The sequence below is a fragment of the Plecotus auritus genome (assembly GCF_963455305.1).
Source record: "Plecotus auritus genome assembly, chromosome: 2".
NCBI classification, from domain to species: domain Eukaryota; kingdom Metazoa; phylum Chordata; class Mammalia; order Chiroptera; family Vespertilionidae; genus Plecotus; species Plecotus auritus.
In genome coordinates, this window is record NC_137771.1 from 155,330,818 (window position 1) to 155,402,906 (window position 72,089).

A 72,089-nucleotide genomic window follows, 5' to 3' on the forward strand; every position below is an offset into this window, starting at 1 on the left:
AGGTGGGGGATGCAAGGGGTGTGCAGTGGGGGCAGCGCCCAGAACACAGAGTCCTGTGGCTCCATGGTAAGGCTCTCACATGGAGCAGGGATGCTGTACCATCTCATGTGAAGGGGCACATATCCCACCTCTGTCCTGATAGAAACTAATGTGTCCTTCTGAGTGGCTTGAGGATCTCTTTAGTTTGATGTGCAGTGGTTTTAGAAGTGGTTTAAGGGCCTGGTTGCCCTGTAGTTTACCATCTACCTTTTTGTATGTCCATCAAGGTACTTAGTATCTGAGATCTCTGCTAATCTCTTGTGAGTTTCCACTTACAAGAGGCCATTTTGATAAAATGTATAAATTTTTCATATTTTTAAATAATTGTGTCTCTTTGTCTAGGGAACGAAGTAAAGAAGGAGGAACATTTCTTGCAGGAATGAGAGATCAATACACATTTTACCAGATAACGAATTCAGAGGCACCTATGTTGGCAGTATGTGAAGTAGGGGAGAAACGACTTTTCCTCTATGATAATTCAAAAGAAAATGATTCATTCCTTTAAGACAGCATATGGACTAGTCCACCTGGAACTGGTTCTGGTAAATTCAAGGAAAGACCTCATCTTAATCTGCTCTGTCCTGCAATGAGGCATCCTTGTTCATGGAAAGAGCATGCTTTTTTGGAGATGTAAGAACAGCTCCTGATACAGAAATCAGTCAGATGGGCTGATGGATATATTCTTCTTCTGCAGTAGTTCAGGTGAACCTCTTAATTTTGTTTAGCCATACCGGATTGCCTGAGAAAGTCTACTGCGTTCCTTGCACAGCACAGACTCTTGCAAACCAGGATTTTTTTTCAGGGTGTGTGTTCTTTTTTGGAGGAAAGGTTGCACTTCTCAATCTTTTCTTCCTCAGAACCCTCACTGCATTTGGAGCGTGGGAAGTATGGCCCCAAAGGCCAATGGAACATGCTTGTGACTTTATGTGCTCCAATAGTCACCCCCCAGTTTCCCACTCTCACCTCTTTGGAGACTGAGTCCTATTCCTATCCAGTTTCCTTTTCCTTCCCAAGAAGTAGCTTTGTGCTAGTGGACTTGTAGTCCACATGAAAAGCTATCAAAGCACGAAGGGAAGGAATCAATAGTAATATATGTAAGCGTGTACATGTATCATAAGTGACAAGCTCATTTTAATGCAAGTTAAGATGTTCCCAGTGCCTCTAATTGACACCCTGCATGTCTGTGTGCTCCAACACTGAAGGAAATATACATGGCTGGTCTCGCCCTTGATATCCACCCTGTAGAGGCAAAGTGGGCAGCTGCTGATGGGCTGAGGTTAGATCTTGCTGCCGGGACCTCTCCATGGCTACTCCAGCTGGCCCAGGCCTTTTTCCCACTGGTAATTCCCACATCACTGGCCTCTTTGGATTCAGGCACTAAAGTTGTTTAAATGCAAATTGTTTTCTAGGAGGTAGAGTCATTCTTATTCATTAGTATTTGGACTTTAATGAGTCTATGAGCTTAAAAGGGAATGGGCCGGAGTCTTTTGGTAATAGAAGCCAGGGAGATATGTTTTAATAATGATGGGTGGAAAAGGAAGAGTGAGATCTGAAATGCTACAGAAACTATAGCCACAGATTCAAAGAATAGCACAAGGACACCAGTTATATGGTAAGAATTAAGATGGGAAAAGGGGAAATGGGAAATAACGTGCCTCCCCAAATCTACAGGTCATTTGTGCCTGGAGATCCTTGCAATTCTTCCCTAAGCAGATGTGTTTGTAGAAATTGTTGCCAAGTGACTGATATATTGCACATTTGCTATAGAATCACTACTTCAAAAAACTTATTTATTTATTGAAAAAGTTATTGATCCTACTGGGGATGCAGCCGGCAACCCAGACATGTGCCCTGACTGGGAATCTAACCTGACTTCCTGCTTCATAGGTACACTCTCAACCATTGAGCCCTTCCGGCCTGGCGAGAGTGCCATCTGTAATAATAAAAGTGTAATATGCAAATAGACCATATGATCCAACAACAAAACGACCATCTGGACAACCTTCCAGATGACCACACTATGACATGCACTGGCGCCAGGCCAGCCAAGGTGGGTGTGATGCAATTGGTCGGGGTACCGCCATCGCCCCATGATTGCCCCACAGAGGGAGACCCAGGGCACCCTCTGATCAGCAATCCATCGCAGAGCCCCAGCCAGATGGGCGGGGCCTCGCTCTGCTGGGTGATCCATCTTGGAGCCCCAGGATCCATTGCCCTGCAGAAGGAGGCCCAGGCCACCAGCTAGCTGCGCTGTGGCAGGTGTGCAGGGCCGGCCAGTGATTGCCCTGCAGAGGGACGCCCAGGCCAGCCAAGTGATCGCACCCCAGGTCTGTCGCCCCCAGAGGGAGGTGACCAGTAGCAGGGGAGGGGGGCAGTGCCACACAGATGGCAAGCAGTGCAAGTGGTGGGGGCGGGGCCAACTGCTGGCAGCTGGGGGTAGGAAAGCCCTGATAGGCCCTGATAGCCGGCCAGGCCTATGGACCCTACCTGAGTGGTCCTGGATTGTGAGAGGGCACTGGCCAGGCTGAGGGACACCACCTCCCCCACCCCTCCTCCACCCCATGCATGAATTTCGTGAACCGGGCCTTTAGTTTTAAATAAGGGGCTTAGAAAAAGCTCACTAGACAGTGACATTTCAGTAAAAAGTGAATGGAGACTGAACAAGCCGGGCAGATGTCAATGTGGAGATCATCTGCAGCAGTGGGGACAGTGAACACAGGTCTTGTACTAGGAGTATGCCTGGCTTGTCTGAGGAATAGCAGGGGCGGGTGGAGATAGAGGGACCTGGGAGGTGGGGTGGACTGTTCTGCCCAATGAGCATGAGAGGCAGGAGAACAGTAGGGGTCAGGTCAGAAGATCATGGGGTGGTCCAATTCACACAGAACCTTAAAGAATTGAGCTTAGACTTTGAATTAGTGGGTTTTGAACAGGGAAGTGATATTATTCAACTTACAACTTAATAGTCTATTGAAGAGGTTGGTTAGAGATGGTAAATATTTTTTGAAGGCCATGAGGTTTCAGTTGTAACTCCTTGATGATGATGTTGTAGCATAAGGTAAACTCATGAGTACGGCTGTGTTCCAATAAAGCTTGATTAACAAAAGCAGGTGGCAGGCCAGATTTGACCCATGCTGATCCTTGGGCTGTTATAATCCAGAGTAGAGATAAAAGTAGGTGGGACCAACTGTGGAGGTGGTGAGAAGAGTTAGATACTGGCTATATTTTTAAGGTAGAGTCTGCAGGATTTGAGGTTGCATCAGATATGGGCTGTGGGAGAAAGCAATGATGACTCCAAGGTTTTTATCCTGAGCAACTGGAGAAATGGAGTGACTGTTACTGAAGTGGTAAAAAACTGAGAGAAAAGGTTTGATGGGGAGCTAGGAGGAAGGGTATCAGGAGTCAATGAGGACATGAAAATTTAAGATGCCTTTAGGGTAAAGGAATTGGATTAGATGTTCACTGACTCCCCTTCTGGCTCTCACATTCTATGTCTCCATGACTGTGAGAAAATAAACATGTACCCTGCTGACTTCTGCTGTGATCATGATCTTCGGGGAGACCTCGCACTCCGTATTCCTTCATCTTTCCTTAATGCAATTGGTGACTGCTGGCTAGAGATCAGTTGCTGGAAGGAAGAAACACTGGAAGGAAGGCAACTGCCAGCTGAAACTAGCAGGGGGACTTGGAAGAGCCACTTAAATGGTGCATGTGCCCGAGGAGGCTTTGAGGGCTGGAGGCACATTCCCGGGTACCTTTGTTTCCTGGAGATTAGTCATAACAGAGGGTGTGGGCTAACCAGGCCAACAACATCCAACATTCCATTCATTTTCTGAGAAAAAGCAGAACAACTTCTTCCACTTCCCCTCCACTCTGCTCTTAGAGCGGCCACACTGCAGACCCGCCAGCCCGGCCCTCTGTGTTGATAGCCCAGAGCCCTGAGTTCATCCTGATGGCCCCTGGAGACCCGCAGGGTGTTTGGCATCAACTCTCTGGGCTATTTCCTCCCTCTCCTCTCTCATCTCTCCTCGCTGGGAGATATGTCTTCTCTCTGCCCAAATTCTTTCCACCCAAGAAGGGGCTCTGTGCCAGTGGGGCTGTTTGCCGTGTGGAGAGCTGGCAAACTACTTTGGGAGTGAGCTGATAGGAATATATTTAAAATGTGAGCATTTATCAGAAGCAGCAGATGGAGGCAGCAGAGTGGAGCTCCCAGCACCAAGGGCAGGGAGTATTTCATTCAAGTGTGAAGCAGGCACCATCTACACCCAGCTGACACCAGCTCCTGAAGCCAGTGAAGAGGAGGAGGAGAACAAAAGGGGCCACCTTTGTGCCAGGTTTGGGAGGTCACAGCGTTCCTGGACTGAGAGTCTTCAATGCCTCAAAGACCTCATTCACTCTGGGGAGGAAGGCAACCTGTCCATAGATACTTTCTGGAACATTTTTTACATCTTTAAAGCTTAGTTTAATAAAAATTTTGAAGTTAAGAACAAATGGAAATACAGACCATTTCATGGATGTAGAGAGGCATTACTTCATTCAACAAATACTTGTTGTGTGCCTGAGACACACCAGGAGTTGTGTAATACTCCGGCACAGAGGAGATCCAGGCAAATAGATATGTTACCAGAGGCCCGGTGCATGATTCATGCACTGGTGGGGTCCCTCAGCCTGGCTTGTGCCCTCTTGCAGGGGGATGTTGGACTGCCGGTTTCAGCCTGATCCCCAGACTGGCCTGCGGGGATCGTAGTCCAACATCCCCCAAGGGATGTAGTATTACACAAAGTGGAAGGCGGCTGGGGAAGACCCCAAGCCCAGGCCTGGCAACATGCTGCTCCCACTCATCCTGGCCCCACTGGGCCTGCAGCCACCATTCAGTAGTGCTGCTGCAGAGTGGGGAGAGACTGGCACAGTCACAGCTGTGCTTGCCAGCCATGAGCCCAGCATCCGGCACCCATAGGTCAGCTGAGCGGGGCTCCTGCTGTGGGAGCATACTGACTCACGTCATAGCAACCGGTCGTTCGGTCATTTGGTCTTTCAGTCACAGGTTTTTATATTACACAGATAATTCTTAAATGTTAGAACTGTCAAAAGAATTTTTTGTTTTAACTTTTTACTGCCATCCCCACAACCACCACCACCCCCCAAAAGTACAAATATATTTAATACCCATTCTATTTACTATTTGTACTAAAGAAGTATATTTTTTAATGGTAAATTTCCTCAGAGCAGAAGTACCAAACTCAGTATATAAGTGGAGGGAAATCCACTGACATTAATTTCATGTTGCCTGTTTGACAAGAGGACTATGATCATGTAATCCCATTGAGAAGGCCAGTTTTAACAGTTGACCTAAGACCTGTAGAAGGACCCAAAGTCATGTAGCAAAGGGGAAATAATTTACCCATCCATACCAAAAACCTTCGGGAAAATGCTCATCTTCTGTTTTTTTGTTTTGTTATATTTTTTTAATATATTTTTATTGATTTCAAAGAGAAAGGGAGAGGGAGAGAGATAGAAACATTAATGATGAAAGAGAATCATTGACTGGCTGCCTCCTACATGCCTCTTACTGGGGATGAAGCCAGAAACCCAGGCATGTGCCCTGACCTGGAATTGAACGCTAATCTCATTCCTGGTTCATAAGTTGCCAATCAACCACTGAGCTACACTAGCCAGGCCTTTAAATATTTTTCTTTTTAGTGATTTCTGAGACGAAGGGAAAAACATAGATGATGAGAGAGAATAGTTGAAAGTTCTTTTTTTTAAGGGAGATTTTTTTTAAGTGCCATCAATAAATAAATCACATATTTCTTCATACTGACTTTATACTAGAGTCCCAATATGTGATCCTTTGCTCTATTATATGTAGAAGATGTGCTTCCAAATCCCCTGGTCAGAATTAATCACTCCTTCCCTTGGTGTCAAGAAAGAGACTTAACATCAGATTTAAATATACCAAGTTTTGCACTTTGCTCTTTGTCCTGATGCACGTGAATTATTCAAATGAACATGCTGCTCAGTGCACAAAAAAATTGGCACTGAATGCACCAAATGAAAGAATAAGGACTGTGCAGAAATGCTTGCTGTTATAACGAAGAAAAAAGAAAGATTTCCAAATGTTGTTCATATTTATCATGTTTTCTTCCTATGCAAAGTAGATATATTACAAACATTCAGTTATTATGGATGACAATATCACTAATCTACAAGCTCTCAGAGTTGTTTGTTTTATTTTTAATTATTATTTTAAGTCATTTGTGCAACAACCTTTGTTGAAGATGTACTCAGTTTCAGACTGTGATACCCTGTGAGGTAGGAAGGTAATTAAGATACAGTCCTTCCCTACAAACCTGCCCTCTTGCAGTACAAGGGACAGGGCCAGAACTAGGTTCAGGGGAAGTAAGAGGGCACCATGGAAGGAAAATCCAGGGAAGCACTGGGGATGGAGAGGGTAGCTGTGTAAATTGTGGCTTGAAGGAAGCATTAAGTGGGTCAGGCAGACCAGCAGGAGAGGTAGTGCCCCTTCTGGGAGTTTAGAAATCCTAGGGGCCTTCCTGGTGGTTGACAGGAGGACAGCTCTGGCATTTACTGGATGGAGGCCCAAGGTGCTAGATGTCCTGCTATGCATGGCTTAGCCTATACACCAAAGAACCTCCTGCATCCAAACTAATATTTGAGTGGCCCTCCAGACATTTATGTAGGTGAAATCTGGTTATTAGAATGATCTCAGCCCCAACCCAACTGTTGTCACATATAAGCACAAAACATGCTTTGCTCAGTGTTAATAAAACCTGCATTTAGCAGGAATATGAATCCCTTATGAGCCAAAGGAAGACTGTGTTTTGCTCTCTCTGAAACATGGCCGAGAGTCATTCACCGTCTTGTAAAGTGTTATCACTGGCAGTGTCATTGCTCCTGGTATTTGTGTCACCAACACAATATCCCTGAACTGATCTTTATTTACATCTGTCAATGCCCAGTGGTTCTAGGTAAACATTTCATTACTTTGTGATGTCTTTGAGAGCAGTTGTCTCCAAGCATTTTCATACAGAAATACAGTACACATTTTATTCATATTACTTGCCTTTGTTATTACTACAGTTAGGATATTATATTGGCTTTTTAAAGTTATGAGTGTAGATATGTTATCCTTGACATTTATTTCAACATAGTAAAGGACAGGTTACATTTTTAAAAAATATATTTTATTGACTTTTTAAAGAGAGGAAGGGAGAGGAATAAAGAGTTAGAAACATCGATGGGAGAGAAACATGGATCAGCTGCCTCCTGCACACCCCCTACTGGGGATGTGCCCGCAACCATGGTACATGCCCTTGACCGGAATCGAACCCGGAACCCTTCAGTCCGCAGGCCGACGCTCTATCCCCTGAGCCAAACCAGTCAGGGCAAGGACAGGTTACATTTTAAAAATATATACGAGGGGAGCATTGAGTCTCTAAGGCTAGACCCAGTGAGGTGGGCAAAGTAGGTGGAAAGAGCATTGTAGGCAGCACAGCAGGTCCTCGAATAACAGGGTTTTATGATAACATCAATGAGATGCAGTACAGACTTGGCTCTTATATCAATTAGCCTATGGTAACATTGGTTCTGTTATACATGATTTTTGCTTAAAGTCTCAGAACCTATGAATGATGTTAAGTGAGGATCTACTGTACTCTAAAATTTTAATTTGTGCAGGAATCACTGGAGGGTTTTGTTAAAATGTGGATTTTGACTTATTAGGCCTGGGGTGAGGCCTGAGAGCCTACATTTCTAATGAGCTGCTAGCTGATGCTGATGTTGCTGGTCCATGCACAGACCACACTTTGAGTAGCAAAGTCCTAGACAAAGGGAATTGCATGGGTGAAGGTACAGAGGCCTGAAGACTTTTTCTGGAAAACAACTAGTCACTTGGTATAATCAGAGCACAACATATTGTGTGGTGAGAGATGAAGTTGGAGAAGGGGGCAGGGTCAGAGCAGGCAGGACCTAGTCCACCCTGTTTGAACTTCATTTTGTATGGAACAGAGAGTCTTGAAAGGATGTAAAGTAGAGTGTGAGATGTTAGGTCTCTGCCACCGTGTGGGACACCTCTGCTGGGCACAGGGAACAGGGAGTTCCGTGAGAAGACTTTTCCAATTATGTTGCTTAAACATAGAAATAATGAAGAGGAACTGAGGCAGCCACAATAGAGTGAAGGGAAGAAGACTGGCTTGGTGTTTTGGAGTTAGATTTCCTGGGACTTCGTAATGGATTTCCTCTATGAAATCAATTTAAAAAATTTTAAAAACCAAAAATGTGTATTGTAACAGGGATCATTCAATACAGATGTGCCCACTTGCCATACTTCAGTGGATTTCCAAGGGTGTGGAGGAGGAATAAGCTCCATGGTTATCCAGGCTGGGTGATGTATTAACATACTTATTTTATTATTGAAAAGGGATTAAATATTATAATCAAAGACACAGGTGGGATGAATTTCCTGCTTTCTAGGCCTCCCTCTCTCTCATACACATATACCACACACATTTGTATCTCCCTAAAACCACTCTATTTGTTGAAATCTTCAGGAAACAGTCCCTCAGCTAACCTCAAGTAATGTAAGTTTATTGTAAGACCATGTTTCTCCAAAGAAGGCCATACCTCAGAGAATTACATCAGCCAGTCAGGAGTTATGGGAAGCAACCGGGGAAAACTGTGGCATAGCTTCCTCAGTTCACTGTAATCAAAGGATTAAACATTAATTTTTATACAAAAAATTAGTACAGATCTCCTAATGAGGAAAATGCAAATTTTCTCATGCAATTTTAAAGATAAAAATAACATGAGACTGCAAAGAAATGCTTAACTTGTGATAAGCTGCTGGGCCAAGTCCCAGACTGCTAGTGGTACACATCCATTTCTTTTCTTTGGTTAAAAGGAAAAGTCAGAAGAACCAAGATGGTGGCATAGGTAAACACCTATACTTGCTACCTCTCACAACCACATCACAGTTGCAACTAAAAGGCAGAACAACTACCACACATAACCGTGGGAAAACTGTTTGAGTGGAAGTTCCACAACTAGAGAGGTGAAGAAAGCGCATTGAGACTGGTAAGAGGTGTGGAGGCGCAGAAAGTGCTGGCACCTGGGTGTGCTGCTCTTTTAATCGGGAGGGAGATACAAGCTCCAGCTGCTCTAAACTCCAGTACTGGGCGAGACCTGGGGGACCCAGACACATATGGGGAGAAACTGGACTGTTTGGCATTGGGACAGGAATGTGAGGGCGGCTTTCTCTCGGAGGTGCTTGCAGTGATCATTGTTCCTGCATGGGGGTGCTGGACATGGAGACCCGGGGACCTCTCTTGTGCAAGGCTGACTGGCAGCCATTGCTGTTTGCTGCCAGTGATTCCCAAAGACCCCGCCCCACCCAATTTACAACCCCACCCAAGCTGTGTGCATCGGCTTTTGCATATGAATGGCCTGTCCTTTTTCTGCCTAAAACCTGTCAAACTGCTGCTGGGTCAGAGAGCCCCAGAACAATAAAATATGTTAAAAAAAATAAAATAAAATACTTAAAAAAAACTTTTGCTCCAACTAAAAGTTTCCTTGTTGTATATTATACTTTAAGAAAGAATTTCTAAATTAACATTTTAAGTGATCAATTTTATTATTGACTTTAAAAAGTATTCAGAATACTCTTTGCTGGAAACACATCAGGCCAGAAAAGAATGGAAGGAAATTTACAAAGTGATGCAAACCAAGGGACTGAATCCAAGAATACTCTATCTAGCAAGACTATCAATCAAAATGGAAGAGGAAATCAGGAGCTTCACAGATAAAAAAAATGCTAAGAGAGTTTATCACTACCAAGCCAGCAATGCAAGAAATGCAAAAGGGACTGGTGTAAAAAGAAGAAATAAAAAGGTATGAAGGAACACAGACACAAAAAATAAAAATGGCTACAAATAAGTTCCTTTCAATAATAACTTTAAACGTAAATGGACTAAATGCTCCAATCAAAAGACATCGAGTGGCTAAATGGATAAAAAAAAAAACACAACCCATATATATGCTGTCTACAAGAGACCCACCTCAGAAAAAGGGACTCATTACAGACTGAAAGGCAAGGGATGGAAAAACATCTTTCAGGCAAATGGAAATGAAAAAAATGCTGGGGTAGCAGTACTTATTTCTGAGAAAATAGACCTCAAAGTAAAGCCCATAACAAGAGATAAGGAAGGCCACTTCATAATAATAAAGGGATTGATACAAGAGGATATAACCCTGATAAACACATATGCACCAAATGCAGGAGCATCCAAATACATAAAAATTCTCCTGGAAGATATAAAGGGAGAGATTGACAACAATACAGTCATAGTAGGGGACTTAAATACACCACTGACATCACTGGATAAATCCTCTAGACAAAAAATCAGCAAAGAAACAGCAATTCTAAATGACGCACTAGATCAGATGGACCTAATTGACATCTTCAGAGCATTTCACCCCAAAGCCATGGAATATACATTCTTCTCAAGTGCACATGGGACATTTTCAAAAATAGACCACATATAGGGTCACAAACAAAGTCTCCCCAAATTCAAAAAGATTGAAATCATATCAAGCATTTTCTCAGACCACAATGGCATAATATTAGAAATAAACTACAATAAAAACATTCCAAAAAATTCAAACACTTGAAAGCTGAATAGCATGCTATTAAACAATGATTGGGTTATCAATGAGATCAAAGAAGAAATTAAAAAATCCTGGAGACTAATGACAATAAAAACACAACAATGCAAATACTATAGGACACAATGAAAGCAGTCCTGAGAGGGAAGTTTATAGCTCTACAGGCCTACCTCAAAAAACAAGGAAAAATGGTAATAAATCATCTAACTCAACAACTCAAAGAATTAGAAAGAGAAAAACAAGAAAAGCCCACAGTGAGTAGAAGGAAGGAAATATTAAAGATCAGAGCAGAAATGAATGACATAGAAACCAAAAAAAAAAAAAACAAAACAAAAAAACAAAACAAAAGATCAACAAAACCAAAACCTGGTTCTTTGAAAGATAAACAAGATTGATGAACCTCTACCCAGGCTCACCAAGAAGCAAAGAGAGAGGACCCAAATAAACAAAATAAACAAAATCAGAAATGAAAGAGGAGAAATAACAACAGACCCCACAGAAATTCAAAGGATTATTAAACAATACTATGAACAGCTCTATTGTAACAAACAAGACAACCTGGAGGAAATGGACACATTCCTAGAAAAATACAACCTTCCAAAACTTACTAAGGAAGATACTAAAAATCTCAATAGGCTGATAACTATGGAAGAAATTGAAGCAGTCATCAAAAAGCTTACAGCAAACAAAAGCCCGGGGCCAGATGGCTTCACAGGGGAGTTTACCAAGCATTCAAGGAAGAACCAAAACCTATCCTCCTCAGACTATTCCTGAAAATTCAAGAGGAAGGAACACTTCCAAGCTCCTTCTATGAAGCCAGCATCACCCTAATACCAAAACCAGATAAATATAACACAATGAAAGAGAATTACAGGCCAATATTCCTCATGAACATAGATGCCAAAATCCTCAACAAAATTCTAGCAAATCGGATCCAGCAGTATATCAGAAAGATCATACACCATGACCAAGTAGGATTTATCCTGGGGTTGCAAGGATGGTACAATATTCGCAAATCAATAAACGTAATACATCACATAAACAAATTGAGAGATAAAAATCACATAGTCATATCAATTGATGCAGAAAAAGCATTTGACAAAATCCAACACCCTTTCTTGATAAAAACTTTCAACAAGGTGGGAATAGAAGGATCATAACTCAACATAATAAAAGCCATATATGACAAACCCACAGCTAATATCATACTCAATGGGCAAAAACTAAAACCATTTCCCCTAAGAACAGTAACAAGACAGGGATGCCCACTCTCACCACTCCTATTCAACATAGTGCTGGAAGTACTAGCCATTGCAATTAGACAAGAAGAAGAAATAAAAGGCATCCAAATTGGAAAAGAAGTAAAACTGTCCTTCTATGCAGATGACATGATACTGTAGATAGAAAACCCTAAAGACTCCATCAAAAAATTATTAGACTTAATAAATGAATTCGGTAATGTAGCAGGATACAAAATTAATGCCGAGAAATCTATGGCATTTCTATACACCAATAATGAACTTACAGAAAGAGAAACTCAAAAAGTAATCCTATTTACCATCGCACCAAAAAAATTAATATACCTAGGAATAAACTTAACTAAGGAGGTAAAAGACCTATATGAGGAAAACTACACTACATTGAAAAAAGAGATAGAGGAAGATGTAAACAGATGGAAGAACATACCATGTTCATGGATTGGTAGAATCAACATCATCAAAATGTCCATACAACCCAAAGCAATCTATAAATTCAATGCACTTCCCATTAAAATACCAATGGCATATTTCACAGACCTAGAAAGAACTCTCCAAAAATTCATCTGGAATAATAAAAGGCCACGAATAGCCACAGCAATCATGAGAAAGAAGAACAAAGTAGGTGGGATCTCAATACCAGATTTCAAGCTGTATTACAAAGCCACTGTTCTCAAAACTATCTGGTATTGGCACAATAACAGACATATAGATCAATGGAATAGAATAGAGAACCCAGAAATTGACCCAAATCATTATGCTCAATTAATATTTGACAAAGCAGGCATGAACATACAATGAAGTCAAGACAGTCTCTTCAATAAATGGTGTTGGGAAAATTGGATAGATACATGCAAAAAAATGAAACTAGACCACCAACTTACCACCATACACAAAAATAAACTCAAAATGTATCAAGGACTTAAACATACAATGAGAAATCATAAAAATACTAGAGGAATCCATAGGCAGAAAAATCTCAGACATGTGCCAAAGCAATTTCTTCACTGATAGTGCTCCTAGGGCAATGGAAACTAAAGAGAAAATAAAGAAATGGGACTACATCAAAATAAAAAGCTTTTGCACAGCAAAGGAAACCATCAATAAAACAACAGAAAGCCCACTGCATGGGAGAACATATTTGCCAATGATATCAATGATAAGGGTTTAATCTCCAACATTTACAGGGAACTCATGCAGCTTAACAAAAAGAAGATAAACAACCCAATCAAAAAATGGGCAACTGATCTAAATAGACACTTTTCGAAAGAAGACAGAGGAAGGCCAAGAGACATATGAAAACCTGCTCAAAGTCACTAATCATCAGAGAGATGCAAATCAAAACAATAATGCGGTACCATCTCACACTTGTCAGAATGGCTATTATCAATAAATCAACAAATGACAAGTGCTGGCCAGGATGTGGAGAAAAAGGAACCCTCGTGCACTGCTGGTGGGAATGCAGACTGGTGCAGCCACTGTGGAGAACAGTATGGAGTTTCCTCAAAAAACTAAAAATGGAACTCCCATTTGACCCAGTGATCCCACTTCTAGGAATATATCCCAAGAAAATAGAAACACCAATCAGAAAGGATATATGCACCCCTATGTTCATAGCAGCACAATTCACCATAGCTAAGATTTGGAAACAGCCTAAGTGCCCATCAGCAGATGAGTGGGTAAAAAACCTGTGGTACATCTACACAATGGAATACTACACTGCGGTAAAAAAGAAGGAGTTCTTACCATTTGCAACAACATGGATGGAACTGGAGAGCATTATACTAAGTGAAATAAGCCAAGCAGAGAAAGATAAATATCACATGATCTCACTCATTTGTGGAATATAACGAACAACATAAACTGATTAACAAAAATAGATCCAGAGACAGAGAAACATCAATCAGAACGTCAAACCTCAGGGAAGGTAGGGGAGTGTGGGGGTAAGGGGGAGAGATCAACCAAAGGACTTATATGCATTCATATAAGCCTAATCAAAGGACACAGACAACAGGTGGGTGGGGGCATGAATGGGAGGTGGGGGGTAATGGGGGAATAAGGACACATATGTAATACCTTAATCAATAAAGAAATTAAAAAAAAATAAAAAAAATTTTAAAAAAGTATTCATAAACAAAATGTTTCAGAAATGTGCTATGCTCTGCTGTAGTAACAATAGAAATAGCTTAACAAAATAGCTTAAAATGTTTTATTAAGTATATGTAATATTACAGGGTAATATTTACAAAGTTATGTTTTTTAAATAAAAAAGTACTTGGCAAAGATTGCAGATATTCAAAGCTTCAACAGTGATAATTGACCCTGGCCGGTTTGGCTCAGTAGATAAGTGTCGACCTGCGGACTGAAAGGTCCCAGGTTCTATTTCGGTCAAGGGCACATGCCTGGGTTGCAGGGTTGATTTCTAGTGGGGGGCGTGCAGGAGGCAACCAATCAATGATTCTCTCTCATCATTGTTGTTTCTATCTCTCTCTCCCTCTCCCTTCCTCTCTGAAGTCAATAAAAATGTATTTAAAATATATATATATATATATATATATATATATATATATATATATATATATATAAAACACTGATAATTGATTTAATACATATAAAAAATACCTTTAACAGTAACACAGCTGTAAAACAACTTTGGTCTTTAAATCACTTCAGAAAATGGCTACTGACAAATAGCACACCTTTAATTGCTATGGAAAAAAAGCCCTCAAGAGAGGATCTTGCACATAGCAACACTGGAGTTTTCTTTATTTAGATTGTTAATCGACATTCATCTGGTGTGGGATCTAATTCTCAACGATGGCTTCTGTAAATAATGCTCCATTTAATAAAAACAGAAATGTCTTCCTTTCTCACCAACCCTAATAACAACACATCTAAGATTCCACTGACGTTGTTTTACAGAGAAGCTTATTGCAAATGCTCTCTCTCTTTTTTTTATTTTCTTAAAGATAAATTTATGGGAAAGCTGCTTTGAAATGATAAGTAAGAGCTGTCAAAAGCCAAAAGCAGGAAACTGCCCACTCACTGCTCATCTCTTGAAAGGTACCTGGATTATCCCTTTTAGCCATGGAAACTCACAAAGGACCCCAGTGGGAGTTAGTGATTTTGAAAATACAGCACATGTAAAACTTTCTGAACATACTCACCATCAAATAAGACATCATAAAAAGATAAAGGGTTGTCCAACAATCATTTCTATAGTTTCCAAGGATAGGTAAATAAAAGAGATGTGTTTCCATACGTAACGTGACAGATGTCCATTTTTGAATACTCACTTTGGGACAAGAGAAATCTAGAGGTGGAATAGAGCATAATTCTTATTGAGAGGAAGGAGTAAACTCATCAGTTTTGAGCTTTATTAACTCAAACCACAACTTGTTTGGTCACTTACTGAAGTGACTACAGCATCCTGCAAAGAGCAATACTACCGATTATGGGCTAGCCTCATTGTTTTATTCTGACATTCTCAGAAATTTTAAACAGAATGAACCTGGAGTTTCCAGGTGAAAAATCACCACCTCTGAAGTATGTGAAATTTGTCCTAAAAAGAAAACTCTTGCTCACCCTGTTAAAAATAGTGGGATATCTACATACAACCAACTCTCAAGATCAAATATATACTGAGTATCTAATGTATGTAAGACACTGAAGGGAATAGAAGGGGGGAAAGCTCTTGCTATGGAGGAATTTTCAAATCAATTTAGAGAAATGGGGAAGGAAGGGCTGAAAGATAATGTTTTGAGGCAGAGGGAAAATTTGATTTGGCCAGAAAGGTTGAAATAGTTGCTGCAAAAATGGCAAATGGTATCACTCTGAGGACATCCTATACAATAAAGAGGTAATAGGCAAATTGACCGTCACTCCAACACAAAGATGGTTGCCCCCATGTGGTCAAAGATGGCTGCCACAAGATGGCCGGCAGGGGAGGGCAGTTGTGGGCGATCAGGCCAGCAGGGGAGGGCAGTTGTGAGGGAACAGGTCTGTAGGGGAGGACAGTTGGGGGAACCAGGCCTACTGGAGAGGGCAGTTGAGGGTGATCAGGCCTACAGGGGAGGGCAATAGGGGGGGTAAAAAGCCTGAAGGGGAGGGCAGTTAGGGGCAATTGGGCTGGCAGGGGAACAGTTAGGCATTGATCAGGCTGGCAGGGGAGTGGTTAGGGGGTGATCAGGTTGGTAGGCAGAAGTGGTTAGGGTCAATCAGGCAGGCAGGCAGGCGAGCGGTTGGGAGCCAGCAGTCCCGGATTTTGATAGGGATGTCTGACTGCTCATTTAGGCCTGATCCAATAGGGATCGGGCCAAAACCGGCAGTCAGACATCCCCCAAGGAGTCCCCAGTTGGAGAGGATGCAGGCTTGGCTGAGGGACCACCGCCCTCTTCTTCCCCTTCCCCTCCCCCCGTGCACAAATTTTATGCACTGGGCCACTAGTACAATAAATAAAATTGGACAAAAGAATTAATGGCAAAAATGAGATCATGAAGTAAAAAGCAGATTGTGGGGAGAAATAGATATATGATTCCCAAAATATTGCTAGCTATTTGAATTAGGTGCAACAGAAAGTTGGGAGCCATGACAATCTGACTGAATGAGAATGAACTGGCCCAATGATGCCCAAGCAAGAGGGATGCTGCTGCTGTGGTCCCTTTTCCAGAGAAGCTGACAACTACTCAGAACAAGACTTGCTTTCACCTGGCATTTATCCTGCGACCTCTCTGCCTTGTCTCATGCAGTGAATGCCTCCAGAGATAGGCAGCGTTAAAGAGAACACAAAGGATGGGTAAGTCCCAGTTGAACCCCAAACTGAGGAGAGCTTACCTCATATTAAAAGGTACAATGTTAGTGTATAAAAAAGTTCACTATAAAGATTTTCATAGCTGGCTTTTTCTTAATAGAGAATAAGAATTTGGATCTTTTCCCAGTCCATCTGCTTTTTCCCTCCTTTCACTGAAATTGTTTCTAAAGTAACAAACAATATTCATAAAATATAAATATTTTCAGAAAAAAAGAGCAGCAGGAGCCATGCAAGTTGTATAAAGGAATACAGCTCCCTCTACATAATAGAGTATTTTGGACAGCAACACAAATAGGGAAAAATTAGTTTTATTTTTTATTTTTTCAAGAAGCGCTGTCTTCATAGTGTGTTCGGTTTTCTGAGAGGCATCACAGGTCATAAATTCTGGTTTGCCCTGGGCAAACCACTTGGTCCCAACATGAAATATGACAATCAATTTGACATTAAAGAGGCACATGGGAACATTCAGTGGACTGAGAAATAACTATTCGTAATACGACTACAAATAGTAATGTCTTATTATTACACAAGCAGGAAGAATCACTAGTATTTTTAGAAGGTATTGCAGAGCAGTCAAAAGACTTGGCAACTACCTAGAAGTTTTAAAAGTTTTAAGTGATCAAATATTCTCATCAAATATAATCCCACCCCCAAAAGCTATTTGTTTTTAAATGTTTTTGCTAAAAGCATGAATTAGCATTTGCTCCCCTGTAGGTACCCCACTGTTGTTCATACAGAAGAAGCATGTGCCTGTCTTATACATGTGCACATACAAATACACACCCACAAAGGAGGAAAACGAGTGCTAATAACTTAAACATTCTCCAGGTGACCACACTGTTAGAATGTTAATTTTCTTCTAACGGCATAGAAAACGGGGGTTTTGCTTTACTTTTCTTTTATATATATATATATATATTTTTATTGCTTTTTTTACAGAGAGGAAGGGAGAGGGATAGAGAGTTAGAAACATCAATGAGAGAGAAACATCGATCAGCTGCCTCCTGCACACCTCCTACTGGGGATGTGCCCGCAAGCAAGGTACATGCCCTTGACCGGAATCGAACCTGGATGCTGATGATACGCAGGCTGATGCTCTATCCACTGAGCCAAACTGGTTAGGGCTGCTTTACTTTTCAATCGTGGAGACAGAGGGATATGAGGCAGGACACAGGAGGAAGATGATGAGTGTATATCATGCAACATAGATACAGTAGCAATAGAACCACTTTCGAGGGCTGGTCTATTGGCCTGACAGTGACACGCACTTTGGTGCCATGCAGGGGACACATAGTTAAAACCTCCATCTTGGTTTTTCATGCCCCAGATCAGAAGAGAAGTGAAGAAACACCATAGACTGTGCCTTCAAAGCCAAGGAAGGGAATACATATGTTACAGCCATCGCTACTTTCGCTGAAACGTGTGAACACAGTTCTCTGAGAACAAGTCTGGCTCCTTTCTGCAATGACGCTACCATGTCACTGAACCAAGTTCAAAGAGGAGAAAAGGTGCTACATCTTGCACAGCAGAAGCAAACAACAGGAGGACAAGACAGGGTTGAAAGGTTGTGTGAATAAAGGAAAAAGACATCCATCAGTAAAATTACCCTAAATCTGCCCTAGCTGGTTTGGCTCAGTGGATAAAATGTCAGAGTGGACTGAAAGGTGCCAGGTTCCATTCTGGTCAAGGGCACATGCCCACGTTGTGGGCTCAATGTCCAGTAGGGGGCATTCAGAAGGCAGTTGATTAATGATTCTCTCATCGTTATTTCTATCTCTCTCTTCCTCTCCTTTCCTCTCTGAAATCAATAAAAATATATTTTAAAAAATTACTCTAAATCTGTTGAAGGAAGAACATGTGAATGGCAACCCTAAGAATGAACACCATGATCTCCAAGGGTATCACATCGCACAAAAGCAACACACAAATGTTTCCAACTAAATTCCTGCCTGTACTTAATTTGCTATTCCATTGACCTAGAAGTGGCAGACACATTATTCGGCTAGCACCATCACTGCCAAAGTGGCTGTGCACCTGAGTTTCCTGAGGTTCGATGGAAGCCATTGTTTTTCAGTGACATCTCTGGGTAACCGCCAGGTTAGTGCCAGGTATTTTTCATCTTGAACCAATTTACACTTGTGACCTAGAATCAACAGATCCTAGGATCTGAAAGGCATCATTCTTGGAAGTTGCCCACTCTATTTTTGCCCCTAATTGAAGAAAAATAACAATAAAAAACTGTATCTCAATTGGGCAGACAACATAGATCATAATACTTTTATTAACTAAATTACAAATGTTTTGAGTAGAAACTTAACTGTAATATCCATTTAAAACTCAATGATTTACTTTCTCTTATAGATTAGAGTCACTTTTCTTGTTTTCTTCTCTTGAACAGTGAGTGAGTCAAGACCAAGGTTCTTAAACGTAAGTGCATTCCTTTTACATCTTACTACTCTGCAAGTCAGAGTTCATCTCTTCAATTAATTTATCCTAAAAAAATTAAAAATGAACATTTAGTTACTATGTGTCTATTTTCTATGCATTAACAAGTTGATTTATCTTAAAATTTGGAATTGTTTCAGATATATATCTAAAAATAAAGTATTTAATCTTAGGTTTGCAAAGGTCACAGATATAAGGCAGGTAGGTCATTAGCCATTTTCATTGCAGTAAGGGAAAGGGCAATGCCAATGAGAGTAAGGATCAACCAAGTCTGATCACTTTCATTTGCTGGGTTAGCTGAGGACAAACCAAAGGATGCTGATTTTGTAAAGGAAAAGGTACTGCTCATAGAATGTAGAATACTATTCCATCACATTCACTTTAGAGCTGCATACTTCATGTAATGTAAGTGAAACAAACTTGTGATTAGGTATAAATCAAAGAGGAAATGGTCACAAGGAGGGTACTTTGAACCTCAGTCATGGACAAGGCAGACACACTGTGAGCATCATGCTGTTAGCTGTCAGCTCAATGATCCCACCAGACAGACATTTAAAATTAACCGACAAATTCTGAACAGCTAAATATTAGCACAATTAAGGACATTTCAAAGGTCATTATACATTTTACTACAGGCCCAGTGCACAAAATTTATGCACGGGGGGCAGGGAGGTCCCTCAGCCCAGCCTGCACCCTCTCCAATCTGGGACTGCTGGCTCCTAACCACTCACCTGCCTGCCTGCCTGATCATCCCTAACCCCTCTGCCTGCCTACCTGATTGCCCCTAATCCCTGTGCCTGCCAGCCTGATCACTCCTAATCACCTCTGCTTACCTGCCTGATCACCTCTAATCACCTCTGCCTGCCAGCCTGATTACCCCTAACTGCTCCCCTGATAGCCTGATCGCCCCTAACCACCTCTGTCTGCCAGCCTGATAGCCCCCTAACCACCTCCACCTGCCAGCCTGATAGTCCCCTAACTGTTCCCTGTCAGCCTGATCGCCCCTTAACTGATCCCCTGCTGGCCTGATTGCCCCCTAACTGTTCCACTGCCTGCCTAATTGCCCCTAACCACCTCTGCCTTGGCCTATGCCATGTGGCTTTGTCTGGAAGGACGTCCAGAATGACGTCCGGAAGGTCGTTTGGCTGTCCGGTCTAATTAGCATATTACACTTTTATTAGTATAGATGTGCTATGAACAAACAAAAACTGCTTTATCTTCCAATACAGTTGTTCAAAAAAGTCACTTCTTAAGAGAAATTAACAAAGGAAGTGGTACTCAAGGTTCTTATAACTGGTTTTCTGACCATGGGGAAAAGGGGTTTCATTACTCTAATGAACTAAAGAAGAATGACTTCACAATAAAAAAGGAAAGAAAAAAATTAAAAAGTAGGACACCAGAATGAAAACATGAGCAAACCATGCCACAGTTCCATACACCAGTTCTTTGATTAATAACAATTTTGTTTATTCCTACTAACTACGATATTTTTGGAGGGCCGTAGTTAGTATAATAAAACATGCATGTTTGTAATAAAGGCTGTGACACACAGCTACAAAAGTGGGACCATTCTGTGCCTCCTTGTTGAACACAGCCTAAACATTGTTTTAAACTTAATCCACCAACAGACAGTTGGTGTGATTTTACTCTTATTGCAAACATTAATTGTACAGTGGAATACAACCTCTTGAGTTAATATTGCACTTTTGCTAGAAAGGTGAGCAGGTAGTCACAGACTTCAAAACAGTAAAATGGAAAGTGAACTATTTGCATGACCAAGTCATGACAGTAAATGCCAAATGAACGAAGAAGTTTTTGACAAGGTAAAAACACATTAAATGTAAACAGAGCTAAATACTTATAGCATTCGATATCTCTGACCTCTTTAACAAATGTGTATGTTTGAAATATTAAATAAAAATTTTAAATTGTTAGCCCAAAACCCCATCCCCCCCCCTCAAAAAAAAAAAAAGATCAAAATCTGGAGTGGCCAAACATTTTTCTTATTTATTTATTTATTTATTTATTTATTTGTTTGTTTGTTTATTTTTAAAAGAGAACCGAGAAGAGTTGGTGTTTTGTTTTTAAATATTTTGTTGTTGTTAATCCCCAGAGAGAGAAACAGGGAGTACAGAGAGACAGAAACATTAATGAATGAAAAACATCCTCAATTGGCTGCCTTCTGCATGCTCCCCACTGGGGATCGGGCCCACAACAGGTCTGTGTCCTGAACAGGAATTGAACCAGAGACATCTTGGGTCCTGGTTCAAAGTTCATTCACTGAGCCACACCAGCCAGACTCTCTCTCCCTATACCTAAGTCCTTTCCCTAAAAGTTAGATCCAAGTTCCTTTGTGGAAAACCAGAGATATTAAGCTCCCATGGCTTAAGTGCAACAAAATCACCAACACAAGCACAAAAGGAACACTATCAAGATTATAAAGATTTGTGCCAGATTATCTACGTGTCACATAAAAACCATTTTACAGTCACTGCATCAGAAAGGTGTTTTTAAAAAGCAGTAGCTTCTCTTTCCTGTGAGCAGTACAACTGGAGAACTGATGGGTGACACCCTACAGCTTTTATATGACTAGTGGTGCAATTTTATCAGAGTAGATTTAAGTTTTATAAATCAAGACATGTAAACCTTTATGCTTTGACAGTGTCCCTTTTATTTAAAACGCCGTATTTCCAAGAAGCAATTTTATTTCTTTTCAATGTCCATATTTTAACCAATCTATAATTGTATGTGCATTTTATTCCAATGGTCTTAGGCTCTACAGCAGCAGTTCTCAACCTGTGGATCATGACCCACTAGCAGGGTCTCTTAAGAGAAGCACTAGCAGGGTCTCCTAAGACCATCAGAAAACACAGATATTTACATTACGATTCATAACAGTAGCAAAATTATAGTTATGAAGTAGCAACGAAAGTAATTCTATGGTTGGGGGTCACCACAACATGAGGAACTGTATTGAAGGGTCACGGCCTTAGAAAGGTTGAGAACCACTGCTCTACAGCATTTTGGAAAATATTTCAAATATCCTATATAATAAAGAGCTAATATGCAAATGGTCGTCATGCCCTCACACCCTCGCGCCCTCGTGCTCTCGCACTGGGGCCGGGGGACCTGAGGCCAGGCCAGGGGACCTGAGGACATGCACCCCACCCTGCAGCTGGGCTGGTGGACCTGAGGCTGCCCCGCCAGGCGGAAGGGGGTGTGCAGCCTCAGGTCCCCCAGCCCAGCACCGGGAGGGGGGCACAGCCTCAGGTCCCCCATCAAGCCCCACTGGGTGGAGACACGGCATGAATTCTCCCAAACCAGCACTGGGGGTACACCTTGAGGTCCCCGGTCAAGTCCCGCTGGGTGGGGGGCATGGCCTGAGGTCCCCTGTCAAGCCCTGCTGGGCAGGGGGTGTGGTCTGAGGTCCCCCAGCCTGACACTGGGGCAGGGGAAGCAGCCTGAGGTCCCCTAGCCCAGCACCAGGATGGGAAGTGCACCTTGAGGTCCCCCGTCAAGCCTTGCCAGGCGTGGGGCATGGCCTCAGGTCCCCTGGCCTGGCACTGGGGCAGGGGGTGTGGCATGACGTCCCCTGTCAAGCCCTGACGGGTGGGGGGCACAGCCTAAGGTCCCCTGTAAAGGCCCACAGGGGCAAGGGGAGGGAGTAGCCTCAGGTCCCTGCTGATTTGCTCGTTAAGGCTCCTTATGGGAACTTGGCCTCAGCTGTGGGTACAGCCATCTTTGTGATGGAGTGGTGGTTAATTAGCATATTCCCTCTTTATTAGATAGGATTATTATTTTAAATAAAATCAATTTAATATAAATTTATCCATCATTTTAAGCCTGAAATACTGTTTTGTATTTGCACATCAAATAAATCCAACAGGTGTGGCAATGTATTAGAATCAGCTTTCCTTCAGCAGAGACAATGATCACTATTCTTACACATAAACTTTCCAATACTGGGTATGAGAAGTCTGCATTATCACAAGGAATCACTTATTCTATCCCATTGCTACTAAATGAACAAATAAGGTTTTAAAATAGAATTAGATTAAATTATGCAAAGGTTATGAAATGACTTCAAAGTTCTCTTAATCTGATGTTACACTAAACAAACCACAAAAGTGTTCAATATCTCAGTTATGATTCCTCAGTTGAAAAAAGCAAGTAATCAGACCCAATTCATTTAAGAATTTTTAACTTACCCCAGTAGGCTGTATAGTATTCTGCTTAGAACCTGCTAAAATTAAAAAATAATAAAATAAATTTAATAAATGAAATAAATTAAGATTATACTGGTACAGAGTTAAATTTTAAGATAAAATATTCAGAGGTAGTTTTTAAAATGGTGGTGGTGTAAGTGGAAGGTACACTGACACTCTCCAAGGACCAAAATGAAATTACACCTAAAATACAGAAACACCATCCTGAAAAATCAATTGAAGTCTAGCTGGAGAGAACACTGATAACCAAGAACGGAAAGTGGAGACCACATATATACTGGTAGGAAGTGCAGATGTGCGAAAGGGTGGGCCGGGCTCCCAGCAGCAGAAGTTCTGGAGGCATATCTCAGATGTGGGGGGTTCCCATTGAGAACCCTGGGGTCTAAACCCCAAGCTGGTACCCCCAGTTCAGAGCACCAGAACTGAGACAGGTACCCACATAACATCTGGCTGTGAGAAGCCTCAGGGTTTCTGTCTGCCAGTGAGAGATGGCTGGAAATGCAGGCACCCTCTTAAAGGGCTAATGCACAAAATTTCATGTGCAGCCACTCACCTTGGGATCCAGCAGAGGGAGGACAGAGTGGACCAGAGTGTGTGAAGAGAATCCAGGATTGAGGGTTCTCGGGTTAGAGTTTGGAAGATAGCAACCACAGTTTCTTGTGATGAGTCATTCCCTCTCAGTGCAGAGGGCATCTTTCTCAAGCAGACCTTTACCATTCAGGCAGTGTTTGCCTGGGGGTGGGGGTAGCAATTGACTTATTGGAAAACCTCTCATCCCACTTTGTGGTCAATAGCCTGAGGCAATTCAAGAGTGAGTATCAATCATACTTCTGGCAGAGGAAGATCTCTGGAGGCTTTGTGTCTTTCCCTGTTCTCCTCCTGAGCTTTAGGCTAGGAAATCAGATCCTGGTGCACATCTTGGTCATTTCCAAAGGCACCCAGACCAAGCAGAGGGAGCCACAAGCTGTGGGTTACTCATAGCTCCAAACAGGATATTCAGGGCCAGTCACAAACAGCATCTGACATTGTCCTGCACTAGAGATTGGGACTCATAGCAGATCTCCCTAAATCATAGACACAAACCCAAATAGGCAGCTAAACTTGGGAGACAAAAGACAAGCCCTAACTGAAAGAACAAGATAATTCTTTAGAAGAAGAGCTAAATCAAATGGAGATAAGAAATTTATCAGATATAGAGTTCAGAATAATGATGGCAAGGATGCTCAACAGCATGAGAAAAGACATAGTAACTATGAAGAAAGACCAGTTGGAAATCAAAAATGAGATGGCATTAATAAATAATGCAGTGGAAGGAACACACAGCACATAAGGGAAAGCTGAGGATTGGATCAGTGAATTAGAAGACAGAATGGAAAAATTCATTCAATCAGAGAACCAAAAAGAAAAATCGATTAAAAAAACAGGAAGACAGGATAACAATATTCACATCAGAGGAGTACCAGAAAGTGAAGGAAGTAAGCAAAGGCTAGAGAACGTGTTGAATCATAATGGCAAAAAACTTCCCAAACCTAGTGAAGGAAAAGGTCACACAAGTTCAAGAAGCACAGATCATAACAAGTAAGAAGAACCCAAACAGGCCCACTCTCAGACACATCATAATTAAAATGCCAAAAATTAAAGACAAAAAGAAAATCTAAAAGGAAGCAAGAGAAAAGCAAGTTGTTACCTACCAAGGAGCTCCCGTTAGGTGGTCAGCTGATTTTTCATCAGAAACTCTACAGGACAAAAGGGAATTCCATGAAGTATCCAAGATAAGGAAAAGCAAAGCTCTGAAATAAAAATTATTATATCCAGCAAGGCTATAATTCAAAAAAGATGGTGAAATAAAAAGCTTCCCCCCAAAAAAGGGGAAAGGAATTTATCACCACCAAACCAGCACTGAAAGAAATGATAAAGGGAATGCTCTAATGAGAAGAAGAAATAGAAAGAAAGAGAAACATAGACATAAGGTATTAAAATGGCAATAATAGGTATCTATCAATAATAATGATACAAACCCAAATAGGCAGTTAAACTTGGGAGACAAAAAACCTTAAAACCTATCAATAATAACTTTAAATATAAATGGATTAAATGCTCCAATCAAAAGACAAAGGGTAGCTGAATGGATACAAAAATGTGATCCAATTATATGTTGTCTACAAGAGACCCATCTCAGAACAAAAAAGTCTCACACAGGATGAGAGTGAAGGCATGGAAAAAAAATTTTCATGCAAATAGAAATGAGAAAAGGCTGGGGTAGTAACATTCATGACTGACAAAATAGACATCAAAATGAAGGCCATCAAAAGAGACAGTAAAGGTCACAACCTAATACTGAAGGGATAGATCCAATAAGAGGCTATAAACCTGGTAAACATATATCCAGCCAATATGGGAGCATATATATATATATATATATATATATATATATATATATATATAACTTCTGGAGTACTTTAAGGAAGATATTGACAGTAATAAAATCATAGTAGGGGACTTGAACACCCAGCTAACTTGACTAGATAGATCTTTCAGATAAAAAATTAACACAGGAACAGTGACTCTAAATGATACACTGATCACATGGATTTAATTGATATTTAAAAAACATTTCCCAATACCTGCAGAATATACATTCTTCTTAAGTGCTCAGGGATCATTCTAAGTGGGCAGAATGTGACAGTGACCAATCTCTGCCTGTGCTCCATCGCCCACCCTTAGCTCACTGCTCTTGTTCCTTGTGGCCTAGTCTTCTTTTTCCTTTCTTTCATCTTTCCAGTTTTCAAAGCTCTAGGTAAGTAACAAATGAAAGAAAATATTCAGATCCCTCTGAGTTTAAGGAATTATTCTAGACAGTTTTAGCTACACCCAAGTCTTTCTCTATGTGCTCATTCTTAGCTTACCCTTCACTACTTCTGAATGGATTGATTAATGAAGATGAAGGAATATAGAGCATGAAGAATGTGAAAAAGGAAAAAGAACTGCTCTAGGCACAAAGAGAAGAAGAGAGAACTTCTTTAAAAAACCAAGCGAGGAGTACCCAGAGCAGCTAAAACCAGTCCTAAATACAGAATCAAAGTCCTGCAGATACAGAAGCCTCAACCAGCAACATCATGTGAATGACTCTGTAGGAGGAGGATGCTACCAGTTAGAGTAGTCAACCCCACTGCTCTCTGAATTGGATGACAGCACTGGATTTGCTTATTGGTAGGTTGAGGCAGGCCCCAGAACTGCTCTAGTTTTCTATGCTATTTATTTACTACCTTTCTCCCAGACCCACTTTATGAAGCTCCCAAAGCTGATGGGAAATGTGGGTGAGACCCGACTCAAGGGCAGCCACTCTCTAGGTGGGCTGGAAGGTGATAAGGCTCTGGAACAGGGAAAATGACTGCTGACTGGCCTGGGAAGTTTCTTTCTCCCCGTGAAATCTGAAGGGAGAATATCAGATAAAGAGTGGAAAGTTGGCGATGGTAAAGGAAGATGACAAGGAAAGGAAGCAAGGAGAAGCTCAAAGCTCTTAGCTCTATGTAAGAAAAGCTATTAGTGAGAAGACATAAATAGGATGAAGAATAAGAAACTAAAAAGGAGTGGATGAGCTAGTTGGCTAGCAGGCAAAGAACCACAGAGAGAGGAACCAAGTAACCATAACTGGCAGAAGGGCTAACTGACTCTGGTTCCTGAGTGGGCAGCATGATGACTCAGTCCTTGGAGACATCCTGGATCCTTCCACTTCCTGAACAACCTACCGTTCCACTCTCTGTGAGGCCCACTTATGTACCAGCTCCCATGCGATTCCCATCACTGTTACTGTCATGTGTGGTTTAAGGTAAAGCTCCCTCAACTGGAGGTACACAGAGAGTGGTTTGGTCCTTGCAACCAAGGAAAGAAAACCTCTTTATAAAGTACTATGGAGTGCCTAGCCAGTGTGGCTCAGTGAATGAGGAGATCATGGTTCCACTCCTGGTCAGGGCACATGTCCAGGTTGTGGGCTTCATCCCCAGTGTGGGGTGTGTAGAAGGCAGCCGATCAATGATTCTCTCTCATCCTTGGTGTGTCTATCTCTCTCTCTCTCTCATTCATTTCCTCTCTGAAATCAATGAAAAAATTAAATATGTAGATAGATGGTAGATAGGTAGATAGATGATAGATAGATAGATAGATAGATAGATAGATAGATAGAGTACTATGGAGTGAAATGGGTTTTGGAATATGAGTAAATTCACATTTATCCACCTTCCAAATGAAACAGGCAGAAATATAGAACTTTGTTAGGTACCATCATAACTGGCACATGTAAATAACTCACTTCAACTAAGCCATACCTTCTATCTACGTTCCATCTAGGAAAAGAGAACTGAAAAGCTATGAAAATTATTGATTGCTAATGTAAATGGTCAGAGGTCAGATTTTAGAGTTATATTTTGGAGCTCAGGAATATTTTCATCCAAATTAGCATTAAGAACTGCCAAATCTGAGAACCAAGATTGCAGCATAGGCAAACACCTGTGCTCGCTGCCTCCCACAACCACATCAAAATTACAGCTGCAATACAGAACAGCCATCATCCAGAACCACCAGAAATCTGGCTGAATGGAAGTTCTACAACTAGAGAAGTAAAGAAGAAAGTGCATGGAGACTGGAAGGAGTTGCAGAGGCACAGAATAGGCTGGTATGGCACCCACATGTGCCGCTTTTTAATCGGGAGGGAGATGTCTCTGTGGAGGCCACCCATGAGGAGCAAGGGGTCCCAGCCCCTCACCAGTGTCCCAGAGCTGGGAAGAGAATTCCTTGTAACTATAGGCTGCAAAAACCAGTGCAGATTGGGGCTCAGTGACAGAGGCTGCTGGAGACCAGGCTGTTCCTCTTAAAAGGCCAGCACATGAACTGAACGTATAAGGTTCCACTTCTCTGAGCTCCACCACCAGGGCAAGGCTCTGGGGACCCAGATACATATGATGAGGAACTGGATTGTCTGGCATCAGGAACTTGGGGGTGGCTTTCTCCCAAACAGAGGTGCTTGCAGGGGTCATTGTTACTGAGCTGGGACCTCCCTAGTCACGAGGCTGACTGGCAGCCATTTCTATTTGCTCTGCCCTGGGATTCCCTGAGACCCTGCCTCATCCAATTTACAATCCCAGCCAAGCTGTGTGCAGTGGCTTTTGCATATTAATGGCCTGTGCTTTATCAGGTTAAAATCTCTCAAACAAACTGCAGCTGGGTCAAGGAGCCCCAAACCTATCAATAAAAGGGCCAAGACTTGGCACCAGCACCAGCCTGCCTTGCTTCATAGCTGGCCCTCGTCCGGGTACTTTCAAACCTGATACAAAGAGGATAATCTGCAGATCTCTCTATAGCTCTTGCTGGGTGGCCCCTTTGCACCTCCCTGGAGACCCAAGGGTCAGTGTACACAGTGGTCAGTGTCAGACCATACTAGATTATAAACTCTATACATCCATAAGTGACACACTCAAGGGGCAGACTCAGTGAGCAACAAAGCCCCACTGAAGCAAGTCCTGCTCATAGGGGTGTCTACTGCAAAGCAGCTCTCCCACTGTAGTGGCAGCTGGTCCTCATAGCCAATTGTCCTGGAGGTCAATTCCTCCCAGTGACACCAATAGCAATCAAGTCTCAACTACAACACAAAGGGGTGCACCTAGAATTCCCAGCTCAGGTGACTGGGGAGACTGAGCCACTGGGTCCTATAGAATATCTTCTACACAAGGCCACTCTACCAACTCAAGAAGACATAGCAGCTCTATCCAATACATAGAAACAAGCACAGGGAAGCAGCCAAAATGCAGAGACAAAGAAATAGGTCACAAATGAAAGAAATGGAAGAAAATGAACTACTGGATATACAGTTCAAAGCCATGGCTATAAGATTACTCAAGAATCTTCTAGAAACCTCCAAGGGACTTAGTGAGACTTCCAAGGATCTTAGTGAGAATGCAAAATAATAATAATAGTAATAATAATAATAATAATATAATAGGAAAAGGACCAGTCAGAAATTAAGCATACACTGACTGAAATGAAGAATAATAGGGGAGGGAAGGACTAAGTGGGGAGGTCAACCAAAAGATTTGTATGCATGCATATAAGCATAACCAATGGATACAGACACTGGGGGTTGAGAGCATGAGTGGGGGAATGGGGGGGCAAAGGAAGGGATAAGGACACATTTGTAATACCTTAATCAATAAAGGAAAAAATTTTAAAAAAGAATAATATATAGGGATTCAGCAGTAGACTAGAGGATCCCAAGAATCAAATCAATGACTTGAAATATGAGGAAGCAAAAAACATCCAACCAGAAGAGCAAAAAGAAATAAGAATCCAAAAATATGAAGATAGTGTAAGGAGCCTCTGGGACAACTTCAAGAGTACCAATATCCTCATTATGAGGGTGCCAGAAGAAGAGAGAGAGCAAGGTATTGAAAACCTATTTGAAGAAATAAAGACAGAAAACTTCCCCTACCTGGTGAAAGAAATAGACTTACAAGCCCAGGAAGCACAGAGAACACAAAAAAAGAGGAACCCGAAGAGGACCACACCAAGACACATCATAATTAAAATGCCAAGTGCTAAAGACAAAGAGTGAATCTCAAAAGCAGCAAGAGAAAAACAGTTAGTTACCTACAATGGAGTACCCATACGACTGTCAGCTAATTTCTCAACAGAAACTATGCAGGCCAGAAGAGAGTGGCAAGAAATATTCAAAGTGATGAATAGCAAGGACCTACAATCAAGATTGCTCTACCCAGAAAAGCTATCTATATATAAAAAAAACCCTAATATGCAAATAGAGTGAATGGTGGAACAACCGAACAACCGGTCATTATGATGTGCGCTGATCACAAGGGAGCATGCGTGGAACATGGCAGGTGTCAGCTGCAGGCAGAAAAGCATGGAACATGGTGGGTGTTGGCTTCGGTGGGATGGTGGAGCAGGTGAGCAGGGATGCCAGACTAAAGTGGGCACCAGTTGCTGTCATCAGGGTGAGCCTCTGATGGTTACTGAAAATTCTTTTCTCCCATGCGCCAAGGTCCCGCCCAGCGCTTGCACCTGCTGCCGGTGCCTGGTGCCAACCCCAATTGCTCAGCGCCATCAATGGGTGCAAGCAGCAGCTGCTGGCCCCAATCGCCCCTCAGGGCTTCTCTATCTCCCCCTGCTCCTGAGGGGCCATCTGGGCAACAGCCGCCACTCACACCTGCTGACGGCACTGGACCCACTCATACCTGCTGCTGGTGACGGCCCCAATCAGCTCGCACTATCAGCATGTGGGAGTGGTAGTGGCAGGGGCAGGGCTGCTGGCAGAGAGGGGTCCAGGGTCCACTGTAGGAGAAGCCTGGCAGGGGCATGGAGGATGGGCTGAGACCCACCTCTGTGCCCACCACAGCTTCATGGCACACAGTTCCTTTCAAGGTGCATAAATTCATGCACTGGGCCCCTAGTCATTTAGAATTGAAGTTCAGATAAAGAGCTTCACAGCCAAGAAAAAGCTAAAGGAATTCATCACCACCAAACCAGTATTACATGAAATGTTGAAGGGTATTCTTTAAGAATAGGAAGAAGAAGAAAAAGATCAAAATATCCTATCTAAAAAAAGGGTAAAATGCAAATTGACCATCACATCAACACACAAGATGGCCGCCCCCATGTGAACACAAGATGGCCACCACAAGATGGCCAGCAGGGGAGGGCAGTTGTGGGGGATCAGGCCAGCAGGGGAGGGCAGTTAGGAGGGACCAGGCCTGCAAGGGAGGACAGTTGGGGGCAATCAGGCCTGCAGGGGAGGGCAGTTAGGGGTGACCAGGCCTGCAAGGGAAGGCAGTTGGGGGGGGGGACCAGGCCAGCACTGTAGACCAGTTAGGGGCAACCAGGCCTGCAGGGGAGGGCAGTTGGGAGTGACCAGGCCTGCAAGGGAGGGCATTTGGAGGGGACTAGGCCTGCAGGGGAGGGCAGTTAGGGGCAACCAGGATGGCAAGGGAGGGCAGTTAGGGGTTACCAGGCTGGCAGGGGAGGGCAGTTAGGGGCAATCGGGCCAGCAGGGGAGCAGTTAGGCCTCAATCAGGTTGGCAGCAGAGTAGTTATGGGGTGATTAGGCTGGCAGGCAGAAGCAATTAGGGGCAATCAGACAGGCAGGAAGGCGAGCGTTTGGGAGCCAACAGTCCTGGATTGTGAGAAGGATGTCTGACTGCCCTTTTAGAATAGGAAGAAGAAGAAAAAGATCAAAATATCCTATCTAAACGGGCAGTTGGGCATCCCTCAAGGGGTCCCAGATTGGAGACGGTGCAGGCTGGGCTGAGGGACACCCCCCATGCACAAATTTCATGCACTGAGCCTCATATGAACAATAAAATGGCAACAAATACATATCTATCAACAATTGAATCTAAAAATCAAAATAAATGAAGAAGAAATAAAATGAACAGAATAAAGTGGTGAATAAAATAGAATCAGAGGCATGGAAATGGAACAGACTGACTATTCCCAAAGGAAAGGGGGTGTGTGAAGAGATTTTAAAAAAATCTTATATGCATATATACATTACCTATGGACATAAGAAATAGGGTGGCAAAGGTCTGGGTTGGGATGGGAACTGAGTGGAGGGAGTTTTAGGGGGGGGAAGAGGGACATCTGTAATAATCTCAACAATAAAGATTTAAAAACAGAGAAAGCCAGAAAAAAGAACTGACAAGTCACTCCTGGTCTATCCTAATCACATATAAATAATAGTTTCTGAGTTCCAATACTGAGGTACAAGGTACATCACATTTGCTGAGCCTATTCCTAAAAAAAAAAAAAAAAAAAGGGATCTATAAAGTACAGTGATTCAAAGGGGCACAGGTCAGCTGTGGTCCCTCTAATATGAAAAAACCAAACAGCACAGAAGTTAATTTTGCCTGAGTTAATCCTCTCCAATAAGCAACTGACCTATGTACAGAAGAATGACTGTAATGTATCTGCTGCCATCAACAGCCACATCTACATCGTTTTTAAAACCACAAAGCCTTAAACATTTCATGAGCTCACTTGCAATGTTTTGATTTGTTCTTCTTTCCCCGAAACACTTGACACATGACTTAAATATAATTCTAGTTTGTGAATTTTCAGAAATACTTTTTCTGTTGATACCAGATTCCCCTCTCCTCAACAATGAGCAAGACAATATCACTGAAATTTTTATATCTTTCTCTGTCTAATTCTTGTCATTCTAATATATCTGAGATGTGGTCAAAAATTTTTTTATTGATTTTTTTTACAGAGAGGAGGGGAGAGCAATAGAGAGTTAGAAACATCAATGAGAGAGAAACATCAATCAGCTGCCTCCTGCACACCCCCTACTAGGGATGTGCTGCAACCAAGGTACATGTCCTTGACCAGAATCTAACCTGGGACCTTTCAGTCCACAGGCTGATGCTCTATCCACTGAGCCAAACTGGTTAGGGCATAAATTTTTTGACCTCTAGTAGGTTGATTTGTATCAAAACATGATTATAGTCCTTATACTGATAATGACTTTTAAAAAATAACAAGTATGTAAATATCTTATATAAATAACAAGCCTAACATGATCGAGTTTAGTTTATTGTAATCTTCTGTATGTTCTCATGTTTTTATTGTTCCCTAATTTCATTTTATAAAATTTAAATGCTTCCATTAAAAATATCCAACACAGTTAAGACCAGAAAAAAACATATGAAAGTTAAAATCTTACTCCTTAAAGTTACAAGTAAGGTTACAAATTTAAACTTGGAAATAATGTAAATGATCAAGTTAAACTTCTCAGAGGAACATTAACTTAATCTTAAAAAGATAGCTTAGATTTTTTTAAAACTATCTGAGGATTTTATTGCATTTAAGTTGAGACACATTCATTAGGCTTTTCCAAAACAGAGCATCTGCAATGAGTAAAAGTTTTTCTGGAAATGAGTACTATTTTTACTACCTGTTTCCAACGCTCACATTTGCAACCTTAATGTTACAGGTACTCAGCTTCACGGACTCTATAAGAAACACACATCCATTTTTCTAGTCTATAGCAGCATCTACAGAGCAATGTTCCTGTACCTTTGCTCTTCTTGCCCTTCAACTGAAGGCAGGGGTGCCTCTGAACTCTGGCATCAGGCAGGTTGATGTGAAGAGGTAATTTAGAATATTTTCACCATGTCAATAAAATGGGTTAAATTTTTAATTTACACATGGTGTATTTAAGTATAAGAAAGAAAAAATAACCTGGTGACTTTTCATAATCTCCCTTTGCTTTTCATGTGAGAACAGCACGTTTGTAATTTTATGGTTTCACAGGCTTCTTAGGGATGTTGGCAATGGAGAAGGGGGGAGAGCAAGGTCAAGGGGGTGGCAGCTAGACAATGCCTGTTTCCACCTGAGTCAGCATCTCCAGACCTATTGGCAACTGTACTGCACATCCTTCTTTGTTAGACATGAAAGGCACGCGGGGTATGGTAATAAAAGGGAGGACAAACCAGATAATGAGGGAAAAAATAACAAAGATCTGACCATCAGTGAGTGACACCTAATACTACATAATGCTGTGTGGATACTGTAGCTCACATACTGTTCTCAGGCATTCACAGGGAGCAACATAATCAGCATTTCCATTTTCCAGAACCAGACAAATGGTGATTAGAAGGAAGATTCAACAAAAATAGTATCAACATTCATAATGTGATGCTTGTGATAGCTACCAAATGAATGCCATTCTGCTTTTAAGTCTTAGTTGTATTTTAAGAATTTATGAGGCATGAACTGAGAAAATGTCAGTGACAAAACCACTCTGATTTTATAAACACATAAACTAAAGATAGGTAAATTTTAATTAAGGACTGTTTTAATCCTATGTAACAGAAGCCTAACATGCTAAGTGTCAGGTCATCTGGTTGTCTGTTCAACTAATCAAAGCATAATATGCTAATGATATGCTAAGGCCGCTCAAACACTTGCTATGATGTGCATTGACTACCAGGGAACAGACAGTCAACTGGTCAACCAGTCGCTATGACCTGCACTGACCACCAGAGGGCAGATGCTCTGACCGGTAGGTGAGTTTGCTGTTGGGGTATGGCCAATCGGGACTGAGCAAGATGGGCCGGACACACCCTGGAGCCCTCCTGCTGTCCCTCCCCAGCTTGCCAACCTCTGGCATCCCTCCCCAGCCCCGATCATGCACCAGTGGGGTCTCTTGGCCTGGCCTGTGCCTTCTTGCAATATGGGAATCCTCAGGGGATGTCAGAGAGCTGGTTTCAGTCCAATCCTGCAGGCCAGGTGGAGGGACCCCACTGGTGCACGAATTCATGCACTGGGCCTCTAGATGTTTAATAAGCATTAATTAAAGGGAGACAAAGAATATATAACAGAATTCAACTCCATGATCAGTCACCAAAAGCTGAAGTTCAAAAATAAATATGAAATTTCTTTGAATGTACTGTGTAAGTCATATGGAAAATTATTTGAATTTGCTCAATACAAAAAGTATTAGAATTGAACAATTCAAGGCTAGTATGAATTTTTAGAAACACAAAGTTCACCTAATGCTACACAGAAAGACTGATGTTTTATTAATTTGTAACTTTGGATTATTTTGATAAATGTTGAAGAGCTTGATTTACTTCATAATATAAAAAAGAATTTTTTAAGGGAGACTAATAACCAGATTGAAGGGAACATCATTAGTCACTCACTATTCAAAGCACCTATCTCTATATATGTGTTAAAAATAACTTATACAGTCCAGCTGCTGTGGCTCAGTGGTTGAGCTACAAACTATGAACCAGGAGGTCACAGTTTGATTCCTGGTCAGGGCACATGCCCAGGTTGCAGGCTCAACACCCAGTAGGGGGCATCCAGGAGGCAGCCTATCAATGATTCTTGCTCATCATCGATGTTTCCATCTCTGTCTCTCTGTATCCCTTCCTCTCTGAAATAAATAAAAATATAGTTTAAAAAATAGCATACAAAAGCCTGACAACTGATACTTGGCAGATTAAATACAAAGTTTAGAAACAATAAATTAATTCCACACAGTAACAATTGATTTTAAAAATAACAAAAGCTTAAATTTTAAAACACAATGTTTTTATTATAGTGTAATGCCTTTCACTAAAAATGTTTCAAAGTCAAGTATCAGAGGACACTGCTCCTTAATTAGCAAAAATGACAGATTTTGAATTTTAATTCCTTTCCACTTCTGAGTGTCAAGGCCCATAACCAGTCCAGTCTGCAAGAAGAGCAAGTGAGAAGTAGGTCTCTGTGAAAGAGTTCTATCACACAAACAATGGCCAATTAAAAACCCTCTTCTAGACCAGATCCAAGATGGCAGGGGATGGGACAGCAGGCTGCAAGATAGTGAGTGAGAGTTGAAATGAGAGTGCATGAACATGCAGGGAGTGTCTGTATTTGTGAGTGAGAGACAGCTATATTCCACATGACTGTTGGGGACTGGCGGACCAGCCTCCCATGGCCAGGCAGCCTGTACTGCTGCTAAAATCTCTTCTGGAGTGGCCAGCTCTGACACAGAGATGGCACCATCTTGAAGAGGAGAGTGGCTGTGATCGGAAGCCCAGCCTTACCTTCAACCAGGGAGACCTCGGATACCTCCTGGGACCCTACAACCACAACACCCAGGGACCAGCAGCCTCAGCTGCAAGCCTATAAACACTGAGACTCCAGGATCCCTGGCCATGGATGCCTGAAAAGTTTGTCCAGGGGGAGACAAAGTGGCGGTTGAATATGAGGTTGGGTCCTGCACCTTCTCACAGAGCAGGTAGAAGGAACAGCTTAATTGAATAACACCCACCCAGAATTGGCAAATTAAACACAGCTGGTGAAGTAATCAGTGCACGGAAAGGTCAAAGATCACCTGGAGAGAGTCAATGCAGGAGAGAGCGAGCTACATAACCAGACACCCTGAGAGGAGCAAACACGGGGAAACAAAGAAATAGCCCACATACAAAAGGAAAGAAGGAATCACCAAAAAAGGGAGTAAACAAAATGGAGGCAAGCAATTTGTCAGAGAAAGAATTCAGGGCAATAGTCAAAAGGACACTGAAAAGAATGGAAGATATATTCAACAATATGTGTAAGAATCAAGAGGAAATGAAGCAGAACTAAGAAGAAATGAAGAATGACATCGTGCAATAAAAAACACAATAGAAAGCATCAACACTAGACCAGAAGAAGTGGAGAGCCACATCAGTGAGGTGGAGACAAGGTAGGAAAAAATACCCAAGCAAAACAGGAGAGACTAAGGGAACTTTGGGACAACACAAAACAAAACCACATCCACATAATAGAGATAACCAGAAGGAGAAAAAACTGAGCAAGGAATAGAAAATCTGTTTGAAGAAAAAATGACAGAAAACTTCCCTGAGATTGGGAAGAAAAAACTCACACAATTCCAAGAAGCCCACAGAGTCCCAAACAAGATGAACCCAAAAAGACCAACAGCAATACACATTATAATTAAACTAGAGGCCTGGTGCACGAAATTCAGGCACGGGGGGAGGGAGGTTTGGGTGGTGTCTGTCAGCCCAGCATGCACCCTCTCCAATCTGGAACACCTCAAGGGATCTTTGACTGCCCATTTAGGCCCGATTCTGGTGGGATTGGGCTTAAACGGGCAATAGGACATCCCTCTCACAATCCAGGACTGCTGGCTCCCAACCACTCGCCTGCCTGCCTGCCAGATTGCCCCTAACTGCTTCTGCCTGCCAGCCTGATCACCCCTAACCACTCCCCTGCCAGCCTAATCAACACCTAACTGCTCCCCTGTCAGCCCAATTACCCCTAACTGCCCTCCCCTGCCAGCCTGGTCACCCCTAAATGCCCTTCCCTGCTGACTTGGTCACCCCTAACTGTCCTCCCCTGCAGGCACAGTCACCCCTAACTGCCCTCCCTTGCCAGACTGGTTGCCCCTAACTGCTCTCCCCTGCTGGCCTGGACCCCCCCCCCCAACTGCCCTCCCCTGCTAGCTTGGTCACCCCCAACTGCCCTCCCCTGCTGTGCCAGTCAACCCTAACTACCCTCCCCTGCAGGCCTGGTCATCCCCAGCTGCCCTCCCCTGCAGGCCTGGTCATCCCCAGCTGCCCTCCCATGGAGGCCTGGTTCCCCCCACAACTGGCCTTCCCTGCAGGCCTTATTCCTCCCAACTACCCTCTCCTGAAGGTCTGGTCTCCCCCCCCAACTACCCTCCTCTGCAGGTCTGGTTTCCCCCAAATGCCCTCCCCTGCAGACCTGGTCCCTCCCAACTGCCCTTCCCTGCTGGCCTGATCACCCACAACTGCCCTCTCTTGAAGGCCATCTTGTGTCCACATGGGGGCAGCCATCTTGTGTGTTGGAGTGATGGTCAATTTGCATATTACTCTTTTATTATATAGGATTGGCAAACACCAATGACAAAGTAAGAATCTTAAAGGCTGTCAGGGAGAGACAGAAAGTTACCTGCAAGGGGTCTGCCATCAGACTATCAACTGATTTCTCAACAGAAACACATCAAGCCAGAAGGGAACTGGGTAAAATATACAAAGTCATGCAAAGCAAGGGTCTGAATCCAAGAATACTGTCAAAACAGTCTTGAGAAGGAAGTTCATAGCTTTATAGGCCTACCTCAAAAAAACAAGAAGAAATGGTAATGAATTACCTAATCCTACGACTTAATGATTTAGAAAGAGAGCAATAGGAAAAGCCCACCATAAGCAGAAGGAAGGAAATAATAAAGATCAGAGCAGAAATAAACAACATAAAGACCAAAAAAAAAAAAAAATCAACAAAACCAAGAGCTGGTTCTCTGGAAAGATAAACAAGATTGATGAACCTCTAGCCAGTCTCACCAAGAATCAAAGAGAGAGGACTCAAATAAACAAAATCAGAAATGAAGGAGATGAAGTAACAACCGATCCCACAGAAATAGAAAGGATTATGAAAAAATACTTTGAGCAACTCTATTCCAACAAACTAGACAACCTAGACAAAATGGATATATTCTTAGAAAAATACAAGCTCCCAAAACTCAATCAGGAAGAATGAAAAAACCTGAAAGGCCGATAACCACTGAAGAAATTGAAGCAGTGATAAAAATCTTCCAGCAAACAAAAGCCCTGGTCTGGTTGGCTTTACAGGGGAGTTCTACCAAGCATTCAAAGAAGAACTAAAACCTATCCTCCTCAGACTATTCCAAAAAATTCAAGAGGAAGGCACACTTCCAAGCTCTATGAAGCCAGCATTACACTAATTCCAAAACCAGATAAAGACATCACAGAAAGAAAGAAAGAAAGAAAGAAAGAAAGAAAGAAAGAAAGAAAGAAAGAAAGAAAAAAGAAAGAAAGAAAGCAAGCAAGCAGACAGGCCAATATCCTTGATGAACATAGATGCTAAAATTCTCAACAAAATTCTAGCAAATCAGATCCAGTATTATTTTAGAAAGATCATACACCATGACCAAGTGCAATTTATTCTGGGGATGCAAGGATGGTACAATATCCACAAATCACTAAATGTGAAACATCACATAAACAAATTGAGAGACAAAAATCACATAATCTATCAATCAATGCAGAAAAAGCATTTGACAAAATCTAACACCCTTTCTTGATAAAATCTCTCAGCCAAAGATGGAATAGAGGGATCATACCTCAACATAATAAAAACCTTATATGACAAACCTACAGCCAACATCATACTCAATGGGAAAATCTAAACTCACTTCTCCTAAGAATGGGAACAAGGCAGGAATGCCCACTTTCACAACTCCTGTTCGACATAGTACTGGAAGTGCTAGCCATAGCGATCAGATGAGAAGAAGAAATAAAATGCATCCAAACTGGAAAAGAAGTAAATCTGTCCTTATTTTAAGATGACATGTTACTGTACATAGAAAACCCTAAAGACTCAATCAAAAAACTATTAGACCTAATAAATGAATTTAGTAATTTAGCAGGATACAAAATTAACACCCAGAAATCTATGGACTTTTTATACACCAACTAGAGGCCCGGTTCAAAAAATTTGTGCAGTAGGGGGTTCCTCAGTTTAGCCTGCACCCTCTCACAATCTGTGAACTTTTGGGGAATGTCTGACTGCCAGTTTAGGCCTGATCCCACAGGGATCCCTGCAGATTGGGCCTAAACTGGCAGTTGGACATACATCTAGCAATATGGGACAGCTGCCTCCAAACTGCTTGCCTTTCTGCCTGAATGTCCCTAACCACTCTGTCTGCCTGCCTGATCACTCCTAACCACTTGCCTGTCTGCCTGATTGCCCCTAAACACTCACCTGCCTGCCTGATCACCCCTAAACACTCACCTGCCTTCCTGATTGCCCCTAACCTCTCCCTGGGGTCAGGGCCAGCCATGGTGAGAAACTGTGGAGTTCTGGTCTCTGGTCATCCTGGTCATTCCACCATTTCAGTCGCTGGGCTTTTATTATATAGGATAATATAATCACAGAAAGAAAAACTAAAAAAAATAAAAAAATAAAAAAAAATCCCATTTACCATTGCACCAAAAAAAATTAAGATACCTAGGAATAAACTTAACTAAGGAGGTAAAAGACCTGTACTCAGAAAACTACAGAACATTGAAAAAAGAGATAGAGGAAGACATAAACAAATGGAAGAACATACCATGTTCATGGATTGGTAGAATCAACATCATTAAAATGTCCATACTACCCAAAGCAATAAACAGATTCAATGCAATCCCCATTAAAATACCAACAGCATATTTCATAGATCTAGAACAACTCTCCAAAAATTAATCTGTTATTAAAAAAAGACCCTGAATAGCCAGAGCAATCCTGAGAAAGAAGAACAAAGTTGGAGGGATCACAATATCAGATATCAAACTATATTACCAAGCCACGGTTTTCAAACCTGCCTGGTACTGGCACAAGAACAGACATATAGACCAATGGAACAAAACAGAAAATCCAGAAATTGACCCAAGCCATTATGCTCTATTAATATTTGACAATGGAGGCAAGAGCATACAGTGGAGTCAAGACAGTCTCTTCAATAAATGGTGTTGGGAAAATTGGACAGGTACATGCAAAAAAATCAAACTAGGTAACCAATTTACACCATACACAAAAACAAACTCAAAATGGCTGAAGGACTTAAATGTAAGATGGGAAACCATAAAAAATATTAGAGGAATCCACAGGCAACAAAATCTCAGACATATGTCATAGCAATATCTTTACCAACACAGCTCCTAGGGCAATGGAGACTAAGGAGAAAATAAACAAATGGGACTATATCAAAATAAAACAAATGGGACTATAAAGCAAAAGAAACCATCAACAAAACAACAAGAAAGTCCACTGCATGGGAAAACATATTTGCCAATGCTATTTCAGATGATTTACTCTCCAAAATTTACAGAGAACTCATATAACTTAACAAAAGGAAGATAAACAAACCAATCAAAAAATGAGCAAAGGACCTAAGTAGATACTTTATGAAAGAGGACATACAGAAGGCTGAGAGACATATGAAAACACCCTCAAAATCACTGATCATCCAAGAGATGCAAATCAAAACGACCATGAGGTACCATCTCACACCTGTCAGAATGGCTATCATCATCAAATCAACCAACGACAAGTGCTGATGAGGATGTGGAGAAAAAGGAACCCTCGAGCACTGCTGGTGGGAATGCAGACTGGTGCAGCCACTGTGGAAGACAGTATGGCGTTTCCTCAAAAATTTAAAAATGGAACTCCCATTTGACCCAATAATCCCACTTCTAGGATTATATCCCAAGAAACCAGAAACACCAATCAGAAAGGATATATGCACCTCTTTGTTCATAGCAGCACAATTTACAATAGCTAAGATTTGGAAACAACCTAAGTGCTCATCAGCAGATGAGTGGATTAAAAAACTGTGGTACATCTACACTATGGAATACTACACAGCTATAAAAAAACGAAGGAACTTTTACCATTTGCAACATCGTGGATGGAACTGGAGCGAAATAAGCCAGTTGGAGAATGATAAATATCACATGATCTCATTCATATGTGGGATATAATGATCAACATAATTTGAGGAACAAAAATAGACCCAGAGATAAATGGCAAGGGAAGTGGGGGGGGGGGTGGTTAGAGAGCAACCAAAGAACTTGTATGCATGCATATTAGCATAATCAATGGACACAGACACTGGGGCTGTGGGGGCTTGCCCAGGGTGGGAATGGTTGGTGGGGAGGTCAATTGGTGAAAAAGGAGGGTAAGCATGAAAAAACAATCCTTTTCTATTTATTAAAATCAATCCTCAACCAATTCTCCTTTTCCATAGCATAAAAGGGTTTATACATTCTAAAACATACAGCCATTTTCTTTTAAACTAGTCAGTATTCAAAACTTTTCAATATCTCATGATTTGTATCCTTTTTCAGTAGTTATGAATACATTTCCTTGATCCTAAGCTGTAAGAACCAACCAAAAGCCTTTCCAAATTATAATATATTTGGAATTCTTGGCATAACAAAAACAAAGTTGACTTACCAACAAATATCATATAAAGTAATCCAAGAAGTGCCACTAAGGCTGTAATAACCAAGCCTGAAATCAGAAGAGAATCATGCATGGGGGTGCACTCTGCAAAAACAAATAAAATTTTATATTAGAAACTCACATGAAATAACTGAGCTTCTTAAAAGAATGAATCACAGAAATAACATTAAGTTTTAGTCAGAGTAATTATTTTTCTCATTATCAAGAAACAAAAATTACCGCCTGGGCTATGTGGCTCAATGGTTGAACATCAACCTATGAACCAAGAAGTCATAGTTCAATTCCTGATCAGGGCAAAGCCTGGGTTGTGGGCTCAATCCCTAGTAGGGGGCATAATTGATATTTTTTATCTTTCTCCCCCTCTTCCTTTCTCTCTGAATATATTAAAATATATATATATTTTTAAAAAGAAACAAAAATTACCTACATTTGTATATCCATTATTAACTCAGTGCAAGGATTCCACATTCCTTTCCCTGTATGGAAAGAAGAGCCGTTGCTTGCATAGCATGTACCTTATCCCATTGAGACTAATGGGAAATGGTCTGTGAAGCCTACACCTCCACCCAAAAGGTTATTTTAAAAACTCATCCATGAATTCAGGCGTGGCAGTTTGACCACTAAATAATCAGCCAATGTGGAAAGTGCTGATCTCAGTAGGGGGAAAAGGAGTAAAAAAATGAAAAGCTCACAACACTAAATGCTGGCAATAACGTAGAGCAACAGAAATGTGCATTACTTGCTGGTGAGAACACAAAATGGTGCAGCCACTTTGGAAGACAGTTTGGCAATTTGCTACAAAACTAGATATATTCTTAACATGAAATCTAGCAATTGCACTCCTTAGTGTTTTCCTAAATGAAGTTTAAAAAGTATGTCCATACAAAAACATGCACTTCTATATTGTGAGTCTAGATCTGTGATTTTATAACAAATCAGTACCTTTCCCTGTATGGAAAGCAACCAAGATGTCCCTCAATAGGTGAATGGATATACAAACTATCGTCCATTCACACAAGCAAATATTATTCAGTGCTAAATAATAAATGAGTTACCAAGCCACCCAAAGACATGGAGGAACCTTAACTGCACACTACTAAGTGAAAGCAGCCAATGTGAAAAAGCTAGATACTATATGATTTCAAGTATAAGACACTTTGAAAAATGCAAAACTATTGAGGCAGTGAAATGATCGGTGGTTGCCAGGGGTTTCAGAATAGGGAGGATGAACAGGCAGAGCACAAAGGGTTCTGGGGGCAGGTAAACTTTGCTATATGATAATCTACGACTATGGTCCATGTCATTATACATTTATCAAAATCATAGAACATACAACACCAAGTTTGAACCCTTATATACGTGATGGACTTTGGGTGATAATGTTGTGGCAATGTTGGTTCAATAGACTGTAACAAATGTACCACTTGGTGGGAGATGTTGATAGTGGAGGAGCCTGTGAGTAGATAGGGTAGAGGAGGATTCTGTATTTTCCACTCCGTTTTGCTGTGAACCTAAAATGCTCTAGCAAATAAAATCTATATATTTAAAACAGAGTAAGAAAGACAAAGAAAAGGAAAGAGAAAAAGAGCTCTAATAGAAATTACTGGTAAAATAGAAATTGTTTAGAGAAGATTGTGACCATTACCTGAGACACAGAGGGTTAGTCCGGCCACAGAGATCAAAAGGCCCAGCATCTGAAGGATCAATAAGATGATGCTGATGGGGTGCATCTCATTAGCTGGAGCTTCAAGGAAAAAGCATGTTGCGAGTGTTTAAGAAGCAATAACTTCCACTTGTATTTTGTACAGTCAAGGTCAGTATGGTAGGACCAACGACTGACTCTAGAGCTCATTGTCAGGTGGTGGCTGCTTTCCCAGTGACCTAAGCCATCTCTCTCCACTCCCGGAGTCAGCTCCACATTCACACCCTCAGCAGCCTTTCATTTTTGAGGGAGCTAGGCTGGATTGGCAGTTTTTACCCCAGATCTTAGAACAATGCTGCTTTTACCACACGTGTGTATTTTACAATACGAGTGGCTATTAGCAGGGCTTCACCACGTGCACACAAGATCGCTCTGAGAACCATTGTGCAATCATGCCATTATAGACATCATAACCCCTGTGTTTTTAGAACAAATTAATACTGTCTTAATATATAGCAACCCAGAGATAGGCTCTCATACCAAGAGTTAAATGTGCAAATGGAAAAAAAAATACGTTCTTTAATAATAAAAATATTTAGTAATTTAATCCAAAAATGTAGTGAATAATGTTACCAATTATAGGTTGGATAGCTCTATCATCTTTTAAAACTCAATGTTAAGATTTTCAATAACTCTTTATGATTTACAACTCTATTTTGTATAACTAGTTTTTTAAAGAGAGTTTTAGCAAAAGAAGAGAATGTGAATGTTTAGTATCTACTCATAATTTCAAAAACTGAAATAAGAATATGAAGATCATCATTAAGAAATTATATAGTATAATTTTAAAAAACCATTGGCTGGCATTAAATATATCTCTGAAAATCACTTTTTATAGAATAACTATGTTAAAAACCTAATATAACATTAAAATTAATCCACATGGGGAAAATTTTCACTAAGAATACCTAGGGAGATAAACCAACCTTTATTGTATTATAAAAAAAGCAAGAATTATTTTAATAAAAAATGCTGCTTTTTAAATGAAAAAGGGCACAAGCATCCTAAAACAACAAATACTTACCTATCATGAACATAGAGATCTGAAGTAATATTAATACCACTGTAGGAACTACAATTAAACCAAGTCCCCTGGCCCTCTTTCTTGAATAGTTACCTGTTGATAAATAAAATTAGCATGTAAAGTATTTTCCTACTTACTTCCTACTCTGTGGGAAGTTAAAAAATTTAATTTATTAAATGTATTCATCTCAATACTACTCGTATAAACTGCAGAATGTTTAAAAATAAACGCTTCCCCTAAAACCTCACACAAAATAAGTGACTTTTTATTTTTAAGATCAAACTGAAGACATCTAAATGTCAACATCTAAGTCTCAACATGTGGAAACCTTCCATTGGCTTTGCCTCCCTTTTAACTACCTTGGAGCCTCTTACCAATCCCTTCATTTGCTATATTCAATCTGTCCCAAAATCAAAACAACCATTCTTTGTAGCTGTCTTCTTAATTCACCTCTTTCCTCCCCACACCCTCACTAACTCCAGCTGCAAAGAGAGCTGCCAAATTTCTGTTCCTAAATATTACACCCATATTGTATTATGTTAATAAAATGAAGGCTTTCTACCATCTACACTTTGAGACCCAGCCTATCCCAGCTGTTTTTTATATGTGCTGCATACCCTTATTCCCCAATCCCATTCCCATCCTCCAAAGGCAAATGCAGTTTCAGATTGATTTGTTTCCTATGTTCATTCCCACTTCCATGTCTTGGCCTGTGAAGTTTGCCTTTGCAGTGGGTTGAACGGTGGCCCTAAAGATCTGCCTACCTCCTAATTCCCAGAAGCTGTGAATGTTAATTTATACAGCCAAAGAATGAGCATTACATTATATGAATTAGTTTAGGTTCTTGAAAGAAATAACTTATCCTAGATTTACAAAGTGGGGCCTAAATTCAATGATAAGTGTCTTTTTGAAGAAAGACACTTATCATTGAATTGAGTGGAATTAGAGTTATGCTGCCACAAGCTAAGGAGTTGCTGGTTGCCAGCAAACACCAGAAAACAGAAGAAGAAGGAAGGAATGGATTCTCCCCTAGAGTTACACCCCCCACAATGTTCTCAACCTTATCAACCATGACTTCCCTCATAGTAAATGCACATCTTACCTTGGATGAAGAAAATGGTTCCAACAATGACTAATATACTGAGAATTAGTCCAGCCACAGATAAAAGGATGATTTTCTCCTTCGTAATATTGGAATTGTATTTAAGTGCTTGAAAGAAAACACACACACACATATAAAGAATTCCATGAACTCAATCTCAAGAAGTGAAGCCATTTCTGTAACTTAAAAAGTGCAGAGACAAACTGATAACTTCCTATAATTGAATAACCTTTGAGTAATACCTCAGTTGTATCATGTCCAGCCACCTCAAATCTTTCTCATAAGTCTGTCAATGACTAAACAGTGTCATGGCAGTATAAATATGGATGCTGAATTTATGGGTGATGCTTTTGTTACCTTACACCTTAAAGATGAACGCGTATACACCATGCTTTCTCAATTGGGGCATTATTGTCATTAGGGCCAGATAAATCTTTAGGGCGGAACGGGGCTGCTCTGCACATTTAGAAGGTTTAGTAGCATCCCTGCCTTCCTCCAAACTGCATGCCAGTAACAGCCCCAATTGTATCAATCAATTGTGAAATGTCCCCTGAGGAGCCTTACAACTTATATAAATAATGCTGATGGGAAGTAACTGGCTTAATGGTAATGCTGAGAAAAAGAGAACTTTGTTCCACCTTACATAAAATGATAAACATCTGGAAATCTAGATATTTTATTTTGAAAAACTATTATAAAATTGGACTATTCACACCCTCTTGATATCCCGAAGGAAGGGAATGCTTAAATTGTTCAAGTAAAATCTCTATGTATAAAACCCGAATGTTCAAATAGGTGGAATGGCAGGACAACAAAACAACCGAACAACCAAACAACCGGTCACTATGACTTATGCCTACCACCAGGGGGCATGAGCGGAACATGGAGGGCATCGGCAGCAGGTGGCAGAGCACAGAACATGTTGGGCATTGTCCATGGCAGGATGGTGGAGCAGGTGAGTGGGGGCACCAGACCAAGGTGGGGCCCTGGTTGCTGTCATTGAGGAGAGCCTCTGATAATTACTGAAAATTCTTTGCTCCTGTGCGCCATGGTCCTGCTGGGCACTTGCACCTGCTGTCAGTGCTGGAGCTACCACTTGCATCCTCCGCCAGCTCCTGATGCTGGCTCCAATCGCTCAGCACCGTCAGTGGGTGCAAGTGGCAGCTGCTGGCCCCAACCACTCCTCAGGGCTTCTCCACCTCCCCCTGCTCCAGAGGGGCAATCAGAGCCGGCAGCCACTGCTCACACCCACTGCTAGCATTGGAGCTGCCCCTTGCACCCACTGCCAGAGCTGGCCCCACGTGCACCTGCAGCCAGCACCAGAATTGCTATTCGCACCCACTGCTGGGTCCCAGTGCCATTCCTGATTGCTCAGCACTGTCAGCAGGTACGAGCAGTGGCTTGCTGGCCCTGATTGCCCCTGAGGGCTTCTCCACCTCCTCCTGCTCCTGAGGGGCAATCGGTGCAGCAGCCAATGCTCGTATCCACTGACAGCACAGAGTGATTGGGGCTGGCACCAGCAGCAGGTGTGAGCAGGTCCGGTGATGTCAATATGTGGGAGCAGTGGTAGTAGGGGCGGGGTTGCTAGCAGATAAGGGACCAAGGGCCATGGTAGGAGGGGCCAGATGAGGTCACAGAGGATGGGCTGAGACCCACTCCTGTTCCCACCACAGCCTAGCAGCCCACAGTTCCTTTCAAGGTATATGAATTAATGCACTGGGCCTCTAGTAATTTCATAAAAATAAACTACAAACACTCAACAGGCAAATATATCAGATTGCAACCTCATTAGCTCTATTTCCAAGTACCTAGAACATTCTGGAAAGAATAATATAATGGACTAGAGGCCTAGTGCATGAAAATTTATGCACTGGAGGGGGATCCCTTAGCGTGGCCTGCCCCCTCTCACAGTCTGGGAGCCCTCAGGAGTGGGAGGTGACCCGATGATCAGGGGAAGGTGACACCCCCATCGCATCTCTGCTGCTGCCACTGCCGGCAGTGCAAGCCTCAGCCAGTCCTGGTTACCTGAGCCTTTGGCAGCCCTGGGTAGCTGGGCAGCCGCCATCTGAGGCTTGCCTGAACCTTGGGCAGGCCCTGGGCAGCTGGGGGGCTGAGGGGACTGGGGGACTCTGGAGGCAGGCACACAGAGGGGCCAGACCTGCCTGGGAGCAGGCCCAGCCATGCCACATGCCTGCTGCCCTGGCAGGGCTGAGGGGACTGGGCGCCACCATCTTGTGGCTGTGGGCGCTGCCACCTTTAAGGCGGGGCAGTCAATTAGCATATTCCCTCCTTATTGTCTGTGGGCACTGCCATCTTTTGAGGGCATGATGGTCAATTAGCATATTCTCTCTTTATTAGATAGGATATGTCTAAAATATTACTTATTTTACTATATCTTCAGCTTAGGGGTTTTGTTTTGATTAATAGTAAAATTAACTTTTTACCATAAAAGTTGTTCAAAGTAACCTAAAAACAGACTGAATAGCAGAGATAAAGTATATGACTGAAATTCTGTTTTGTTTTATCCAGGCCACTAATTAATATCCTGAGAGGGCAATTTTAAAAAATGTTATATTTAGCATTAAATTTGTTTCCACTAAAATGACAAACATTAAATACAGCAAGAACAAGAAATAATCCCGTAGCCCTAACTGGTTTGGCTCAGTGGATAGAGCGTCAGCCTGCGGACTCAAGGGTCCCAGGTTCGATTCCGGTCAAGGGCATATACCTTGGTTGCGGGCACATCCCCAGGAGGGGATGTGCAGGAGGCAGCTGATCGATGTTTCTCTCTCATCAGTGTTTCAAACTCTCTATCCCTCTCCCTTCTTCTCTGTAAGAAAATCAATAAAATATATTTTTTTAAAAAGAAATAATCCTGTAAATGACCATGCTAACATCTACTTTAAGGTATTATAACCTAGGGTTATATGATAACCTATGGCACCTGAAACACTACATACTCATACTTTAGATTGTAAACCTCCACTTTATTCTCATTAGGGGGCATGGAGAGGTAATCAATCATCAATCCTGAAGCTGAGTAACTGAAATCCACATTAATCAGGAAAGAGTGAAAAACAATATGGCAAGTTCCCCAAGGTTTCATTTGATCCATCCGGCTTGGAACTTACCCCTCAGTTACATAAGTTGTGACGATGACTCAGTCACATCCCTGCCTTAGAATAGGGTACAGATTCCCTGTTCTCTAGACTTAAACACTAATGATGATAAAATTCAGTACATAGGTTACAAAAGGCACAGACACAGATAGAAAAACAAACTTTCTTTAGACATATGTCAAGTTTTCCATTCAATTCAATGCATATTGTTATGTAATGGAGCTTGAAAGTTCTACAAAAGGGTTATGAAACAGAAGCTGTTTCAAATGCACTTCACAATTAAACATTCAAAAGACACTCTCCCAGGCTTAATTGAATACATAAAAGAACTACTAAGATCAAGCAGCAAGAATTCACCTTTAGACTACAGTAGAAGTTCATGCAAAAAGGCTGACTTAATAAGAGTTTGATTCTCAAATAAAACTCAACCTCCTCAGGCTTACCAACAGTAACAACAAAAATGAAACACCATAAAATACTACGATTGACAGTGTTTTACTATAGAAAAACCTTTTCAAAACCTTTGCATATAAATATTGAAGGTAGTTTTAGTTTCTGTTGATGGGTTCAACTACTAAATATTTTCAAGGCTATTTCCAACTCCCATAAATTAAGCAACTATTTCTAACAAATATATTAGTGAAATCTACTTAAATAATCACAGGCAGTGAAAGAGGATCTATCTCCATGTTTTGTTTAGGGCAGTGGTCAGCAAAATGCGGGTCGTGAGCCACATGCGGGATCTTTGGCCCCTTGAGTGTGGCTCTTCTACAAAATACCACATGTGGGTGTGCACGTACAGTGAGATTGAAACTTCGTGGCCCATGCGCAGAAGTCGGTTTTCGGCTCTCAAAAGAAATTTCAATCATTGTACTGTTGATATTTGGCTCTGTTGACTAATGAGTTTGCCGACCACTGGTAGGGAATCATTTAAAATGCGTTTCTTTTGACTTATTTCCTTTGCCACAGTGGCCACATTTTAGCACATCCCACAGGAAGTGGGGAGAAGGTATTTTATAGTCCAGTTGATATTTTTTTCAGTGTAGAGAAAAGGGGTTGCAATCTGATATATTTGCCATAGAACTCAGTAATCATAAGGAACCATTACTGGTGATCTTTTTTTTTGTCCTTTAATAGGTATATTTATCCTTATTTGTCACTTCTATAAAAATTTTAAATATAAACAAAGAAAATAAATTCAAGTAACTCCACAAACACTTGGCATTAAAATAAAAATAATTTAAGGTGTTCTTAATGGGCTTTTACCAAACTTCCTTGTTTGATTTTCAAGCTTTTTGTCAAGACTATGTAATTTTAAAAATATGTAAGCTTTAAAAGATTCCCTTCAACTAAAAGTATTGAAATCAACACGCAAAATAAAATATGAGAAATAACAGTATTTACACATTTTAAATCCTTTTAAAGCACTGTTTTAGATTTACAACAAAATTTAGAGGTAGGTAAAGACCACCCCCCTATACTCCCTGCCACCACACATGCATAGCTCCCCCATCATCAACATCAGCCACCAGAGTGATGCAATTTTTACCAAGATGAACCTACATTGACACATCATAATTACCCAAACTCCATAGTTTGTCTTAGGGGTAGTGCATTCTATGGGCTTGAGCAAATGCAAAATGACATCTATCCATCATCATAGTATCATACAGAGTATTTTCACTGTCGTAAAAATCCTCTGTGCTCTGCCTATGCATTCTGCCTGCACCCACTTCTAGGAATGACTGGTCTTTTCATTGTTTCCACCATTTTGCCTTTTCCAGGATGTCTTGTAGTTGGAAACATACAGTATGTTGCCTTTTCAGATTGGTTTCTTCACTTAGTAATATGCATTGAAGGTTTCTCCGTGTCCTTTCATAGCTTGATAGCTCACTTCTTTATATCTGGATGCATCAGAGTGCATGTTGCCACTCACCTACTGAAAACATCTTGGTTGCTTCCAAGTTTTGGCAATCATGTATAAGCTGCTATAAATATCCATGTGCGTAAGTTTTCAACTCCTTTTGGATAGATACCAATGAGCACAATTGCTGGATAACCATGCAAAAGATAATTTTGTAAGAAATTGCCAAAGTGTCTTCCAGAGTGGTTGTACCATTTTGCATTCCCACCAGCAATGTAAAAGGTTCCTATTGCTCCACATGCTCACCATCATGTGGTGCTGTCAGTGTTTACATTTTTAAACAAAACTTATAACCTTAGTGCTACCTGACACAGGAAAACCAAAATCATTGGTAGACAATATTAGATTTTTGTGAAAAACTTAAGAATTCTAAAGTTTTCCCTTTTATACTATCTATAAAATAACTAAATCTAGCCAGCTACATCTCAGAATGAGCTAAGTTGCGTCCTTCATTTATTCTACAAATATTTACTGTGTAGTTACAATATACCATGCCCTTTTATTAGTTTATCTCAACCAAATAAAGGTACAAGTAGATTACTTTATTCAAGAATTGATTGAGCACCTACTATGTGATGATCACTATTCCAAATGTTGTCTCAAGACCCTTAGTTCTAATGTGTGAGTGAGTGTCTGTGTTTGGGGCAGGAGAGGAGTGAATGACCGAAGTGTTACTCCCAGATCTCTCACAGTTAAATAAAAGGTGTGGGGCTGCTCTAGCCTTCAGTCCCTGTATGTAATCTTTCAAGTTCATATGATGGAAGGAATGGCATGTCCCTCTAGTCACGTGAAGAAACAGCTAATGTTAAAAACAGATACTTCAGTAATGATTCTCGTTTCCTTGTCACTAATATAAAGCACATAAAAGACAGAATGCAGGTTGTGCTTGATGAAATTTAGTGCAATTAGCAGGTCATTTTGAAGATGAAATGATAACTGTCATCTTAGTATTTATGAATATCTGAAGACAGAATTTCATAAGCCCCTATAGACCTACACAGACCACAGTCTAGGAACAAAACCCCAAATTCCAATAATTAAATACCTGCTCAAAGAAATGACTGTTAGATGTTCCCTCACTAAGTGATTAGTGACTTGATGATGATACAAGAAGGCTAACCAGTGAGCTATAATGCATCCCAGATTAAGAATAAATCATAGTCCTCGCTGGTTTGGCTCAGTGGATAGAGAGTCAGCCTTCAGACTGAAGGGTCCAGGGTTTGATTCTGGTCAAGGGCACAAGCCCAGGTTGTGGGCTCAATAGAGGAAAACCAAAATCATTGGGAGAAAATATTAGATTTTTGTGAAAAAATTAAAAATTCTAAAGTTTTCCCTTTTATACTATCTATAAAATAACTAAATCTAGCCAGCTACATCTCAGAATGAGCTAGGTTGCTTCCTTCATTTATTCTACAAATATTTACTGTGTAGTTACAATGTACCAGGACCTTTTATTAGTCCATCTCAACCAAATCAAGTAGATTACTTTATTCAATAATTGATTGAGCACCTACTATGTGATGATCACTATTAAGACTGTGGTGATGGAGAATGTTTCCCTTGATTGCCAACAGTGATTTCTTCAGGGACAGCTACCCAAATACCTCTGAGTAGTATCTAAAATACCTGTGAAATAATTTTGTGAAAGATGCCTAGATTTTTTATACTGTCTATAAAATAACTAAATCTAGCCAGCTACATCTCAGAATGAGCTAGGTTGCGTCCTTCATTTATTCTACAAATATTTACTGTGTAGTTACAATATACCATGCCCTTTTATTAGTCCATCTCAACCAAATAAAGGTACAAATAAAGTTTGAAATAAATTACAGCAGTCCTGGCTTTGCACAGTTCTGATATACATGAATTTGAGATACCGCCATTTATTTAGTTAAATAATACAAGTTCCCCAAAATCACATATTCATTGAGTGATTGCATAAAGTGCAAACTTCACTGCATCTGTTTAGTTGTCCACAAATCATTACCTAAATAACAGATGTGCATCATGATCAGTATCCAATCCTGTCACTTCTTTCAAAGACTGTTGGGAATGGTCACTGCACATCTGCTATTCCCCTCACGCACAGACAGCAAAGCATATGCTGTGCTACCTCCTGTTTCCCAGTGATAAACCACTGTCACATTTCACAACAGATAATCAAAAGAGGAAACTGGGTAATAAAAGTAAAAGCACAAAGAAATGAAAAGTGATAATGCTGAAACTGAAATTCAAATAGAACATAAATGACATCACAGAAGAAAGAGCTAACTTGGGAATGTCAATGCTACTGCTATGCAAGAGACTCTAGATATGCATCCAAGGAAACTTAGTTAGTGTGAACTTACTGGCATAAATTAGGACACAGAGGAGGTTGTGACACAAGAATGTCCCATAAGAAGTAACTCTGGCCCTGGCCGGTGTGACTCAGTTGGTTGAGCATCATCCTGTGCACTGAGAGGTCACTGGTTTGATTCTCGGTCAGGGCACATACCCGGGTTGTGAGCTCCATACCTAGTCGGGGTGTACAGGGTGTATGTGGAAGGCAGCCAATCAATGTTGCGCTCTCTCTCTCTCTCTCTCTCTCTCTCTCTCTCCTCACAAATCAATTTTTTTTTTAAATGGACACGGACACTGGGGCACAGGGGATTGCCTGGGGTGGGAATGCCTGGGGGAGGGGGTCAATGGGGAAAAAGGAGACATATGTAAATCTTTAGACAATAAATAAATTTTTAAAAAGTGACTGGGGAAAAAAAAAACTTTACATGAAAGGAAAACTTAGAGATAGTTTATGACACTGAAAATGCAAAGGATAAAATGCTGGAAGCTGATCTGAACTTAGAAGAAGTATGAGAATTCACCAAGCATAGAAAGGATGCTTGCTTTGTATTCAGAATTGTATGACAAGAAGGCAAGCATTGTTTAAACCACTCTTGATAAAACACTTTCAATGTTTGTAATGTTTTAGTTTACCATGTACTAAATATTAGTTTTATTATTGTTTCATTTCCTAATAGAGTTGGTACTGAGAGTTTAAATTTTTTTTTTTCAGTTACAGTTGACATACGCTATTATGTTGATTTCAGGTGTACAGTAAGAGGATATTTAATATTTTGACAAAAGGATTTAGAGGTCATGGCACAATAGTAAGTTTTCATATTTATTATTAGATTGATTTATAGTTTGGGCTTACATGGTCATGCTTATGGTCTCCCAGGTTTGTGCAACGCAAAAATTCCTTGTAAACAACAAAAGTTCAGGGAAGGGAAAAGCAAGCCTAGATATACCTATCTCAAAGAATTTAAAATGTTAGCCAGTTCTTGAGGCAGAGTTGAGACTTAATCTTGCAGGAACAAGAGGTCTTGATAAGCAGTGCTTGAAATCATTTATCAAACATCTCAGTAGTGGAAAGTACCTGTTACACTACCAAAGAATGAGGAAGAAGAGCCATGAAAACCAACCAGGAACTTAATTGTCTGTGGAATGGGAAACTGAGTCAGAACAAAACAAAGAGCCTGAAATGCAGCACTGTCAGAGATTTGATACTTTGGTTAAAGCTCCGGGTTTGATTCCAGTCATCTGTGAGCTGCTTGCTAAGTATAAGACTCAACTTACAAATTGGTAAGTTAAAACTGAAGGCAAAGGTATTTAGGGACACTTCCTGTAGTATACCTTTGTCTTTGAATGGTGGTCTAGCACTTACTGTATCTGGCGTGGCTTCAGGAATTCAGAAGTCTTCTCAGGCTTAGTCCTCAGGAGGATCAAAGGCCCCCTGAGATCAGTTCAGGATACTGTTCTAGTGGTGGCCAGCCTTGACACCTCTGGTATAAAGTAACTCTTTCTCCTCAAGTGAAAGCATAATCTGCTGTCTTTACTGAATGTTTGACCTGTGAAGGTCCAGGTGGTACCTTGGAACACCAAAAGATTGACATGCGGAACTAGAAAAACCACTGAGAGAAACCCCCTGTGGTCAAGTACAGACCATCAAAGAAGTTAAGGAGTACTAGAAATCTACTACTATAATGAGAAGTCATGAGGCAGAGTTACTATTTATACTTTAGGGGCTATAAGATACCACACTCTATAAAGTATATTACCTGAGTTCCAGTCAAGATGGCATATAGGTAAACATGGTACTCGCATCCTCCCACACCCACATCAAAACCACAACTAACTTTCAGAACAACCATTACTGAGAACTGCCTGAATCTAGCTGAACGGAAGTCCTACAACTAAGGGTATAGAAGAGCCATATGGAGATGTTAGGAAGGGAAGAGAGGAGGCATGGGCTGGTATCACACCCACACATAGTCGATAAAAATCAGAAGGGATGTCTCTGTTGTGCAGGTCCTTCTTGAGGTGGGAGGTGGCCTAGCCCTACCAGGTCCCTCAGTGCAGGATTCTAGCACCAGGGAAAAAAGACTCCAAAAAGTCTCCAAAAAAGTCTTCTGGCTTAAAAACCAGTGAGGATGTGGCTGAGGGAGACAAAGGACTCCTGGAGTCCCAGGCAGTTCCTCCAAAAGGGCCCATGCAAGGACTTCTTGGCTCTAAACTCTAGCTCTGGGGATGAAGCTTCAAAGATGTGTCAGGGACATACAGGGAGAAGCTGAATTGTCTTAGGGGCAGGGCTGAAGAGTTAGCTTTTCCCAGACCTAAGTGCTGGCAGCAGCTCTTGTTCCTTTGCTGAGACTCCCCCCTAAGGAGCCAGCAGGTGAGCCCCATATTTATGTCTCCTTCAACCTAGCTCACCCTGTGAGCCCAACGCTGGTGATTCCCTGAGACTCAGTGCCATCCAACTTGCAGGCTCACCCAAGCCCTTTCTAGTGGCTTTTCCATACAAACAGCAGAAAACTTCCAATCAGAACAGCAAAAAGAAAAATGAATAAAAAAATAAAAGAAAGAAAAGAAAAGTGAGGACAGTAAGGAGCCTCTGGGACAACTTCAGCTTATCAATATTCCCATCATGAGTGTGCCGGAAGAAGAGAGAGAGCAAGAAATTGAAAACTTATTTGAAAGAATAGTGATGAAAAACTTCCCTGCCCTGGTGAAGGAAATAGACATACAAGTCCAAGGTGGATAGTACTTTACAATGTGCCCATCACACAGCACAAGGACTCCACAAATGTTTGCGTGCCACTTTTATAAACACCTTCAAATCTGAGCCCAGGCTGAGTGAATCAAATAAATATGTGCCTTACACACACACACCAAAATTATTTGTTCTAAGATGAGCCTAAATAAAATATTGTCACCAAATTATTTAGGTTCATAAGTATATTCCTTAAAACATGACCAGTAGAATAAATATAAAAAGGAACATTCACCTCACTAACACAAAAATGAAAATTAAAACAGGATTTTTTTCATCCATCAAATTAGTAAAGATTTTAGAATTATAGAGATGTCAGGACTGTGTGGAGAAAGTCAGGTATTTTCATCTGCAGTAGTAATTGATGCAATGTCTCTAGAAAACACTTGAGAGAATGTATCAAAAGCCTTAAAATACCTCTGCCATTCACAGTATTACATATCTTTAGCAACCTTAGTTTCCTATATCAAAAAAGACTGGAAACATCCTTAATAGCCATCAAAATGAGAGTTCAGTAAATTACAGTATATCCATGAAAGTAGAACATAGAGGCAGCTATAAGAATATTTCTGAAAACATGGGCAGGGGAAGAATCAGGATATACAAGTATATAAGCTATATGAGTGTACTTATCATTTTTCTTTTTTAAAGAACGGTAACAAAAATACATAGGACAGAAAAGAAAGCAGAAAATTCACTACACTAGACCAATAGTTTATTTCTAGGTTGTGGGATTCTAGATTATTTTTGTTTTTTCTCTATAAATTCTTATATTGTATAAGGTTTTCTAAAGTGAAATGTATTACTTTTTTAAGTCAGAAAAAATTGTAAATCTTTTTTCAAAACATGGTTAACAGGAACAGATTCACTCCTGGTTAAATCCACTGAAAATAATGTTGTTAATGAGAATCCCACTATCAGCAAACTGCAGTCAATCCAAATACAACAAATCACACTCTGAAATGATTTTATAATCTTAAAAAAGACAAGTCTCTACCCAAAATTATATGACAGACGTCTTAATGCCTGGGTTTGCCACTAGGGTTCAAGGCTTTCCTTAAATCAGGGAAGACTGATGAGGTCTTGATGCTATACCAGCTTTTTGCTTGATATAAAAGGCCTTTCAAAATTGTAAGAAAATTTCCACAGGAAATGTAGACACCATTTTGGAAGTGAGAGTTGTGACATGTCTTGACAGTTGTCACTGTTAACTAAAAGCTTCCCCTTTTTTTGCATTTGAAATCATAAAGCATTTACAGAGTGCCTTCCATTGAGAAGAGCCCTTAAATATATACCCAGTCATGCCCCTCTCCATCTGTATATATATAGAGGTAATATGCCAATTTGGTCAGGACGCCATAACGGGTCATGACTGGACCATTAGCTCTTTATTAGCTCCTATGTGCCCCACAGGGCATTGCTCCGGAGATGAGGCAGAAACAGGGAGGCGAGGCGGCAACGGGGAGGCGCTGGGAGAAGATGGGACCAGTCTGAGGCAACTCATGGGTGGGTCGTGCCACGGGAGAATGCAGAAGGGAGAAGGTGAAAAGGTCAGCACCATGGGAGAAGACAGAAGGGAGATGGCAAAAGGGAGAAGTTGGCATTTAGGGAAGGTGATCAGGCCAGGAGGGGAGAGCAGATAGGCAGTTAGGGGGATCAGGCCAGGAGGGGAGAGCAGTTAGGCAGTTAGGGCAATCAGGCCAGCAGGGGAGAGTGGTTAGGGACATCAGGCAGGCAGGCAGGTGAGCGCTTAGGAGCCAGTGGTTCCAGATTATGAGAGGGATTCTGGATTGGAGAGGGTGCAGGCCAGGCTGAGGGACCCCCCACCCCATCCATGCATGAATTTTGTGCACCAGGCCTCTAGTTTTTATATAATCACTAGAGGCCTGGTGCATGGATTTGTGCACTGGTGGGGTTCCTTGGCCTGACCTGTGCCCTCTCATAATCTGGGGCCCCTCGAGGGATGTTGGAAGCCTGGTGCAAAGATTTGGCCTGATCCCTGCAGGCCAGTCTGAGGGACCCCACCAGTGCACAAATCTGTGTAATGGCCTCTAGTATGCATATAAGATCTTCGGTTAAGCTCTTCCTGCCCTGTCTCCCTCTTCCCCCTTTCCTCTGAAATTCATCAGTCTGTTCCAGGTTTTCATGCCTGTGCATTGAGCATCTGCCCCTGGTGGTCAGTGTGCATCAAGCTACCAGTCAAACGGTTGAATGGTCGCTTAGGCTTTTATATAGAGAGAGATTTTAGATCTACATTAATTAAACTTCCGAGTAAAAGTAAAAACCATGAAATTTACAACAGGCCAATCCTCTATAATATTTTACTAATTTTCACTAGTTTTAAAGGTTGCAGAATGAAATAAATAAAGAAAATCAGCATTATTTACACCTTGCCTTGTATAAATGTTCACTGGCCTTTAATGATTGACTATTTCAGTGCACTATTGGGAGACAAAGAATAAATTTAACAGGTTAAAAGTTTAAAAGTTTTAGAATGTCACCTCAAAACTTCACCAATTTAGTAAATTTCCTTTACTAAACTGGTGTGGAAATACAGTTGACCCTTGAATAACACAGGGGTTAGGAGATCTGACATCCCAACCTCGTGTAGTCAAAAATCCACATATGACTTTAAACTCACAAAAACTTAACTACTAATACCCTATTGTTGACCAGAATTCTTATGGATAAAATAATAGTTGATTATCACATATTTTGTATGATATATGTATTATATACTACATTCTTACAGTAAAGTAAGCTAGAGAATAGAAAATGTTATTAAGAAAATCATAAGGAAGAGAAAATACATTTACAGTATTTCCTGAAAAAAATCCAAATATAAGTAGACCCACATAGTCTAACCCCATGTTGTTTGAGGGTCAACTGTACCTGCTTGAGTATAATCATAAACCAGAATGCAACCTTTCTACTTAGCAGTGACAATTCTATTTTGTTCATGCTACATATGATGTAGCACCAAGATCTGCCCTGAGAAGTGTAGACATATGGCTATTACAGCAAAACATGATCAAAGAACACACCCTTCTGCGGCTACTTGCTTAGAGGCTGCAGAATTGCACAGTAAGAATGAAAATATGGTTTAAACTGGGCTTTTCCAAAGATGCACACATGCATACAGAGATGTTGAAACTGGGAAAATGAAGAGAGGGAAATCTTAATGCTCAGAACTGCAAAATCCCACTTACTAGTAACAGTGTAATGTAGGCTGTGACTATCTCTTCACCAATAATGTGTGTGTAAATGCTCTGTATACATTAAAATCAGCATGAGTTTTAGATATGTTATTAGAATTCCCACTATTCATTCTTTAAAAAAAAACTTCTTAGGAACTGCAACAAATTATGGGGGACAATATATACTTCAAGGAGAATATTAATATTAAGACTGTACTAGTATATTCTTTTTTAAAAATCTTTATTGTGGAAGTATTACATATGTCCCCTTTTTCCCCCATCGACCCCCCTCCAGCTTACCACCATCCCCCATACCGGGTCCTCACCAGCCCCCTGTCTGCGTCCATGGGTTATGCATATATGCATACAAGGTCTTTGGTTGATTACCTCCCACCCACCCCACCTCTCCCCCTTCCCTCCAAGATTCTGCATTATGTTCAATGCTTCCACATCTCTAGATCCACTCAGTTCATCAGTTTATTTTGTTAATTAGATTCCACATATGAGTGAGAACATGTGATACTTATCTTTCTCTGACTGACTTATTTCACTTAGCATGATACACTCCAGATCCCTCCATGCTGTCTTAAAAGGTAAGAGATTCTTTTTTTTTTTTTTTTTTTTTTTTTACTGTTTCATAGTATTCCACGGTATAAATGTACCACAGCTTTTTTATCCACTCATCTACTGATGGGCACTTGGGCTGTTTCCAGATCTTAGCTATTGTAAATAGTACTGCTATGAACACAGAGGTGCATACATTCTCTCTGATTGGTGTTTTGGGTTTCTTAAGATACATTCCTAGAAGTGGGATCACTGGGTCAAATGGTAGTGCCATATTTAATTTTTTTAGGAAAACCCCATACTGTTTATCATAACAGCTGCACCAGTTGTCATCCCCATCAGCAGTGTACTAGGGTTCCCTTTTCTCCACATCATCAACAGTACTTGTCATTTGTTGATTTGTTGAAGGTAGCCATTCTGACAGGTGTGAGGTTATATTTCATTGTCATTTTAATTTGAATCTCTCTGATGATCAGTGAATGAGCATTTTTTCATATGTCTCTTGGCCATCTGTGTGTCCACTTTGGAGAAGTGTCTATTTAGGTCCTTTGCCCATTTTTAAATTGGATTTTTTATCTAACTTTTATTAAGTTGCGTAGTTCCTTATATATTTTGGATATTAGATCTATCATTGCCAAATATGTTCTCTCCCATACAGTGGGCTCCTTTTGTTGTTGTTGATGGTTTCTTTTGCTGTGCAGAAGCTTTTTATTTTGATGTAGTCATATTTGTTTGTTTTCCCCTTAGTTTCCTTTGCACTAGGACAATGGTCGACAAACTGCGGCTCGCGAGCCATATGCGGCTCTTTGGCCACTTGAGTGTGGTTCTTTCACAAAATACCATGGCCTGGGCGAGTCTATTTTGAAGAAGTGGTGTTAGAAGAAGTTTAAGTTTAAAAAATTTGGCTCTCAAAAGAAATTTCAATCGTTGTACTGTTGATATTTGGTTCTGTTGAATAATGAGTTTGTGGACCACTGCCCTAGGAGAAGTATCTATAAACATACTGCTATGAGAGATATTTGAGATTTTGCTGCCTAGATATCTTCTAGGATTTTTATGGTTTCCTGACTTTCATTTAGGTCTTTTATCTATTTTGAGTTTTGTTCTTCTGTATTGTATAAGTTGATGGTCTAAATTATTTTTTCCCATGTATCTGTCCAATTTTCCCAACAGCATTTATTGTAGAGACTGTCTTGACTCCATTGTATGCTCTTGCCTCCTTTGTCAAGTGTTACTAGGTGTACCAGTTAATGATGCAGATTTTTTTCAATAGATGGAGTTACACATATGTTGATATATATGCAATTTGATATGTGTGCTATTTCGTTGTATTGACAGCAAGCCTCAAAACTTCATATGTAAAATTTGCTGAAGGTATTAACATCATAGATATTATTATGCTTAAAAATGTTGAATTTCATGCCAAAAAAAAAAAAAAGAGCATTTGCGGGAAGTTTTAGTTCATTACTTTATTTTGAAGAAAAGTGCTGCTGAAAGGTATTGTATATTTTGGGAAGCTTATGGTAAACATGCTCCATCTCAAGATACTTGTGAACGCTGGCTTAAATGCTTTAAAAGTGATGATTTCGATGTGAAAGACAAAGAACGTCCAGGTCAAACAAAAAAGTTTGAATACCAACAATTATAAGCATTATTGGATGAAGATGGGTGTCAAACTCAAAAACAACTTGCAGAAAGATTAAACGTTGCTCAGCAAACAATTTCTGATTGTTTACAAGCAATGGGAAAGATTTTAAAGGAAGGAAAATGGGTGCCACATCAACTGAATGAAAGACAAATAGAAAACCGAAAAGTCATCAGTAAAACGTTGCTTCAATGGCACAAAAGAAAGTCTTTTTGGCATCGAATTGTGACAGGCGATGAAAAGTGGATTTATTTTGAGAATCACAAATGCACAAAATCATGGGTTGATCCTGGTCAACCACCAACATCAACTGCAAGGCCAAATCACTTCGGAAAGAAGACAATGCTCTGCGTTTGGTGGGATCAGGAAGGTGTGGTGTATTATGAGCTTCTAAAACCAGGTGAAACCATTAATGCTGATCGCTACCAATAACAAATAATCAATTTGAACCACGCTTTGATCGTGAAACAACCAGAATGTGCCAGAAGACACGGCAAAGTAATTTTGCTTCATGATAATGCACCATCACACACTTCAAAACCAGTTAAAGACACATTAAAAGATTTTGCCTGCGAAGAACTAACCTACCCGCCATATTCACCAGACCTTCCTCCTTCAGATTACCACTTGTTCTGATAGATGGTACTGGCTCTTTCTGAGCAGCACTTCAAAACATATGAAGAAGTGAAAAATTGGGTCTCTGAATGGTTTGCCTCAAAACAAGGAAAGTTCTATTGGGAAGGTATCCACAAATTACCTGAAAGATGGGAGAAATGTGTAGCTAGCGATGGACATTACTATGAATAAAGCACTTTTGATGTTTCTCTTGAAATTATCATGTTTTCTTTTATTACAAAATCTGCATTATAAACCAGTAATGGCTTGGATCAAATTTGGGGATCTCTGTTCTGTTCCATTGACCTATATGCCTGTTCTTGTGCCAATACCAGACTGTGTTGATTACAGTAACTTTGTAATATAGTTGATATCTGGTATTGTGATTCCTCCAACTTTGTTCTTCTTTCTCAAGATTGCTGCAGCTATTTGGGGTCTATTTTGGTTCTATATAAATATTTGGAATATTTGTTCTAGATATGTAAAATATGCTGTTGGTATTTCAATAGGGATTGCATTGAATCTGTAGATTTCCTTGTGTAGTATGGACATTTTAATGATGTTGACTCTACCAATCCATGAACATAGAATATTCTTCCACTCATTTATATCTTCTTCTATCTCTTTTTTCAATGTCCTGTATTTTCCAAGTACAAGTGTTTTACCTCACCAGTTAACTGTATCCCTAAGTATCTTAATTTTTTTGTTGCACTAGTAAATGGGATTGTTTTTCAGTTCCTCTTTCTGAGAATTCATTATTGTTGTATATAAAAGCCATCGATTTTTGTGTGTTGGTTTTGTATCCTGCCAAATTCATTTATTAAATATAATAGTTTTTTGATGGAGTCATTAGGGTTTTCTATGTACAATATCATGTCATCTGCGAATAATGAGAGTTTTACTTCCTCCTTTCCAACTTGGATGCCTTTTATTTCATGTTCTTGTCTGATCGTTGTGGATAGGACTTCCAGTACTATGATGAATAAGAGTGGTAAAAGCGGACATCCCTGTCTTGTTCCTGTCGTTAGGGGAAATGGTTTTAGTTTTTGTACATTGAATATGATGTTTGCTGTAGGTTTGTCATGTATGGCCTTTATCATATTGAGATATGTTCCCTTTATTCCTATTTTGCTGAGAGTTTTTATCAAAAATGGGTGTGGGGCCCTAGCTGGTTTGGTTCAATATATAGAGCATCGGCCTAAGGAATAAAGGGTCCCAGATTCAATTCTGGTCACAGGCATGTACCTTAGTTGCAGGCTCCTCCCTGGCCCTGGTTGTGGCATGTGTGGGAGACAGCTAATCGAAGTGTTCCTCTCACACTGATGTTTCTCTCTGTCTTTCCCTCTCTCTTCCACTCTCTAAAAATCAATGAAAATGTATCCTCGGGTGAGGATTAAAAAATCCTATATAATAAAAGGGTAATATGGAAATTGACTCTAATGGCAGAAAGACCAGGAATGACAGATCATTATGATGCATACTGACCACCAGGGGCAGACGGTCAATGTAGGAGCTGCCCCCAGGTGGTCAGTGTGCTCCCACAGAGGGAACTCTGCTCAGCCAGAAGGCAGGCTGACAGCTGTGAGCACAGAGGTGGTGGAAGGAGCCTTTTCCGCCTCCTAGGCAGCGCTAAGCATGTCTTACTACGACTCAGGTCTGCTCCCTGTCCTCCTGCAACTTAGGTCTACTCCCTGCGGGGAGCAGACCTAAGTCGCAGTGAGACATCCCGAGGGCTCCCAGGCTGCCAGAGGAATGTTTGAGTGCCAGCTTAGTCCCAATCCCCCAGGGAGTGAGCCTTAGCCAGCAGGTGGATATCCCCCTAGGGGTCCTGGACCTCAAGAGAGCGCAGGCTGGGCTGAGGGACACCCCTCACCCCACCCCCCGAATGCATGAATTTTTGTGCACTGGGCCTCTAGTAATAATAAAATTAGATTTTAAAAAATGTGTGTTGAATGCTTTTTCTGCATCTATTGATATCATCATGTGATCTTTATCTTTCAATTTGCTTATGTGATGTATCACTTTTATTGATTTGTGAATTTTGTACCAGCCATGTAACTCCAGAATAAATCCCACTTGATCATGGTATATGATCTTTTTAATATATTGCTGGATGCAATTTGCTAATATTTTGTTGAGGATTTTAGCCTCTATGTTCATCAGGGATATTGGCCTATAATTCTTTTCTTTGTAGTGTCTTTCTCTGGTTTTGAAATTAGGATAATGCTGGCCTTATAAAAAGAGGTTGGAAGTGTTCCTTCCTTTTGGTTTTTTGAATCATTTAAGGATAGGTTTTTATTCTTCTTCGAATGTTTGGTAAAACTCCCCTGTGAAACCATCTGACCCGGACTTTAATTTGCTGGGAGTTTTTTTTATTACTGCTTTTATTTCATCAGTTATTATTGACCTATTCAGGTTTTCTGATTCTTCCTCATTCAGTTTTGGAAGATTGTATTTTTTTAGGAATTTATCCATTTCATCCACATTGTCCAACTTGTTGGTATATAATTGCTCATAGTATCTTCTTACAATTCTTTGTATTTCTGTGGTGTCAGTAGTTACATCACCACTTTCATTTCTGATTTTACTTATTTGCGTCCTCTTTCTTTGTTTCTTGATGAGTCTGGCTAATGGTTCATCAATCTTGTTTATCCTTTCAAAGAATCAGCTCTTGGTTTCATTGATTTTTTAATTTATTTTTATTTATTTATTTTTTAGTCTCTATGTCATTTATTTCTGCTCTAATCTTTATTATTTCCTTACATCTACTTACTAGGGCTTTTCTTGTTTTCTTTCTAATTCTTTAAATTGTAGGGTTGGATAATTTATTAAAAGTTTTTATTGTTTTTTGAGGCAGGCTTGTAGTGCTATGAACTTCCCTCTCAGTACTGCTTTTGCTGTGTCCCAGAGATTTGGGGTTATTGTGTGTTCATTTTCACTTGTTTTCAGTATGTTTTTTATTTCTTTCCTGATCTCGTTGGTAACCCATTCATTGTTTAATATCCTGCTAGTTAGCCTCTCCATGTGTTTGAATTTTTGGGGTGTTTTTACTATAGTTGGTTTCTAATTTCATTCCACTGTGATCTGAGAAGATGCTTGATATCATTTCAATCTTCTTATACTAGTAGGGACTTGTTTCATGTCCCAACATGTATTCTATCTTTGTGAATGATAAATGTGCACTTGAAGAGAATGTATATTCTGCAGCTTTGTGGTGAAATGTCCTATAAATGTCAATTAAATCCATCTGATCCAGTGTGTCCTTTAGAGTCACTGTTTTCTTGTTAATTTTTTGTCTGGCAGATCTATCCAATGAAGTCAGCGGGGTGTTAAACTCCCCTACTATGACTGTGTTGTTGTCAATCTCTCTCTTAACGTCCTCCAGAAGTATTTTTTATATATTTAGGTGTTCCTATATTAGGTGCATATATGTTTACCAGGGTTATATCCTCTTGTTGGATCAATCCCTTTAGTATTATATAGTAAACTTTGTTGTCTCTTCTGATAGCCTTCATTTTGATGTCTATTTTGTCAGACATGAGTATTGCTATCCCAGTTTTTTTTCTTTTCTTTTCCATTTGCATGGAAAAATTTTTTCCATAACTTCACTCTCATCCTGTGTGAGTCTTTTGTTCTGAGGTGGGTCTCTTTTTAGACAGCATATAGTTGGGTCATGATTTTATATCCATTCAGCTATCCTGTCTTTTGATTGGAGCATTTAATCCACTTCTATTTAAGGTTATTATTGGTAGGTACATATTTATTGCCATTTTAATTCTGTATGCCTGGGTTCTTTCTCTATTTCTTCTTATTATTACAAGAGTCCATTGAGCATTTCTTGTAATGCTGGCTTGGTGGTGAAATACTTCTCTAGCCTTTTTTTTCCCCCTTGGGAAGCTCTTTATTCACCATCTATTTTGTATGATAGCCTTGCTGGATATACTAATCTTGGTTTCAGATCCTTGCTTTTCATTACTGTGAATACTTCATTCCATTTCCTTCTGGCATGTAGAGTTTTTTATGAGAGATCAGATGTCAGCCTTATGGGAAAATCCTTTGGAGGTAACAGTTTTCTTTTCTTTTGCTGCCTTTAAGATTCTCTCTTTGCCCTAACCAGTTTGGCTCAGTGGATAGAGCGTCTGCCTGCAGACTGAAGGGTCCCAGGTTCAATTCTGGTCAAGGGAATGTACCTTGGTTGCGGGCACATCCCCAGTGGGGGGTGTGCAGGAGGCGGCTGATCGATGTTTCTCTCTCATCGATGTTTCTAACTCTCTGTCCCTCTCCCTTCCTCTCTGTAAAAAAAATCAATAAGATATATTAAGATTCTCTCATTGCCTTTAATTTTTGGCATCCTATATAATAAAGAGGTAATATGCAAACTGACCATCACTACAACACACAAGATAGCCACCCCCATGTGGTCAAAGATGGCTGCCTCCATGTGGACCCAAGATGGCTGCCACAAGTTTGCCAGCAGGGGAGGGCAGTTATGGACAATCAGACTAGCAGGGGAGGGCAGTTGGGAGGGACCAGGCCCGCAAGGGAGGGCAGTTGAGTGGGACCAGGCCTGCAGGGGAGGGCAGTAGGGGGTGACAAGGACTGCAGGGGAGGGCAGTTGGGGGGAACCAGGCCTGCAGGGGAGGGCAGTTAGGGGTGACCAAGCCTGCAGGGGAGTGCAGTTGGGGGTGACCAGGCCTGCAGGGGAGGACAGTTAGGGGTGAACAGGCCAGCAGGGGAGGGCAGTTATGGGCAACTAAGCTGGCAAGAGAGAGCAGTTAGGGGTGACCGGGCCTGCAGGGGAGGGCAGTTGGGGGTGACTAGGGCTGCAAGGGAGGACAGTTAGGGGCAACCAGGCCAGCAGGGGAGGGCAGTTATGGGCAACCATGCCAGCAAGGGAGGGAAGTTAAGGGTGACCGGCTGGCAGAGGAGGGCAGTGAGGTGTGACCAAACCTGCAGGGGAGTGCAGTTGAGGGTTACCAAGCCTGAAGGGGAGGCCAGTTGGGGGTGACCAGGTCAGCAGGAGAGGACAGTTAGGGGTGACCAAGATGGCAAGGGAGGGCAGTAGGGGCAATCAGGCCAGCAGGGGAGCAGTTAGGTGTTGATCAGGCTGGCAGGCATAAGCGGTTAGGGGCAATCTCGCAGGCAGGCAGGCGAGCAGTTGAGAGCCAGCAGTCCTGGATTGTGAGAGGGCAGTTGGACATGCCTTGAGGGGTCCCAGATTGGAGAGGGTGCAGGGCTGAGGGACACACATCTCCCCCTCTGCATGAATTTCATGCACCAGGCCTCAAGTTTTAATTATGATATGTCTGGGCATGGGTCTGTTTGGGTTATTCTGGCTTGGGATTCTCTGTACCTCCTGTACTTGTGTGACATTTTCCTTTACCAGGTTATGGAAGTTTTTGGCCATTATTTCTTCAAACACGTTCTCTATCCCTTTTTGCCTCTTCTGCTATTTGAATATTGTTTTTTATTACATTGTCCCACAGCTCGTTTAAGCTGTCCTCCTGGTTTTTTTGCTGTTGTTGTTTTGTTTTTCTTTTTGGTCCTCTGATTGAGTGATTTTTTTTTCAACCTTGTTTTCTAATTCACTGATTTGGTTCTTGGCTTCCCCTAATTTTCTGTGTAGTCCTTCCAATGTGTTCTTTATTTGTGCTATGTCATTCTTTATATCTGTTTTCATAGTTACCATGCTGTTGAGCATCTTTACCATCATTATTCTGAACTCTATTTCAGATAAATTTCTTATCTCCATTTCATTTATCTCTTCTTCTGAAGAATTCTCTTATTGTTTCATTGGTGGTTGTTTCTTTGTCTCCTCATTTTGGCTTCCTGCTTGGGTTTGTGACTATGTATTAGGTAGATCTTCTATGCCTTTCAATCTCTATTGCAGGTGTGTCAAACACTGTTTCTGACTAATTAGATCAGGCAAATATTCAAAGCCTCCAGAGACTGCCTCTGGCTACAGACTGATAGGCTTGCCTCTTGAATAGCCCTCAGGCAATCATCCATAGGTCTGGTGAGGTTTTTTTGTGTGTGTGTGTTGTTTTTTTTAACAGGGTGGGGCAATTGCTTCTGCCAGGAGGCTAATTATTATGCTCTAAAATGGCCTCAGAAACTCTGAACCATGGGGCAAGGTATTTTCCAATAGGGTGGGTCAACTATCTTCTCCACCGGCACAGCTGCCTGTATAGGAAATGTCTGCATGAGAAAGATGACTTCTGCAGCATGAGGAAATGACTCAGCACCAGAAATCGAGGTGTCTGCCTCCTGAGTTCTAACCCTAGAGCTCCTGATCCTCAGTTTTGCTTACACAGCTCCAGTCCACTCTGTCCTCCCTCTGCCGGAGCACAAGGTGAGTTGCTCCACAGAGAATTTTGTGCATTGGCCCTTTAATAGGGTACCTGCATTTCCAGCCATTTCTCCCTGGAAGACAGCAACCCTGCTGCTTTTCACAGCCATATGTTATGTGGATACCCTTCTCAGTTCTGGTGTTCTCTGCTGGAGTGCCAAGCTTGGGGATTAGACCCCAGAGTTCTCAGTAGCAAACCCCACAGTTGAAATATCTCTCCATAACTTCAGTTGCAGTCTGTGGGAGCCCGGCGAGTCCTTTCATGACTCCGTCCCTCCGACCCGTCTCTGTGCGGTCTCCATTTTCCATCCTCATTTATCCGGATTCTTTCCAGTGAGTCTTCTGTTGATTATTCAGGAAGTTATTCTGTATTTTAGTTGTCGTTCCAGTTTGGTCCTGGGAGTTTGTCCTTGCAGCATCCACTTATTACACTGCCACTTTTTCTGTATATTCTTATTTATAACATTATCACATTTCCTAATACAACTTAAATAAAATATTTCACCAATATTGCCTCCTTAAAATGACAATTTCACCACTAAAACATAAATGAAAATAGAAATAACTACTTACTCACAATATTACTTCCCCAGAACAGAAGCACAGCCAACATTGAGAAAATAACAATAACGATATGGTCATTTGCAGAAAACTGTAAAGCTGGGAAGGAAAAAACACACACAAAAGTCATGATTAATATTTATTATCATAAATTTATGTCCAGCCAATTAATGATCAATAATGTTTTTTATTGTGGAGATGGAAAATTAAAATAATGAATTAAAACTGTGGCCTTATATAAATACATAAATAATTACAGATATATTTAATTAGATAACAAATATTAAGGAAACAAAAAAATAGTTATTTATTTTCCACCACATTTTCCCTAAGCTGTGATTTATGGAAGGAGGCCGTATACCCCAGGAGCTGAGAAAATGACTCTAGAACCACACTGCCTGGGTTTGAAACACAATTCTAACTTACAAGCTTTGTGATCTTGGATAGTCTAACACCTTTCTGTTCTTCAGTTGCTACACAGGTACAACAAGTAATGACCCCTTGAAGGACTGTAGTTAACTGTTAACAAAGTTAAGATATGAAAAGGGCTAAAAACAAAGTTTGACCCCTCAAAGTGCTCAGTGAACATTAAGTGCAGTTATTATTACATCCTCCTATAGTGATTGTCTGTATGTGTAATGTGCCAAAAATTTACCTTAAAGCAAGAGTTGTCTTCCTGTAAAGACTGACTCAGGGGACAAAAGTGAGGAACTAATGCAACTGGGTACCCTACCCTTGGTCTTACTGCGCCCTAAGACTGGGACAGATGTGAGCCTGAGCTTTCCTGAAACTTACTCTAGAACAGAAGATGAATTCATAAATAATTAGTTTTTAAATGACTGTTGACAAAAAGTAACATGAGGAGCTTTAGGTAGTAAGGAAGCTTCTATCAAGTGGAACATGTGTTACCCAAACAGTGAAAATGCAGCTACCCATCCTATAGAAAGGAAATTGTGATATTAAGACTTCCAATGAAATTTGCTGAGAACTTTAAAAATCATGTTTAATTCCATCTGATCAATGCTTAAGGCCATATTTTTATCTATGAAATTCCTTTTGTAACAATAAAGCCAGGTATATGCACTGAAAGCATTTCAGAGTTTGCCTAGACTGGAGGACTTGCTGTGTGAGGAACACTCTGAATAGTGCATAAGGTAGCACTGGTGTTGCTCTTAAATTTTCCCTTTCAAATCTTCCACTGCATGTGCATATGAGGATCCTTGTGGGCTTTCTCACCACAATGCAATCACACATTTCTTGGGTTAAGCTTATAATGCTAAACTCTGGTAAATGTTCACAATCATCCCCAGAATATAACACTATCATTTCTTATCTTTGAGATAGTAGCTTTCCAGATTCCAGCATTTTGCTCTGTACATGGCAGAGACTCAATAGGTTTACTATTGGTGGTTGAAATAGTCATAGGACAGTTTACTGAGTGAATAGACAACGGGCTTTTCTGATGCTCCCATGGTTGCAGATCCACCAAGAGACTGATGTTTTCAGGTACCCAGAACCAATGCCACTTTAATTTCCCACTGAATTACTGAACATCTTCTCAAAGAAAGCCCATTTCCATTCAGCCTAAAATCCTATACGAAAAAACTTTCTGAATTATGCTTAGGTTTCCATATGCCTGAAGGATCTAGTAAAAGCTCTATCATCTAATGACTATTATTAATCAACTTCTTTTCCTCTACCCACTTTATTACTTGGTTTTGAAACATTAACTTCTCAATCCTTATAATGATTATATGAAGAATTATGAACCCCTCCTTACCACTGAAAAAATGAAGATACAGTGAATTAAGGATCTGAAGTATGTATGACTCAAACTGGATCTTGATACCCCTCCACCCACACCCCAAATGGGAACAAAGATGGGCCACCATTAATCCACATTCTACTAGGTAGAATTCTCTAGTAAGCAATTTCTAGTTCTCATTTATGTCTATATTTGCAAAAAAACAAACAAACAAAAAAAAAAGCACAACATAGTAAAAATGGATTCCACTGCCTAAATACCCAGGTTTCACATGATGGGTAAATTCATCAAAATAAATTTTCAAGAACACTGCTTCAATTTACCATTTTGGACACAGGAGTTTCCTTCATTTCCCTTAAAAAAAAAAAAAAAGGGTGCAAAACTATGACAACACCAGATGCTGGCAAGGATGTGGGGGAATTACCTCACTCATATGTTGCTGATGGGAATGTACAATAGAAAAATCACTCTGGAATACAGTTTGGCAGTTTCTTCAAAAACTAAGCCTATACTTACGTACAATCCAGCCATTGTACTTCTATGCATTTATCCAGAGAAATGAAGACTATGGTCACACAAAAACCTGTACATCATTGTTTATAGAAATGTCATGAGCAAAAGCACAAAACAACTGAAAACAACCAAGACGTGCTATAGTAAGTGGATGGCTCAACAAGAAGTGGTATACCCATAGCATGGAATATTATCGATTGAGAGAGAGAAAGAGAGAGAAATTGTTACATGATGCTGTTGCATGAATAGATCTCAAGAGCATTGTATTGACTGAAAGAAAAAAAAAGCCAGTCTCAAAAGATTACATACTTTTATATAACATTTTTGAAATGACCATAGTATTGATATGGAGAACAAATTGTGCTTGACGGGTTAGGGATAGCAAGGGAGCAGGTGACTATAAAGAGGTTGTATGAGGCAGATATTTGTATTAATGTGTTAGTTCTATATTCTGATTGTGATGGTCATTTCAAAAAATGTACACATGCGATAAAAAGAAAAAGAAATATATACACATTGTACAATTGCGAACCAGGTGGTTTTGACATTTAACTACTGTTACATAAAATATAACCACTGGATGAAGCTAGATAAGAGTACACAACACCTCTCTGTTCAACCTTTGAAACTTCATGTGATTCTGTAACTATTTCAAAAAATAAAAATGGGTGCACAGCCAAATGTCTGAGACCTCTGGTAGAATCTTCTACATTCTCTACAACAAAACACCACTTTTGCATTTTAATGGCCCCAACAGTAAGCACAGTTCTTATCAGGGCACTTTGAAAATAAAGATGAAACAATCACACAGAAAGACACAAACTTTGTCTTTATCCCAAGATTGGTATTCCTTTCCCAACCATCTTCATGCCATCTTCTGGCCTTTAAATCTTGAGTTCATAATTCTCCTCTCAGTGACCTACACAC